General features: G+C 44.3%; 1 protein-coding gene across 3 annotated transcripts; it reads left to right on the forward strand.

Annotated features, from left to right (window-relative positions):
* Positions 1–12,904: 12,904 nt before the first annotated feature.
* LOC311131945 (ELAV-like protein 2) lies at positions 12,905–48,084 on the forward strand (the record flags this gene model as incomplete). 3 transcript variants are annotated; one of them, XM_084165059.1, is made up of 7 exons in its annotated part: positions 12,905–12,991; positions 20,834–21,082; positions 28,208–28,306; positions 34,019–34,172; positions 34,581–34,806; positions 36,067–36,105; positions 47,754–48,084. In XM_084165059.1, the coding sequence occupies 7 exons, from the start codon at positions 12,920–12,922 to the stop codon at positions 48,082–48,084; spliced, it is 1,170 nt and encodes a 389-aa protein (XP_084021185.1). The 3 variants fall into 3 exon arrangements, with proteins under 3 accessions (XP_084021185.1, XP_084021183.1, XP_084021184.1); XM_084165057.1 differs by having other exon boundaries at positions 12,920–12,991; positions 20,837–21,082; XM_084165058.1 differs by lacking the exon at positions 36,067–36,105 and having other exon boundaries at positions 12,920–12,991.
* Positions 48,085–72,089: the final 24,005 nt, after the last annotated feature.

A 72,089-nucleotide genomic window follows, 5' to 3' on the forward strand; every position in this document is an offset into this window, starting at 1 on the left:
GTAGTGGAATAACTTGGCCCATAGGCTACCAGTGTTTTCCACAAGTACATAGAGTAGCCAGCCAGGTGTCCCCGGTCCACCCCAGGATTATATATATATTTTTTGCTGGCCTCTAGTGCATTCTAATGGCATGATTCCATCCGAAATACACAGTGAAATTATTGAATACTTTATCGCGTGTACCTTCCAGATAGAAACAATTTGATATTGTGTAGCAAGACATTTACTTTTACAATGTATGAATTCAGTGTATTTTTAGTAGTTTGGGATATCGTCTAGGACTATAAAAAAAAGTGGTCAGATGATGCAGATGCTAAACTACAGGACTGTTTTGCTAGCACAGACTGGAATATGTTCCGGGATTCTTCTGATAGCCTTGAGGAGTACACCACATCAGTCACAGGCATCATCAATAAGTGCATCGATGACGTCGTCCCCACAGTGACCGTACGTACATACCCCAACCAGAAGCCACGGATTACAGGCAACATCCGCACTAAGCTAAAGGGTAGAGCTGCCGCTTTCAAGGCGCGGGACTCTAACCCGGACGCTTATAAGAAATCCTGCTATGGACTCCGACGAACCATCAAACAAGCAGTGTCAATACAGGACTAAGATTGAATCGTACTAAACCGGCTCTGACGCTCGTCGGATGTGGCAGGGCTTGAAAACTATTACAGACTACAAAGGGAAGCACAGCCGCGAGCTGCTTAGTGACACAAGCCTAACAGATGAGCTAAATCACTTCTATGCTCGCTTCGAGGCAAGCAACACTGAAGCATGCATGAGAGAATCAGCTGTTCCGGATGACTGTGATCACGCTCGCCATAGCCTATGTGAGTAAGACTTTTAAGCAGGTCAACATTCACAAGGCCGCAGGGCCAGACGGATTACCAGGACGTGTACTCCAAGCATGCGCTGACCAACTGGCAAGTGTCTTCACTGACATTTTCAACCTGTCCCTGGCTGAGTCTGTAATACCAACATGTTTCAAGCAGACCACCATAGGCCCTGTGACCAAGAACACTAAGGTAACCTGCCTAAATGACTACCAACCTGTAGCACTCACGTCTGTAGCCATGAAGTGCTTTGAAAGGCTGGTCATGGCTCACAACACCATTATCCCAGAAACCATAGACCCACTCTAATTTGCATACCGCCCCAATAGATCCACAGATGATGCAATCTCTGCACTCCACACTTCCCTTTCCCACCTGGACAAGAGGAACACCTATGTGAGAATGCTATTCCTTGACTACAGCTCAGCGTTCAACACCATAGTGCCCTCAAAGCTCATCACTAAGCTAAGGACCCTGGGACTAAGCACCTCCCTCTGCAACTGGATCCTGGACTTCCTGACGGGCCGCCCCCAAGTGGTAAGGGTAGGTAACAACACATCTGCCACGCTGATCCTCAACACGTGGGCCCCTCAGGGGTGTTTGCTCAGTCCCCTCTTGTACTCACTGTTCACCCAGGACTGCATGGCCAGGCACGACTCCAACACCATCATTAAGTTTGCAGACGACACAACAGTGGTAGGCTTCATCACCGACAACGACTAGACAGCCTATAGGGAGGAGGTCAGTGACCTGGCCATGTGGTGCCAGGATAACAACCTCTCCCTCAACATGATCAAGACAAAGGAGATCATTGTGGACTACAGGAAAAAAAGAGGACCGAGCACGCCCCCATTCACATCGACAGGGCTGTAGTGGAACAGGTTGAGAGCTTGAAGTTCCTTGGCGTCCACATCACCAACAAACTATCATGGTCCAAACACACCAAGACAGTCGTGAAGAGGGCACGACAAAGCCTATTCCCCCACAGGAGACTGAAAAGATTTGGCATGGGTCCTCAGATCCTCAAAAAGTTCTACAGCTGCACCATCGAGAGCATCCTGACTGGTTGCATCACAGCCTGGTATGGTAACTGCTCGGCCTCCGACCGCAAGGCACTACAGAGGGTAGTGCGTACGGCCCAGTACATCACTGGGGCCAAGCTTCCTGCCATCCAGGACCTCTATACCAGGCCGTGTCAGAGGAAGGCCCTAAAAATTGTCAAAGACTACAGCCGCCCTAATCATAGACATAGACTGTTCTCTCCGCTACCGCACGGAGCACCAAGTCTAGGTCCAAAAGGCTTCTTAACAGCTTCTACCCCCAAGCCATAAGACTCCTGAACAGCTAATCATGGCTACCCGGACTATTTGCATTGCCCCCCACCCCATCCCCCTCTTTTACGCTGCTGCTACTCTGTTTATTATCTATGCATAGTCACTTTAACTCTACCCACATGTACATATTACCTCAATTACCTCGACTAACCTGTGCCCCCGCACATTGACTCTGTACCGGTACCCCCCTGTATATAGCCTCCCTACTGTTATTTTATTTACTGCTGCTCTTTAGTTATTTGCTTTTATTTTTTACTTATCTATTTTACTTAACACTTAAAAAAAAAAAAAAAAGTGGCAAGTAAAATTTGATTTGATTTTATATGAACAGAACTATTTTCTAAGAACCTTGAACCTTAACATTTAACCTGTCTTCTCTTGATTAGTCTTATTTACAGTTTTACTGCAAGATATAAATTATCTCTGATTTTTTTTTTTGTTCTTCAAATGATCTATTCTATTAAAACAAATGGTGTAAAAATGGCCCACATTATCTTGAAAAAAAAAAATTAATGTTTAAATTGAAAATAAAAGGGTTATATCAGTCTTAAGCAGGGCTCTAAAGTGCCACCAATTTTGTCGCATATGCAACTAAATAGTTCGCTGTGAGACCAGGAGTTTTATTTTGGGACCAACTGTGCGACTATGAAAGAAATCTCCCAGATAATAATTGTTGTAATGAGGCTTCGCTGTAACGTTTGAGTGCCCTAGAGAGACACGCAAATGCGGAGTCGTTAGCGTCTTGATTGCTCCATTACTACAGTGAAAACGGCTTGTTTCTAGTTGAACCAGGTCAAAAAGATCTGACCTATATTTACCGCGTGCAACATTTTATCTTCCTATAGCGGATCACCGGGACCGCATTTTACGTTCATAAACCATGTTGTTGGCTGTTCTAAAACTACTAATGCGTCGACGTCATTAACCATTTTTGTTTTTCCACTTTCTTCATTCATGTTGTCTCGTTGGCTAGCTGGCGTAAACCTGGTAGCTTTACCAGTAAATCCAAACATTTGGGTGCACAGTAAGGAAAGGGGATAGCTTCTTCAGGAGATCAATGAATAGATGACGGATCTCTTGAATGTTGTCATCACAAACCTGATGTTTTTTAATGAAACGAGTATACCATTTTCTATGTAATGGATCTCAATAGGAAAAACTTGCTTTTACACAATGTAGAAACCTAATATTTCACAAATGACTTTAATCTCAATGATAGGTATTCGTATGAACATTTTGTCTCTTATAATAAACATTTACATCATTTTACCAGACGCTCTTATCCAGAGCGACTTACAAATTCAACTTATGAATGCACCAATTTGTAAGTCGCTCTGGATAAACAAATGTATTTACAGTGTCATATTAGTTTCTAGGGCACCACCTGCTTCAGAAGTAGCTACAATTCATATAGGCCCAATAAAGGTTTTATCTCATCAGTTAAAATAAAAGACATCTTATTTTCTGGTGCTCCTGAATTTCATGTGGCGTTCGTTACTTTAAGTTGGGAGCACCAGTGCTTTTTAAATTTAGAGCCCTGGTCTTTTATATTTATATGTAGCCAAAATGAATAAAACATTTATCATTAGGTAGGGCCCTATAAAATCCGTTTTTTTTTTGTTGTTGCATGATTCAAGTTTTTCCCAGTTCTCAAATCATACTGTTTTCTATTAGAACATCCAATCATTAGGCAGGACAGACGGCAGACTGCGTTTCCCTGTCATCGCTCACTTTGACAGGCGCCTATCTTATAGTATGTCTCAAGCTAGAATGAACGATCTAATTTAAACTTTTAAATGAAAAGTAGCCTAGTTTTTAATATGAAGTGGGAAAAAGTAACCGGCTGATTTTCCAAATGCTGGCGCTAATGGAAAACACTGGGATACAGCAGCTCTGTCGTTTAAAAAAATAAAAATAAACCAAGAGTTAGCCTGCTAGTTAGCTCATGTTTTAGTTATTAATGAACATATCCTGTAAGTATTTTCGTTGGAACTAATGTGATTTCTGTAAATGCGTTTATTGTAGCCTGTGATTCAGTGCGATCAATCTGACCACCTTTTTTTAATCGTCTCTCTCATGGTAGTAGCGCTCCTGTAGTTGTTAGTTCTGCAGTGGCCTCCTGTAGCTCAGTTGGTAGAGCATGGCGCTTGCGAATGCCAGGGTTGTGGGTTCGATTCCCACGGGGGGCCAGTATGAAAAATGTATGCACTCACTAACTGTAAGTCGCTCTGGATAAGAGCGTCTGCTAAATGACTAAAATGTGGTGGAATCCTTTTGTCATGTCTCAAAAGCATCACGTGCTCAATGAGTATTCTGAGGAACAATGAAAGCTGAATCACCACCTAGACTCGTGTGTGTTTGTATACGCACAAATATTATTTATCTCAAATTTGGTGCACAATTTTGTTTACATCCCTGTTAGTGAGCATTTCTCCTTTAGCAAGATAATCCATCCACATGACAGGTGTGGCATATCAAGAAGCTGATTAAAACATAAGTATCATTACACAGGTGCACCTTGGGCTGGAGACCATAAAAGGCCACTCTAAAATGTGCTGTTTTGTCGCATAACACAATGCCACAGATGTCAAGTTTTGAGGGAGCGTGCAATTGGCATGCTGACTGCAGGAATGTCCACCAGAGCTGTTGCCAGAGAATTTAATATTAATTTCTCTACTATAAGCTGCCTCCAATGTTGTTTTAGAGACTTTGGCAGTACCTCCAACCGGCCTCACAACCGCAGACCACGTGTATCAGCGGTTTGCTGATGTCAATGTTGTGAACAGAGTGCTCAATGGTAGGGTTATGGTATGGGCAGGCATAAGCTACGGACAACAATCACAATTGCATTTTTAAATTGGCAATTTTGAATGCACAGAGGAACCGTGATGAGATCCTGAGGCCAATTGTTGTGCCGTTCATCTGCCGCCATCACCCATGATAATGCTTGGCCCCATGTCGCAAGAATCCGTACATAATTCCTGGAAGCTGAACATCCCAGTTCTTCCATGGCCTGCATACTCACCAGACATGTCACCCATTGTGCATGTTTGGGATGCTCTGGATCAACGTGTATGACGGCATGATCCAATTCCCGCCAATATCCAGCAACTTCGCACAGCCATTGAAGAGGAGTGGGGCAACATTCCACAGGCCACAATCGACAGCCTGATTAACTCTATGTGAAGGAGATGTGTTGCGCTACATGAGGCAAATGGTGGTCACACCAGATACTGACTGGTTTTCTAATTCACACCCCTAACTTTTTTTAAGGTATCTGTGACCAACCGCGATGCATATCTGTATTCCCAGTCATGTGAAATCCATAGATTAGGGCCTAATGAATTTATTTCAATTGACTGATTTCCTTCTATGAACTGTAACTCAGTAAAATCTTTGAAATTGTTGCGTTTTTTAAATATTTTTGTTCAGTATTTATGATTTTAGTAAGGGGTAGAAATGGCAATATAATTTTTACTGTAATGTTCTCGTGAAAGCAGTAGACCTAATCGAGAGTTCAGAGGGATTGCAGCATCCACAGGACGCCTCTGTCTCAATTGATTAACTGGCATGGTTCATTCAGTAGAATGTCTTTCCCACATTCAAGCACCTTATTAATTAGCCTGGACCCTAATTTTTATTTTATTTATCCTTTTATTTAACCAGGCAAGTCGGTTTCAAACAAATTCTTATTTACAATGACGGCCTACACCGGCCAAATCCGAACGACGCTGGGCCAATTGTGCGCCGCCCTATGGGACTCCCCAATCACGGCCGGGTTGTGATACAGCCTGGAATCGAACCAGGGGGGTCTGTAGTGACGCCTCAAGCGCTGAGATGCGGTGCCTTAGACCGCTGCGCCACTCGTGAGCCTACTAATCAATGAGGCACTGAGAAAACTACACACCCTCTTTGGCCCTCTCAAGACCAGGTTTGAGGAGATGCTTCAGTTAGTTGGGAAAAGGACAACGTGTAACCTGGGGCTAGATTTCAGCATCGGTAGTGCAACACTAACTTTTGTATGAAAATATGAAATGTTTTGGCAGTTAAAGGTTCTAAAGGCAGCTGGTCATGAAATATTGACTAGTCGGGGGGTGTCAGAAGTCTACAGCTTTCACCTTTTATTTAAACTGATACATTTACTCCCCAAATTACGCATTCTCTGTTTTGTTTTTTGTTGTTGTTGCTTTTCATGGCAACGTCGCTGCCATGTATTGTTGCTTTTCATGGCAACATAGCGTGCTGTGGGATTCGAGAGCACCGGTAACGAAGCATGCTGCATTTTAATGCGTCTTAAAAAGGGGAGCCTGCTCAGTGGCGTAAAACGGTGGAGGGGTTTAGCCTAGCACACGGGTGGGCAAAAAAAAAACAACCTTGTGATCTTTAACTGTGGCTGTTTTTTTTTCCCGCAAGGCCTTCAGGGGGGACAAGATGCACCGCGCTCAAATGCCAGCTCTTGGATGAGGCTGCTTGCTGGCTGCACATGCACAAAGCTGGGACAGATTTTAGGGCAGAGCCTTGCCAAGTTCTGTTTTCCAAGTGTTTATCTAATGAAATATTTGTGCCTTGTGGCAGTGTCTCCAGTGGGACAATGGCCAATGTTTATACTTTGTACTTTTAATTAAAGGTGACGCTAAGAATGGGAGGTGACGAAGATTATCTTTCTTCCCTCTGACTGTTTGGAGGATATTGGTGTTTTGGGGGGGGGATTTGTTGGGAAGACATATGTTAGCATTTTATTAGGGGAGAGTAATTGAGCAGACGCTCTTATCCAGAGCGACTTACAGTTAGTAAGTCGGGGCGGCAGGTAGCTTAGTGGTTAAGAGTGTTGTGCCAGTAACCGAAAGGTCGCTGGTTCTAATCCCCAAGCCGACTAGGTGAAAAATCTGTCGATGTGCCCTTGAGCAAGGCACTTAACCCTAATTGCTCCTGTAAGTCGCTCTGGATAAGAGCGTCAGCTAAATGACTAAAATGTAAAATGTAAAAATGTTAGTGAGTGCATACGTTTTCCATACTGGTGGTGGGGTTGTGTTCCTTACCAGTATGCCCTGCATTTCCTGTTCCATCTGACAGAGAACTAAAATGAACTTTAATTCCCTTGTTCTCCTTATCTGCACTGACCTGTAAAGGATGGACAGGTCTGAAAGCATTATGGCAGAAGGCCATCATTGGGCTAACTTTCACCTGTTCAATTACTTTCATATCAGGTCCTGTATTTCCTGTGTTTCAGAATAGCGCTGATCTAGGATCAGGTTATTCATTATGAAAAAAATATGAAAGGCTAAGCTGTGAATACAGGGCCAGTTAAGATGAAAGGCTAAGCTGTGAATACAGGGCCAGTTAAGATGAAAGGCTAAGCTGTGAATACAGGGCCAGTTAAGATGAAAGGCTAAGCTGTGAATACAGGGCCAGTTAAGATGAAAGGCTAAGCTGTGAATACAGGGCCAGTTAAGATGGTGAGGACACAAGGGGGGAAAAAAAGGTAACTTTACAGCCTGATTGTTCTTGGCGTTCTCAGTTGAACATATTTTTCTGATGGGATTTATTCTAAAATGATCGTGTTTTTGAAAGGTAACAGCAAGGTAGCACAATGTGTAGATTTCTTTAACAAATCAGCCAGGTTTCAGTTGGAGGCTTGCTGAGGGGAGGACGGCTCAAAATAACGGCTGGGACGGAGTAAATGGAATGGCGTCAAACACCTGGAAACCATGTGGTGAATGTATTTGATACCATTCCGCTCCATCTGTTAAATGAGCCCGTCCTCCCCAATTAAGGTGCCCACCAACCTCCCTGTACCAGGTTTATATATTTGATTAGGTCATAGCAAGACTAACCTAACGTAGCAGGCGTAAAATAAACACCTGAAACTAGAGCCCCTTACATACTGGTCTTGCTGTTTTAACCAATGCAGTAAATGTGGAGGAGATAAGATGGCGCGTCGCCTTGTTAACGTCCAAAAGTGGAAGTCTCGTTACAGCGTGTCTTTCCATTTCTCCTGAAAACCGGAAACATCCGGTTGTTCGGGATTCGGCAGAGGCTATAGCAAGAGTGAAGGCAGTTTTTCTGTCAACCCATAGATGACCCATGGCGCTCTTGTGAAGTTGAAGGTACACTGGCGCTCTTGTGAAGTTGAAGGTACACGTGACCAAAAGTATGTGGACAACCCATCAAATTTAGTGGATTCTTCTATTTCAGGGGCACCCGTTGCTGACAGGTGTATAGAATCGAGCACACAGCCATGCAATCTCCATAGGAAAACATTGGCAGCAGAATGGCCTTACTGAAGAGCTCAGTGACTTTCAATGTGGTACCGTCATAGGATGCCACCTTTTCCAACAAGTCAGTTCATCAAGTTTCTGCTCTGCTAGAGCTGCCTCGGTCGTCTAAGTGCTGCTATTGTGAAGTGGAAACATCTAGGAGCAACAACGGCTCAGCCGCGAAGTGGTAGGCCACACAAGCTCACAGAACGGGAGTGCTGAAGTGTGTAGCACATAACAATTCTCTGTCCTCGGTTGCAACATTCTACAGAGTTCCAAACTGCGTCTGGAAGCAACGTCAGCACGAACTGTTCGTCGGGAGCTTCATGCGATGGGTTTCCGTGGCCGAGCAGCCGCACACAAGCCTAAGATCGCAATGCCAAGCTCGCTGCCATTGGACTCTGGAGCAGTGGAAACACTTTCACTGGAGTGAAGAATCATGCTTCACAATCTGGCAGTCCGACGAACAAATCTGGGTTTGGCAGATGCCAGGAAAACGCTTCCTGCCCCAATGCATAGTGCCAACTGTAAAGTTTGGTGGAGGAAGAATAATGGTTTGGGGCTGTTTTTCATGGTTCAGGCTAGGCCCATTTGTTCCAGTGAAGGGAAATCTTAACGCTACAGCATACAATGACATTCTAGACGATTCTGTGTTTCCAACTTTGTGGCAACAGTTTTGGGAAGGCCCTTTCCGAGGTCCATATAGAAATGGTTTGTCGATCGGTGTGGAAGAACTTGACTGACCTGCACAGAGCCCTGACCTCAACCCCATCGAACACCTTTGGGATGAATTGGAATGCCGACTGCAGGCCGGGTCTAATCGCCCAACATCAGTGTCCGACCTCACTAATGCGCTTGTGGCTGAATGGAAGCAAGTCCCCACAGCAAAATTCCAGAATCTAGTGGAAAGCCTTCCCAGAAGCGTGGAGGCTGTTATAGCAGCAAAGGGGGGGACCAACTCATTCCAAAATCATGGGCATTTATGAGACGTTCGACGGGATGTTCCACGTACTTTTGGCCATGTAGTGTATTTTCAGTAAACCAGCCAGTACGCTAACCACACTCAATGGATTAATACCCTTGAGGTGAAGGGTATGCCCTACATTTGATGTTTGGTCTGGAGATTAAAATGAATTGAATACGTTGTTTTTGAGGTTCATCGTTAATGATGAAAGCCACACCAGTCAGATGAAGGCTGTATGATTTAAAGAGCAGGAAAGTCTTGAGTTGGAAATAATTCTAATCCCGCCATGTTCGGCCTAGCTGATCTCACTGTGTCCTTGTGACTGCCACTGCTGTTTTTGTAAAGAGGCTGTGCCATTCTGTGCTGTCAGCTGTAGAGCCCTAGTTTTAGTTACAGCATTGACCTTGGTAGAGGGACATTACTATCCTACAGCCTGTTGATGTTGCCTCCCCTATAGAAGTTTGGCTTACTCTTTGTTGGTTTTAGGTTGACAGTCCTGGTTGCTGACTTTGGGGGGGCCTTTTTTCAACTGCCTGAAACAAAATCTAGGGGAAACACTGCACATGCATTGTGGTAATCCTAAATATTCATTAGAAATGCTGCGGTCTAACAACTGTTGTAACGACGGTCAAACAATGGTTTAAAAAGTCATATCTAACAAGAAAGCACGCTAGCTTTGCTTTTCTCATCAAAAACGTAATATTTTGTGCTCATCCTCGAACACTGTAGCCTACAGGTAAATACAGCAAGGTTAGTTTCAATTGAAACCGGTTAAGGTATTTAATGTGGGTTGTGATGCACAGAGCTAAGAGTCATGAATAATGGGTGAAACTGAAGGTGTTTCTCATCAGCTTTGTTAGGCTAAGTAAACCATAATTGACTATTGGAAAGCATGGGGCGACGGTAAACAATTTATTAAAGCATATAATTTGTTTAAAATAATTCAAAGCAAGTTGTCTTTTCGTATAGTTCAATGTCAGGCTGTTGCCAATGGCAACATTGCTTCTGGATTTCACTTTTGTACATGTATTCGAATGGGCTGCAGATGTAATGTGTGTATTAAACTGTCATACCCTGAGTATTGAACCATTTTGGAGTTCTGACATCAAGAGCTCAAACAGTTTGTTCCTCCAAGAAAATATTGATTTTAAAATGCAACAAATGGGCCTAGTCTTGAATGTGTTTTCTGTAAATATGAACACATTGACTTGGAACAATTTGATGTTTGGCTGTTTTTGTTTGTGATAGTAACATGTCATGGTAAATTAGAACATGTCCTGTACTTGAATGTGCTGGTCATCAGGGCTCAGATCTAACTAACATATTAGGATTTTGACTCTGTTTCTGCATTGTCGTTAAGGTTGTGATTTCACTGTAAGAGATGTGTGCTGATTGCATGTTTGCACTAAAACTGAGTAGCACTTGATACATGTACACTGAACCAAAATATAAACGCAACATATAAAGGGTTGGTCCTATGTTTCATGAGCTGAAATAAAAAAAAATATATAAAAAAATCCCAGAAATGTTCCATACAAACAAGAAGCTTATTTCTCAACAACAACAAAAAAATTGCACATTTGTTTATCGCTGTTCGTGAGCATTTCTGCTTTGCCAAGATAATCCAGCCACCTGACAGGTGTGGCATATCAAGCATCTGATTAGACGGCATGAGCAATACACAGGTGCACCTTGTGCTGGGGACAATAAAAGGCCACTCTAAAATCAGCAGTTTTGTCACAGAACACAATGACGGCGCGTGCAATTGTCAGGCTGACTGCAGGAATGTCCACCAGAGCTGTTGCCAGAGAATTGAATGTTTTATTTCTCTACCATAAGCCGCCTCCAACGTCGTTTTAGTGAATTTGGCAGTACCTCCAACCGGCCTCACAACCGCAGACCACGTTTATGGCGTCTTGTGGACGATCAGTTCACTGATGTCAATGTTGTGAACAGTGCCACATGGTGGGTTTATGGTATGGTCAGGCATAAGCTACAGACAATGAACACAATTGCGTTTTATCGACGGCAATTTTGAATGCACAGAGATACCTTGACGAGATCCTGAGGCCCATTGTCGTGCCATTCATTTGCTGCCATCGCCATGTTTCAGTGCGATAATGCACGGCCTCATGTCGCAAGGATCTGTACAAAATTCCTGGAAGCTGAAAATGTCCCAGTTCTTCTTCCAGAGACCCATTGAGCATATTTGGGATACTCTGGATCGACGCGTACGACCAGCGTCTTACAGTTCCCTCCAATATCCAGCAACTTCGCACAGCCATTGAAGAGGAGTGGGACAACATTCCAAAGGCCACAATCAACAGCCTGATGAACTCTTATGTAATAATAATATGCCATTTAGCAGACACTTTTATCCAAAGCGACTTAGTCATGTGTGCATACATTTTTACGTATGGGTGGTCCCGGGGATTGAACCCACTAACCTGGCGTTACAAGCGCCATGCTCTACCAATTGAGCTACAGAAGACCCTATGTCCCTATGTGAAGGAGATGTCGCACTGCGTGAGGCAAATGGTGGTCACACCAGATACTGACTGGTTTTCTGATCTATGCTTCTACTTTTTTTTAAAGGTATCTGTGACCAACAGATGCATATCTGTATTCCCAGTCATGTAATATCAATAGATTATGGCCTAATGAATTTATTTCAATTGACTGATTTCCTTTTTATATGAACTGTAACTTAGTAAAGTCATTGAAATTGTTGAGTTTTATATTTCTGTTCAGTGTAATTGAACATGCTGATAACACTCCCACTGCTTTGAGATTTTTCATGCTTAGCTTTGTCATCTGGCTACAGTTATGGCAGGTAAAGATGGTTTCTTTTTAAATAGATTATGGGATGGTGATTCCGTTTGCTGACTGCATAGATTTTTTTTTTTTTTTTATCGCGCTTTGTTGGGGTTGAACTGGACCTTCCTCAGACTTTGAATATGGTGGCGTTTAGCAGTAAGTAGCAGGTGAAATGTATCCACTTTTAATTATTAGTGATTTGATATGTGGCAGGCTTGGATATACCCTGACGTGTTCTGTTTTGTAACCTGGCTTTAGGGTTATAAAGACCTGACAGTAGCCTGACAATTGCTTGATCACATGAGACGCAATGTTAATTGAATGACAGCAGATTGGGGGATTTTGTTTTCTTTTGTGAGTTAGTGAATGTGTCGGCGTAATAAAAGCAGTGGCATCTATCTGGCGAGCTGCAGATGTAAGATGTACTGTGCAGCTCTATGGATTTCAGTCAATCTTACTGTGACTCATTCCATCATTACTCTTGTTGTTTCTGTTTGTGTGGCCTGATTTTTATTATTCTTTTGACTAAACTCCCTACAGATATTTCCCCAGTCTCAATTTCTGCTCCTTGCCAAATATATTTCCCCTCTCCCAACGATGAAGTGATCGCCGCTGACTTGCTTTTTGTTCCAGTGAATCTAACATACAGTACTTCTTTTTTTTTTGTGTGTGTGTGTCCACATTTGCAGACGGGAACTCCAAACTAACATGGCAGTCAGACTGTGCGACGTGGCTTCTCTGCTTAGAAGTGGTTCGTGGGCGGCAGAGCCTTGGACTGGGGTTGGTGGTACTTCTTCTTCAATTCATTTGGCCAATCATGCTCATCGTCTCAGGCCATACCAATGTTGGCCAAACATGCTCATCATCTCAGGCCATACCAATGTTGGCCAATCATGCTCATCGTCTCAGGCCATACCAATGACTAGCTCTCACCATGTTTGGACATTTTGTTTATTTTGTTATTTTTATAAGTCTGTGTTCAATATTAGGCTAATTTATGGTGCTTTTTTGTTTTACGAGAAACTGAGTAGTCTGTCCATTTGGTATGGTCTAAAACGGTGTTTTGTAATGACTGTCTGAATGTAGTATAGCATTTGAAATACCTGTTGGGAGATCCATCAACATTTTACTTTTCTAGGATAAATATCGGATGTTGTCCTTACATATCCTATCCCCTTTTTGTTTTGTAGTGACAGTATTCTCACGGTTGTCAGTGGTGGAAAAAGTACCCAATTGTCATAAAAGTAAAGTTACCTTAATAGGAAATGACTCAAGTGAAAGTCACCCAGAAAAATCCAACTTGAGTAAAAGTTTTAAATATACTTAAGTATTAAAAGTATAAATAATTTCAAATTCCTTATATTAAGCAAACCAGACGGCACCATTTTCTTGTTTTGTTTAATTTACGGATAGCCAGGGGCACACTCCAACACTCAGACATAATTTACAAATGAAGCATGTGTTTAGTGAGTTCGCCAGATCAGAGGCAGCAGGGATAACCGGGATGTTCTCTTGATAAGTGTGTGAATTAGACCATTTTCCTGTCCTGCTAAGCATTCAAAATGTAACACATAAATGGAGTAGAAAGTACATGATTTTCTTTAGGAATGTAGTGAAGTAAAAGTTGTCAAATATAAATAGTAAAGTACAGATACAAAAAAACCTGACTTAAGTAGTATAAAGTATTTATACTTAAGTACTTTACACCACTGATTGTAGCTGTATTTGTATTCACAACACATGTTACTGACTTGAATGATGGAGATGGCCTACTGAATTTAACTGTCAGTTAGGGCTGGGAATTACCAAGGACATCACGATACTTAGGTGCCGATAGGATATGTATTGCGATTCTCACGATTCTATATGTATTGTGATTTCAATATTGCGATTTGATGTTCCAAACATATTGCTCACTAGGTCTGCTGCAGAGAGACGTGTGAGAATGCGCTTTGATCGGTCATGGAAATAAAAACAGAAAATGAAAACATGTCGGCTCTCTATTTACAAAGAAGATGGAGAACAAGCTATAGGATGAAAAAGAACGGTGTTTTGGCGAAGCTACTGCCAACTAGCGCAGGCTAACGCAACCTAGCAAAAAACACAAACAAATTGATCCTTGGAGTTAAAGTAGCAATATTTCGGCCAAAATAATATCACGATATGCAACTATTGATTTCCCCCATCACTGTGTGTATATACAGCTCTGGAAAAAATTAAGAGACCACTGCAAATTTCTTAAATCAGCATCTCTACATGTATGACTTCCATTCCAGTGTCTGTTGAATTCCAACACAGGCACACCTCATTCTACTGAATTAGGTACTGATTAGGTGATCACCTGAACCAAATGTTATTTAACGAGAAAAAGTATAAAAACCACCACTGTGGTCATCACTATCCTCTTGCAATAGGACCAGCTGGATGGCAAAAACAGTGCTAATAGTACCTCAAAAGTAATATTAATCAAAAAATAACTATTGACCATGCCAAAAGAGTTGAAAAGGAAAGTTTTGAGTGAGGAAAAGAAGGGTTCAATTCTGGGTTTACTGGCAGAGGGATACAGTGAGCGTCACGTTGCTTCCATCCTTAAAATTTCAAAGAATGCGGTTCATAAGAACAAGGTCAAGCAGCAGACATTGGGGACAACAAAGCTACAGACCGGCAGAGGGCGAAAACGACTCTACTGACCGGGATGACCGCCAACTCATTCGAATGTCACTCAACAACCGTAGGATGACATCAAGTGACCTACAAAAATAATGGCAAACGGCAGCTGGGGTGAAGTGCACGGCGAGGACGGTTCGAAACAGGCTCCTAGGGACAGGGCTGAAGTCGTGCAAAGCTAGAAAAAAGCCCTTCATCAATGAGAAGCAAAGAAGAGCCAGGCTGAGGTTTGCAAAAGACCATAAGGATTGGACCGTAGAGGACTGGAGTACGGTCATCTTCTCTGAGTCCAATTTTCAGCTTTGCCCAACACCTGGTCGTCTAATGGTTAGACGGAGACCTGAGAGGCCTTCAAGCCACAGTGTCTCGCACCCACTGTGAAATTTGGTGGAGGATCGGTGATGATCTGGGGGTGCTTCAGCAAGGCTGGAATCGGGCAGATGTCTTTGAACATGAACTTATTTTCTTTGCATTATTCGAGGTCTGACAACACTGCATATTTTTAGTTATTTTGACCAGTTGTCATTTTCTTCAAATAAATGCTCTAAATGACAATATTTTTATTTGGGAGAAATGTTGTCAGTAGTTTATAGAATAAAACAAAAATATTTTTACCCAAACACATACCTATAAATAGTAGAACCAGAGAAACTGATCATTTTGCAGTGGTCTCTTATTTTTTTCCAGAGCTGTATATACGTGTGTGTGGGTGTATATATGTGTATATATGTGCATGTATGTGTGTAGAATATTATATATATATATATATATATATATAGTGCATTCTGAAAATATTCAGACCCCTTCCACATTTTGTTACGTTACAGCCTTATGCTAAAATGTATTACATAATTTTTTCCCCCTCCAATTTACACGCAATACCCCATACTGACAAAGCGAAAACAGGTTTTTAGAGGTTTTATTTATAAAAAAAATTAAAACATACGTTATTTACATAAGTATTCAGTAATTGAGCACAGGTGCATCCTGTTTCCATTGATCATCCTTGATGTTTCTACAACTTGATTGGAGTCTGCCTGTGGTAAATTTTAAATTCATTGGACATGATTTGGAAAGGCACACACCTGTCTATATAAGGTCCCACAGTTGACAGTGCATGTCAGAGCAAAAACCAAGCCATGAGGTCGAAGGAACTCCGAGACAGGATTGTGTCGAGGCACAGATCTGGGGAAGGGTACCAAAAAATGTCTGCAGCATTGAAGGTCCCCCAAGAACACAGTGGCCTCAATCATTCTTAAATGGAAGACGTTTCAAACCACCAAGACTCTTCCTAGAGCTGGCCGTCTGGCCAAACTGAGCAATCAATGGAGGAGGGCCTTGGTCAGGGAGGTGACAAAGAACCCAATGGTCACTCTGACAGAGCTCCAGAGTTCCTCTGTGGAGATGGGAGAAACTTCCAGAAGGACAACCATCTCTGCAGTACTCCACCAATCAGGCCTTTACGGTAGAGTGGCCAGACAAGAGCCACTCCTCCGTAAAAGGCACATGACGGCCCCCTTGGAGTTTGCCAAAAGGCACCTAAAGGACTCTGACCACGAGAAACAAGATTCTCTGGTCTAATGAAACCAAGATTGATCTCATTGGCCTGAATGCCAAGCATCACATCTGGAGGAAACCAGGCACCGCTCTTCATCTACTGTCAACTGTGGGACCTTTTTATATACAGTCTTGGTTAAAGGTTTTGAGAATGACACAAGTATTGGTCTTCACAAAGTTTGCTGCTTTAGTGTTTTTAGATATTTTTGTCAGATGTAATTATACTTCAGTATACCATAGTAACAAGCATTCCATAAGTGTCAAATGCTTTTATTGACAATTACATTAAGTTTATGCAAAGAGTCAATATTTGCAGTGTTGACCCTTCTTTTTCAAGACCTCTGCAATCCGCCCTGGCATGCTGTCAATTAACTTCTGGGCCACATCCTGACTGATGGCAGCCCATTCTTGCATAGTCAATGCTTGGAGTGTGTCAGGATTTGTGGGTTTTTGTTTGTCCACCTGCCTCTTGAGGATTGACCACAAGTTCTCAATGAGATTAAGGTCTGGGGAGTTTCCTGGCCATGGATCCAAAATGTAAATCTTTTTTTTCCCAGAGCCACTTAGTTATCACTTTTGCCTTATGGCAAGGTGCTCCATCATGCTGGAAAAGGCATTGTTCGTCACCAAACTGTTCTTGGATGGTTGGGAGAAGTTGCTCTCAGAGGATGTGTTGGTACCATTCTTTATTCATGGCTGTGTTCTTAGGAAAAATTGTGAGTGAGCCCACTACCTTGGCTGAGAAGCAACCCCACACATGAATGGTCTCAGGATGCTTTACTGTTGGCATGACACAGGACTGATGGTAGCGCTCACCTTGTCTTCTCCGGACAAGCTTTTTTCCGGATGCCCCAAACAATCGGAAAGGGGATTCATCAGAGAAAATGACTTTACCCCAGTCCTCAGCAGTCCAATCCCTGTACCTTTTGCAGAATATCAGTCTGTTCCTGATGTTTTTCCTGGAGAGAAGTGGCTTCCTCGCTGCCCTTCTTGACACCAGGCCATCCTCCAAAAGTCTTCGCCTCACTGTGCGAGCAGATGTACTCACACCTGCCTGCTGCCATTCCTGAGCAAGCTCTGCACTGGTGGTGCCCTGATTCTGCAGCTGAATCAACTTTAGGAGATGGTCCTGGCGCTTGCTGTGCTTTTTTGGGCGCCCTGAAGCCTTCTTACATTTACATTTTAGCAGACGCTCTTATCCAGAGCGACTTACAGTTAGTGAGTGCACACTCTCCCCCCCCCCCCCCCCCCCCCCCGTGGGAAAACAAACCCACAACCTCGGCGCCGCAAGCGCCATGCTCCACCAACCGAGATGCAGGGGTCCCATGATACCGACGTAAAAATGTGCTTACTATATCAGTCAGTAGATTAAAACAAGTCCCTGTAACCTAGTCCTAGATGGATGAAAGGTCATAAAATGACACTAAACAAAAAAGCTGGTTAAGAAGGGTAAACAGACTAAGAAGAGAAGAAGAAGAAGAGAAGAGACCCTCTAAGACAAAATACATTTCAAATAAGGCAGAAGATATATTCTTCTCTCTCTACCGCCGGCCATTCCTGTCGAGACGAGAAGTTATTACAAAATCAAAAAAACGTACGATGAAAATTAAATCAAAAACACTGAGGGGGGAAAAAAACAACACTAAGCTTTGCTAAACCCCATTTCTATTTTGGTTCACGAAGAAATGGCTACCGTCCCTATCCCCAGCCTCCTTCACAACAATTGAACCTCTCTCCTTGAAGTTCTTGATGATCTGTTAAATTGTGGATTTTAGGTGCATTCTTACTAGCAGCAATTTCCTTGCCTGTGAAGCCCTTTTTGTGCAAAGCAATGATGACGGCACGTGTTTCCTTGCAGGTAACCATGGTTAACAGAGGAAGAACAATGATTTCAAGCACCATCCTCCTTTTTTTAAAGCTTCCAGTCTGTTATTCTAACTCAATCAGCATGACAGAGTGATCTCCAGCCTTGTCCTCGTCAACACTCTCACCTGTGTTAACGAGAGAATCACTGACATGATGTCAGCTGGTCCTTTTGTGTCAGGGCTGAAATGCAGTGGAAATGTTTTTTTGGGGATTAAGTTCATTTTCATGGCAAAGAGGGACTTTGCAATTAATTGCAATTCATCTGATCACTCTTCATAACATTCTGGAGTATATGCAAATTGCCATCATAAAAACAGAGGCAGCAGACTTTATAAAAAAATATATATATTTGTGTCATTCTCAAAACTTTTGACCACGACTGTAGACAGGTGGTGTGCCTTTCCAAATAATTTCCAATCAATTGAATTTACCACAGGTGGACTCCAAATCAAGTTGTAGAAACATCTCAAGGATGATCAATGGAAACGGGATGCACCTGAGCTCAATATCGAGTCTCATAGCAAAGGGTCTGAATACTTGTATAAATAAAGGTCTGTTTTTATTTTTAATACATTTTGCAAAAATGTCTAAACCGGTTTTCCCTTTGTCGTTATGGGGTATTGTGTGTAGATTGAAGAATATTTATTGTATTTAATCAATTTTAGAGTAAGGCTGTAATGTTACAAAATGTGGAAGAAGTCAAGGGGCACCAAGCCCTGCCCCCTGTCACTCAATCAAGCAGGCACAGGCAGCAGTTCTCCTGTAGATTACTGTTAGTTTGGATCTTGGATCTTGCTATCTGCAAAACGCTAGTTAGTCTTAGCAAGCTGCACATGTGCCTAAAAAAAAAATTTTTTGCCTAGCTAGCTCAATTTACTGACTGAGATGGGGGCAAATCTGGTTAGTAAACTTTAACTCTAATACAGTGGTGGTATACCTTGATCTGCATTTTCTGAATCAGACCGGAATGTTTAGATTCTTTGTCTGAATATTCAAATGTAACTAGGGGTCCCTAGTTACATTTGAATATTCAGACAAAGAATCTAAACATTCCGGTCTGATGTGAAACAGTATTCCAATCATAATTAGATGTGTTTTATTACTGTCATTCCAACAGTTCACCCAAGTGTTTGGGGAAAAAGTGGTTTCCCTTTCTTTTGAATGACAGTGGAGACTTAACATGTCTCAACTTTACACTTACTCAAAGGCGGTCTGCGCACCTCTCATTTTTGAGATGCAATTGAAGGATCTAGTTTATTTTTGATCTGACAAGTCCCAACTTGAAACTGTAATGGAACCAGGAAGTTGTCGATTACAGTAACACATTGAACTTTTCATGCTCCTTCTGTAAGGTCCCATCCCTGTAACGCTGAAGGGAAATTTACATTTTGCAGCTGCAGCCTGAACGTTTATTTAACCTCTGCGATAGTCTTAGAAGTGAAATTATATATGCCCTAGGCCGAGGCTACAAATAGTTTTCGCCCCCCGTCCAGCCCCTCTGGAAACTCAGGTGGCACATCCTGCGCAGAAATCTCTCTCGTTCCAAAAACCCCGGAACTGCAGCCACTGAGTTATATGGTCCTCTGTAGCTCAGCTGGTAGAGCACGGCGCTTGTAACGCCAAGGTAGTGGGTTCGATCCCCGGGACCACCCATACACAAAAAAAAATGTATGCACGCATGACTGTAAGTCGCTTTGGATAAAAGCGTCTGCTAAATGGCATATTATTATTATTATTATTATTATTATTATTATATAATGGGGATACCGTAGCCTGATCTGGGAGGGCTTTCTAAGTTATTTATTCACTGTAGATTTTTAGGTCTAATAGTAATAATCTCGAATACTCCGTGATAACTAGCATATTGTTCAATAGCCTATTTAGAATAGGATAATAATAGATTATAATAAGATTTATAATAGGTTAATTTATAATATATTCTTCTCACACTGATAGGCTACACATAATTATGTATTCTGTTTTGATTTTTTTTTTTTTACAGTTCAGGTCAGTCCAACTTTACGCTTCCCAAAAGTGAAAGGCTGTAAACTTGATAATATGGTGTCATAGAATGTCCGTTTTTGAATTCAATCCCCCATGTGAAGAGCATCCTTTTTAACTATCCAATTTGTCAGCTTCCTGTTGGATTTATTAGCATTAGCTGGGTAAAAAATGAGTATTTGAGTATCTGGTATTTTAATAATAATAAAAAATTGGTCTGCGTATAAAAAAACAAGTGTTTTTATTTGAGTATTTTAAGGGTTATTTGTAAAAACCATAGTTTACCAAATTGTATTTGACAGTTTAAGTACTATTTTAAAATACCTGGGTTAATGCATGGGCGTGTGTATTTGAGTATTTTTAAATGCTTTCCAAGTGTGTTTCCAAATTCATTAAAAATATTAAACAACTTCTCTTTTCAAATAAAAGAGATCTGAAAACGTGACTGTATGTAGAAGTAATTAAGATGTTTGAAATAGTATTTGGACCCGGTCTGTTAGCATTTTGACTTTACTTTTCTGTCTCTTTTAGCAGGTAATTGCTGCCATGGAAACACAGCTGTCCAATGGGCCCACTTGCAACAACACAAGCAACGGTCCCTCAACAATCTCAAACAACTGCTCCTCTCCGGTAGAGTCGGGGAGCATGGAGGACAGTAAAACTAACTTGATCGTGAACTACCTGCCTCAGAACATGACCCAAGAAGAGCTCAAGAGTTTGTTTGGGAGCATCGGGGAAATAGAGTCCTGTAAATTAGTTCGAGACAAAATAACAGGTAAGGTATGCAGATGCCATTTGAATTGTTAAGAGGTGCTCAATTGTATTTCTTTTTTTCTTTTGTGAAGTTGTAAAATGTAGAGTTTTTATATATCAGTTGAGACCACAGCCATGTTATTGTTTTTGGGTGGATGGAATCATTGGCATTTGTCTCTCTTGCATTCATTCTTTCCCTCGCTAGCTTGACGCCATTTATTCTCCAGTGTCATGAATTATGGAACTTTGTGCTTTTTATCCCCAATTAAAGCACGGATCTTGCGTTTTAAGATTATATTTAGTGAGGCGAAAAAGTCTCTGAGCAAAATGTTATAATTAGATTTGCATCTCTTAAGTGAAAGTCATTATGAAACTTACCCAGCAGCAAACCCAGATTGACTTACTCTATAAAGGACTGATTTTAAATTGTTAAATATCACTGGTTTAACTTGTTCTTTTTAAAAACTGCTTGCTTGTGTCATCCGCAATGCCAAAGGAGGGCAACCCTTTGGGTATCTGAACATGGGGACATTAGGTTTCCTTTGTGGAAAAAGGACATTCCTTCCCAGGCTCACATTTTACAGGATTTTTGTAAGTCCAGACATTTTACCTGAGGTGACATTTTTCACTGTAATAATCCTGTATTTGTTGAAAGGCTTTTCTAGGTAGAAATCTGAACGTCACCATTTTATATCAGTGACTGTGGATGTGTAAAGGAAGGGGAAATGCTGCAAGTCTCAAGCAAAAGGCATAAGCACACATTGACATGGCCTCTCGGACATGATTAGGTAGATCACGTGTCAAACTCATTCCACGGAGGGGCAGAGTGTCTGCGGTTTTTCGCTCCACCCTTGTACTTGATTGATTGAATTAAAGTCACCTGATTAGTTAGGAACTCCCCTCACCTGGTTGTCTAGGTCTTAATTGAAGTTAAAAAATCAGCAGACACTAGACCCTCCATGGAAAGAGTTTGACACCCCTGGGGTAGGTGAGGCCGATGCTGCTGGATCATGACTGCTCAGTGTATCAAGGTTACCTAGACCTCCCTCCATCTGCTCTCTGCTCTTCATAACTCTCACTCACAGGGACTTGGTAGGGAGTCTGTAGCCATAGTGAGAATTGCATCAGTTTCATTTTGCATTTGGCCCTGAAACATTTACTGTGCCTCAGTAAATGTGGTGTGGTGCCTTATCCCATTTGTAGACGCTGAAGGTCATAAGAATGTTTTCCCCCAATGGCAAGTGAAACCACTTGAATTGACGCCTGTATTTTTGTAGTCATAAGCAATGTTCCCTCAAAAGCAATGTTCCCGAGACTGCCGCGCAGTTCCCCCGGGACTGCCTCGCAGAAGAAATATCAGCCCACAGAGAGAAGCATGAGATTTCAACTTTCTAGAATTTTCCCTGTTAACACTACCAGCGTTTCCCTTTACTGTGGCAACTGTGATCGAATCAACACAATATTAGCCACTTTCAATGAAACATACCGAAAACAAAACGAACTATGCAAGCGATTTTGTTGTAGGCAGAACGCATCTGAGTAGGATTCTATTGCTTTGACAGGCACGACTCAGCCCGTACTCTACAGAGGCCGGCGTGGCATAGCCAATCAGAGCTGCAGTATGGATCTGTGCCAGTCACTTTGAACTGGACTGTGTTTACAGCATGAGTAGATGCGCTTGTTTTGAGATCAAAGCGAGAGCTGCATGTAGCCAAGTCGGCACATTTCTGTTCGTATTATTTTCTAGTGAGTGAGTTATTAGCCCAGTTATAGATAATTTATAGTCAGCAATAGGAGTGATTGCTTCCTACAAGAGCACACAACGTGTACATTTTCTAGATGTCTTTGAAAGGGGTCGGGTAAATAACTTTTTTTGTCTTAAAGGGGCTGTTGTATTTTGAGACTGGCTTGAATAAGCCAAGTAGCCAATAGGCAGAGGGTAACATAATTTGTCTGATTCTTTGTAATAATGGTATGGGAATAATGCATTTTATTTTGTAAAGTGGTTTCTTGCATCAGACAACATTTTCAGTGACCTTGTCTCAAGGACAAGTGGATAAACAAGGTAATGTCAAGGGCTGCATATTTATTTCAAAAGTCATGTAAGGTACATACAGTGGGGAGAACAAGTATTTGATACACTGCCGATTTTGCAGGTTTTCCTACTTACAAAGCATGTAGAGGTCTGTAATTTTTATAATAGGTACACTTCAACTGTGAGAGACTGAACACCTGCTTGAACTCGTTACCTGTATAAAAGACACCTGTCCACACACTCAATCAAACACTCCAACTTCTCCACAATGGCCAAGACCAGAGAGCTGTGTAAGGACATCAGGGATAACATTGTAGACCTGCACAAGGCTGGGATGGGCTACAGGACAATAGGCAAGCAGCTTGGTGAGAAGGCAACAACTCTTGGCACAATTATTAGAAAATGGAAGAAGTTCAAGATGACGGTCAATCACCCTCGGTCTGGGGCTCCATGCAAGATCTCACCTCGTGGGGCATCAATGATCATGAGGAAGCCCAGAACTACACGGCAGGACCTGGTCAATGACCTGAAGAAAGCTGGGACCACAGTCTCAAAGAAAACCATTAGTAACACACTATGCCGTCATGGATTAAAATCCTGCAGCGCACGCAAGGTCCCCCTGCTCAAGCCAGCGCATGTCCAGGCCCATCTGAAGTTTGCCAATGACCATCTGGATGATCCAGAGGAGGAATGGGAGAAGGTCATGTGGTCTGATGAGACAAAAATATAGCTTTTTGGTCTCAACTCCACTCGCCGTGTTTGGAGGAAGAAGGATGAGTACAACCCCAAGAACACCATCCCAACCGTGAAGCGTGGAGGTGGAAACATCATTCTTTTTGGGGATGCTTTTCTGCAAAGGGGACAGGACGACTGCACCGTATTGAGGGGAGGATGGATGGGGCCATGTATCGCGAGATCTTGGCCAACAACCTCCTTCCCTCAGTAAGAGCATTGAAGATGGGTCGTGGCTGGGTCTTCCAGCATGACAATGACCCGAAACACACAGCCAGGGCAACTAAGGAGTGGCTCCGTAAGAAGCATCTCAAGGTCCTGGAGTGGCCTAGCCAGTCTCCAGACCTGAACCCAATAGAAAATCTTTGGAGGGAGCTGAAAGTCCGTATTGCCCAGCGACAGCCCCGAAACCTGAAGGATCTGGAGAAGGTCTGTATGGAGGAGTGGGCCAAAATCCCTGCTGCAGTGTGTGCAAACCTGGTCAAGACCTACAGGAAACGTATGATCTCTGTAATTGCAAACAAAGGTTTCTGTACCAAATATTAAGTTCTGCTTTTCTGATGTATCAAATACTTATCTCATGCAATAAAATGCAAATGAATTACTTAAAAATCATACAATGTGATTTTCTGGATTTTTGTTTTAGATTCCGTCTCTCACAGTTGAAGTGTACCTATGATAAAAATTACAGACCTCTACATGCTTTTGTAAGTAGGAAAATCGGCAGTGTATCAAATACTTGTTCTCCCCACTGTAGGTATACATTGAACACCACATTGGCTGCTACTGTAGGCTGAATGATAGTGGTCCTATTTCCATGTTAAAATGTTATGGGATGCAATTTCTCCATTGTTTTTGATGGTAGGCCACTGGTAGGCCTACATTATTGAAATGGCCACAGTAGCGTCTACCGTTGCTTGCTAAAATAATGATCGCACTGCCTCAATTAAAATATTATGGTGACACCTATGCATTTGGCAGCAATGCACGAGTATTCAGTTTAGCCTTTTTTATATTGTCTAGACATGTTGAATGTCTTCATGCCTAGAATAAAATCAATTAAATGAATATAAATTTACAGGGGGTAGTTTGGGGAAAAACTAATCTAGTGTGAATTGTCCTCAGGATTAAGGCACGTGCTGGGTTAATAATTACACAACCGACGTCTAATTGGGTTGTAGATTGTCAATGATATTGCTCTATTCCCGGGGTAGCCAGTCTTCATTTAAATAGGCCTACCTGTAAAAAAAATAAAAATACAACCCTCCCTGCTGAAATATTAATAGTGTTCAATATTTTACAATGCTTATGTATAGCTCACCAGCTTTCAAAAGCAAGTATACTGGCAGGCTCTGTGTATGCTTCTCAGTAACTCCACCTAGTAATGGTGTGTCCAAGTCTAAAAATATAATGCTCTGAGTGTTTTTGAGCTAAATGGATCCATGTCCCTACATGCCCGGTACTACACTGTGCTCTGTCTCTCTAATGAGGGATTCCCATTCTCCCTGGGGAGAAAAAAAAGAGCCACTCGCCATAATATACACAATACGCAGCAAGGCTAACAACCTGTGAAATTACTGTGCTCTGTGCCATATTCTGTTTGTTCCGTTTGAAAAAAGAAGTGACTCATTTGCATGTAAACTGGCTATACAATCTAGACTGTCTCACACGGGATGACATCTGGATTATGCTTTTCCTCCCACGAGAGATGCATATGGAAAACCGTATGAATGCATAATGGATAGGGTCGGGACAATACTAGCATCGCAATACTCGTTGTGGCAAGGAAATAAAAACACAAAGCGGATTAAACTTCTTTTTAGGAAAACAGCCCTAATGTTTGAAACATTGTCATCGAGTCGCTATTTTCCAACCTATATCACACAGTATTTACATACAGCAGCTTTTTAAAGGACCAAGGAGGTCGGTCTGTTTTCGTGGTTTCATTTTTTTTTGTAATGGAAAACATATTGCAATTCTGGTATTGTCCCAGCCCTGATAATGGACTAGGATTGAAAAATCTAAATTGAGATATTTAGGAGCCTTTTCTTTTTATTCTCATGTCTTCTGAACAAATCAGCATTGAGTGGTGCTTGTTATTTTTGAAGGACAGATTATTACTGGAAATTGTCTGAGTGGTTAAACCGACAACTGTTAAATCATGTAACTATGAGGAAGCTGTCTGTTATGATGGTTTGGACTAAGTGTGATTGCCTGCTTTGGTAAGCTTTTAGCTGTTGGCAAGTGAGTTGGGTATGGATTGCTTTTAAATCTTCAGACGAGCGTGAACAACAGGAAGAAGTGTCCCATGCTGCTCGTGTTAGCTACCTCAGATGTTGAGTAATCACCAGACATCCTGAGAGATGAACCTTGATGTCCTCTCTCTCCTCTAGCTTGCAGCCATAGAATTTACTCTGTGCTGGGTGCAATCTCCCTGTTTTTAAATGTGCATCCCGTTGGCTCTCCTCCCCCCCCCCCCCCCCCCCCCCCCCCAACGTCTGGGGAGCCAATTAGGGTATAGGCAGATGTTTGAGGAGTCCAATCTGAACAAAGGGGCTATCCATAGGAAAGGGCTATCCATAGGAAAGGGCTATCCATAGGAAAGGGCTATCCATAGGAAAGGGGCTATCCATAGGAAAGGGGCTATCCATAGGAAAGGGCTATCCATAGGAAAGGGGCTATCCATAGGAAAGGGGCTATCCATAGGAAAGGGCTATCCATAGGAAAGGGGCTATCCATAGGAAAGGGGCTATCCATAGGAAAGGGGCTATCCATAGGAAAGGGCTATCCATAGGAAAGGGCTATCCATAGGAAAGGGACTATCCATAGGAAAGGGACTATCCATAGGAAAGGGACTATCCATAGGAAAGGGGCTATCCATAGGAAAGGGGCTATCCATAGGAAAGGGCTATCCATAGGAAAGGGGCTATCCATAGGAAAGGGCTATCCATAGGAAGATGTGTAGTTTTCTCAATATAGCAGAATACAGTCAGAGGATTTGTTTGCCCTCCAGGCTCAAATGGAAGTGTCATCTCACCAGCTCATTTCAAAGGCTCACTGTGTTTCTCCTGGCTATAGCGCTCCCCGAGATGCAAGGTGAATTTCAGTTTATCAACTGTTCTTCATAGCAGCAGAGGAACCCGTGCAAGCAATGAGTCACGGTGATGGCCCACATTGAGCCAGAATGGGAGTGAATCTCCCCCATTTTTTTTTATAGCATGTAAGATGGCAGACTCTGTTTTGAAGAGAGGACTCTCGAAAACCATCCCCTCGTTGAATCTGCATCCCTCATTGAAGCATTACATGTGTACGTTTTGTGAATTTGGTTGAAGGGGTAATTTGTGCGTGCTACCGTGGGATTAGGAAAATATTCCCCCCCCCACCCCCCAAGATTTCAATCTGATCTCATATTTGGTTTCCATATCTTTATTTATTAATATCTTTAATTCATATATTTTTAAGTTGCTTGTGAACTTGACCACCAGTCGAATTGCACAGAGACTAAATGGAGTGGGTGGAGGAAATTGAGTAGACAGTGTGCACATAAGGAGTGGGTGTCAATCTATTGTAGATTTTGGAAATAAATGATAGAGGGGAACGCGTTCAACCTCGGCGCTCGTCTGTGTCAGAGATGACTCACTTCGAAGCGGAGGAATCGCCTGCCATTGTTGACTTTAAGCCATTTTGTCAAGATGGGCCAAGTTTCTGGGCCTAATAGCGGTTTCAAATGCAGCCAGTTGGCATGTGTGGATTCCTGTTTTAGAATATCCTGTGGTTGAATCCATTGTGATAGAAAGGCATTGGATATCTACAATAGAGGAAGTTCTGGGTAAAGGTCTATGGCTGCAAGCTAGAGGAGAGAGAGAGAGAGAGGACGTCAAGGTTCATCTCTCAGGATGCCTGGTGATTTACGCAACTTTCTGAGGTAGCTAGCACGAGCAGCATACGGCGTTAGGTTGGCTTAAGCTAAATCCACTGGGCCGTGTGAGACTCTAAATCACCAGCCAGTCAAAGAGAAATGAAGAGAAATTAAGGCTGAGATGTGCGTTATGGAGAATGGGAAGGTTCCAGGAATACTTTTCCTCTGTGGTCAACAGACTCAGAGCCACGTTGTCCACTCCCAAACACCTTCTAAATCAGTGGTATTCAAAGTCGGGAATCTGGATTGGCAGCAATTAGTTTTTTTCTTTGATGTTAGCTCCGCACCATTGAGGCTTCAAGTTCATCAAATGTTCTTTTAGAGTGGAACTGTTGAACTGTTGTGCATCTATCTAGTCTACTGCGTTGATGTAGCATACTGTTTGTGTGTGTGGTCAAGACAAACCTGATCTGACCACAGTCGAGTTTAGCAATTCTAATTGGTTTGTTTTCTGATTGCAGGGCAGAGCCTAGGTTATGGGTTTGTGAATTACGTGGACCCGAAAGATGCAGAAAAAGCCATCAACACATTAAATGGCCTGAGACTTCAGACCAAAACCATTAAGGTAAGCAAGCACTCACCGATCCCTCAAGTATCACATGAGTGTTCATTCAATTCTCCACCATGATGGAATTTTAACCTGTTAACTTTATTGTAATCTGTTGTTCTATTCTAAAGTTTTCTGTTCTATTGTTATTCTGTTCCTGTTCTATCGTTATTCTGTTCCTGTTCTATTGTTATTCTGTTCTGTTCTATTGTTATGTTCCTGTTCTATTGTTATGTTCCTGTTCTATTGTTATTCTGTTCTATTGTTGTTCTGTTCTATTGTTGTTCTGTTCTATTGTTGTTCTGTTCTGTTCTATTGTTATTCTGTTCCTGTTCTATTGTTGTTCTGTTCCTGTTCTATTGTTGTTCTGTTCTATTGTTATTCTGTTCTTGTTCTATTGTTCTGTTATTGTTCTGTTCTGTTATGTTCTTGTTCTGTTCTATTGTAATTCTTATTATGTTGTTCTATTCTAAGGCATTTCCAATTTCCATACACTTAGTATCCAGTGGCTAAATGGACCATTGCATGGTAATTGTGTGCTGTCCAAATGTTCTAACTTCCTGTTTGATATTAAGTAGAGTCATTGTGAAGCGGAGAGGGGAGCCTGTAATAAGTGTAGCTAAGTAGAGCAGAGCTGTTTCTATGGTTGCATGTGCTGCCGTAACGCGCCTGTGTGATGCCGGTACAGGGAGGTGGCTCGCTTATTGGTATTCATCTGGCAGAGCCGGTATCGATGTGCTGGAGAAACTCATTTGCTTCATACAGTGCGTCAGGACCTGTGAACGCTGGGGCTGAGTTTATTGGATGTGATTTTCCACGGTGCATACACTGGCCTGATCCAACAGGGGGAGAAAATGTCCGCTTGTGAAAAATGTATTCTGCGTCTCTAAACATCTCCCCCGCCCCCCAAACCTCTGAAATAGGGCACGGTTATTCAAATATACAAACGGATGTTAGGCTATTTACTTTTCTTCATGCGGCGTGTAGTTTGTTGGTATTGTCGGCCAGTAAGTGGCGCGCGACGTGAAGTGGGTGATCTCTAATTTGATGCTGAATGGAATTAAAATGACGGATTAAATTAGCTAAATGAGGAGTAGGCTACAACGCGCAACCAACAGGTAGGTTGTTTTAATCTGAATGGAGTTGTTTTTAGATGAAGGGCGCGGCAAAAGCAAAACCGCCTCAACTAGCCTAGCTGGCTAGCTAACGTAGCTCTTTACATCTATTTGTTGCCGTGAAGACAGGCACTGACAGATCGGTTCATAGACAACCTATGGTAGCTACAGGTCTAACTAGCTTAGCTCAGTGGCTCTCTCTCTCCTATGCCTCACGTCACACACCAGCCCCTGCTAATCCTCCGCCCTGCAGTCGGCGCGCACCTTGAAAGTTACAATCTGGATATCCCCAAAAAACTATGACAATTATTTTGAATACTCTTCCCTACTCTGAAATTAGAACACTGTCATTAATATGGAGTTGGTCTCCCTTTTGCTGCTATAACAGTCTCTACTCTTCTGGGGAGGTTTTCCACTAGATGTTGGGACTTCCTTCCATTCAGCCAGTGAGGTGGGGCACTGATGTTGGGCGATTAGGCCCTGCTCGCAGTCGGCGTTCCAATTCATCCCAAAGGTGTTCGATGGGGTTGAGGTCAGGGCTCTGTGCAGGGCAGTCAAGTTCTTCCACACCGATCTCGACAAACCATTTCTGTATGCACCTCGCTTTGTGCTCGGGGGCGTTGTCATGCTGAAACAGGAAAGGGCCTTCCCCGAACTGTTGCCCAAAGCACAGAATCGTCTAGAATGTCATTGTATGCTGTAGCGTTAAGATTTCCCTTCACTGGAACTAAGGGACCTAGCCCGAACCATGAAAAACAGCCCCAGACCATTATTCCTCCTCCACCAAACTTTACAGTTGGCACTATGCATTGGGGCAGGTAGCGTTCTCCTGGCATCCGCCAAACCCAGACTTGTCCGTCGGACTGCCAGATGAAGCGTGATTCATCACTCCAGAGAACGAGTTTCCACTGCTCCAGAGTCCAATGGCGGCGAGCTTTACACCACTCTAGCTGACGCTTGGCATTGCGCACGGTGATCTTAGGCTTGTGTGCAGCTGCTCGGCCATGAGAACCCATTTCATGAAGCTCCCGACGAACAGTTCTTGTGCTGACGTTGCGTCCAGAGGCAGTTTCCACTTCACAATAACAGCACTTGACCGCGGTAGCTCTAGCAGGGCAGACATTTGGCAAACTGACTTGTTGGAAAGGTGGCATCCAATGACGGTGCCACGGTGAAAGTCACTGATTTGAAGGGGTGTCCACATACTTTTGTATATCGTGTGTGAGTGTGTGTGTGTGTGTGTGTGTGTGTGTGTGTGTGTGTGTGTTATAATCTCCCGAGTGGCGCAGTGGTCTAAGGCACTGCATCGCAGTGCTAGCTGTGCCACTAGAGATCCTGGTTCGAATCCAGGCTCTGTCGTAGCTGGCCGCAACCGGGAGACCCATGGGGCGGCGTACAATTGGCCCAGCGTCGTCCAGGGTAGGGGAGGGAATGGCCGGCAGGGATGTAGCTCAGTTGGTAGAGCATGACGTTTGCAACGCCAGGGTTGTGGGTTCGATTCCCACAGGGGGTTGGAAAAATATATATAATGTATGCATTCACTAACTGTAAGTCGCTCTGGATAAGAGCGTCTGCTAAATGACTAAAATGTAAAATGTAAATGTAAATATATCACCTGAAATTCTCCAGCTGCTCTTTCAGAAGTAAAACCAAAAAAAAACGTGAGCCAGAAGAATATACTTTGCATCAAATGCAGTGAGACTGGGGGAGGAAGGGATGGGAGGGGGGTTCCTATTTGGAGGTGTAATTGGACTGGGTGAATTTTATTGATCCAATCCATTGGGCCAGATTGCGGAGCGGGTCTTGGTAGAGGACCATTTAGCGGGTTTGACACTAATGAATTACGGCCGCGGTGCACACTCCAAAACACAGACCTGTCACACACACACAGACCTGTCACACACACATTTACATTTTGGTCATTTAGCAGACGCTGTTATCCAGAGCGACTTAGTTAGTGAGTGCATACATATTATTATTATTATTATTATTATTATTATTATTATATATATTTTTTCTCATACTGGCCCCCCGTGGGAATCGAACCAACCATCCTGGCGTTGCAAGCGCCATGCTCTACCAACTGAGCTACACGGGGCCCATACACACACACACAGACCTGTCTCACACACAGACCTGTCTCACACACAGACCTGTCACACACACAGACCTGTCACACACACAGACCACACACAGACCTGTAATAATATAATAATAATAATAATAATAATAATAATATGCCATTTAGCAGACGCTTTTATCCAAAGCGACTTACAGTCATGCTTGCATACATTTTTTTTGTGTGTATGGGTGGTCCCGGGGATCGAACCCACTACCTTGGCGTTACAAGCGCTGTGCTCTACCAGCTGAGCTACTGAGGACCTGTCTCCGCCACGAGGCAAAGGGAGGAGCAGAACACAGCAGCCCACGCTCCTCTCAACGCTGTCCCCACGCTGTCCCCACCACTGTCCCCACGCTGCTCCACACGCTGTCCCCACGCTGTCCCCACCACTGTCCCCACCACTGTCCCCACGCTGCTCCACACGCTGCTCCACACGCTGTCCCCACCACTGTCCCCACGCTGTCCCCACGCTGCTCCACACGCTGTCCCCACGCTGCTCCACACGCTGTCCCCACCACTGTCCCCACGCTGCTCCACACGCTGTCCCCACCACTGTCCCCACGCTGCTCCACACGCTGTCCCCACGCTGCTCCCCACGCTGTCCCCACGCTGTCCCCACGCTGCTCCCCACGCTGCTCCCCACGCTGCTCCCCACGCTGTCCCCACGCTGTCCCCACGCTGTCTCCACACGCCTAAACTCTCACTTTGTGTGTGCGTGCCTGCATTGAAGGATGGTATCCTCAGAAAACGAATTGTTAAGAGGTGTGATGTATTTATCTTCAGTTCTAGTAGACTATCTGGTACCCTCCTGTTTTTTTGTGGGGGGGGGGGGGGAACAAATGTTGATTTCTGACTAAGCTGGAGAAGTTAGTTTGGTCCCAGTGTTGAAGGCGAAACACACCTTTTGTGTGCAGAATAACTTGGATGGGTGCATGCATATAATTGCTATTTGAAGTTGGGAAGATGGCAGCGATGCACTACGATAGTGAAAGAGAATCCACTTGTTTCATTGAAGTAAGAATGTAAATTGTCATGGTACAGGTAACTGCCAAAAATAAGGAAACACCAACCTAGTGTCTTTTAGTAGGGCGTTTGGGGCCACCAGAACCACTTCAATGCAGCTCGGCATATATTCTACAAGTGTCTGGAAACTCTATTGGTGGGATGCGACACCATTCTTCAGTCGCCACTCCAGAATCTCCCTCCCCCCCCTCCCCTATGTGAGGGTCCACCCCCTACCATACACAACCCAGCCATGTCAGACCCAGCTACCCTGCCCCTATGGAAGGTGAATAACACACTGAGCCTACACGACATACAGAATGGACCTGTGTGAGATCTGGCTTGAATGGAGCATATACAGGTAACTGCCAAAGTTTCTTAATAGGGCGTTGGGCCCACTGAGCCAGAACTGCGTCATGTCGCCTTGGCGTAGATTCTACAAGCGACGCAGTTCTTCATTTGGTGTTTTTTGTTGATGGTTGTGGAGAACGCAGTCTCAGGCGTCGCTCCAGAATCTCCAATAAACGTTCAATTGGGTTGAGATCTGTTGACTGAGACTGCCCTGGCATATGGTTTACGTCATTTTCATGCTCATCAAACCATTGAGACCACTCGTGCCCTGTGGACGGGGGCATTGTCATCCAAAGGGGGCATAGCCATGGTAGCCAAAATAATGGCCTGCCCAGCATTTTTATACATGACCCTAAGCATGATGGGATGTTAATTGCTTCATTAACTCAGGAACCACACCTGTGTGGAACCACCTGCTTTCAATATACTTTGTATCCCTCGTACTCAAGTGTTTCCATTATTTTGGTAGTTACCTGTTTGTGTGTGTGTAGATGTGTGTTTAAGAATGTCACAAGGATGATGCAATTTAGACAGCTTTTTTTTTTTTGTTGAAATGGGTCAACAACAAAAAAATGTTATCTCAAAATGAATTCAATCAAGTGATCGAATACTAACATCCCTTTCGGAGATTCGAATAACCGTGCCCATCCCCTAATACCAACCCACATTTATTTGTATCCCTCAGTGGGCTTGTTTGATATAAAAAGTATTTAAGTGTCCACCCTACAAAAAGGTCTGGAACCGAACTAAGCCTGGAACCTGAAATGTTACGTGTTCAGACACAGCCTTGTGTTTTGAAACATTCCAGAAGCCATCATGGAGACCCCGAGACTCGTGAATATGGATTTCCGCATGATTGTGGCATTTTATTTATTTTTAACTAAATCAACAACTTGTTCAGAGCACTGGATGTTTATCATTGAATTCACAGCTTTTGATTGGCCCTGCACTCGTTAGACATAACAAACACGGGGGGGGGGGGGGGTCTTGGGATTTCACCTCTCGTTTCTCCACTGCTGGTAATGTGAAGGCTGTCGCCACCGTTTCTGTGAGGGCACTAGTGGCATTCTTCAGTGTGAACTGTCATTTGGTGTGTTTAAGAGGACGCTAACCAGTCTCTCGTAATTGCTTCCGCTCTAGGTTTCCTACGCTCGGCCAAGCTCGGCCTCCATTAGAGATGCAAATCTGTACGTCAGTGGCTTGCCAAAAACCATGACTCAGAAAGAACTGGAGCAGCTCTTCTCTCAGTACGGACGAATCATTACCTCACGCATTCTGGTGGACCAGGTGACCGGTGAGTAGGAAGCCCCCCACTCGCTGGCCAGGCCTCAGGAATGAATCTGTGGTCCCAACATGCAGCCTTTCATAAATCTACATTAGCAATAGAATGAAATGTTATTCATTCTGGCTCTCCATCCCCCCTTATAACCCCCCGAAGGTGTAGCTGTAATACGTTTTCATGGCAAGAAATAAAATAAATGTACAACTGTTTTATAATCTCCATTTCCAAACTGCCATGTGGAAATGGAATCCGTATGCTCCTTATGAAATGGTAAAATGGTGGGGGGGGGGTGTATTTTGAAGGTCAAGCTGCCTCACGCTATAGAAACGGATCGATGAGCAGTTCTGGCTCGAACAAGACTATATATAATGACGTGTAGCAAGTCACTGAGCTTCTAAACATGACGCTTGTGGTCCCCAGGTGTCTCCAGGGGGGTGGGTTTTATCCGTTTTGACCGGCGAATCGAAGCGGAGGAAGCCATCAAGGGCCTGAACGGCCAGAAGCCGCCGGGCGCCACAGAGCCCATCACGGTGAAGTTTGCCAACAACCCCAGCCAGAAGACCAGCCAGGCCCTGCTCTCTCAGCTGTACCAGTCGCCCAATCGAAGGTACCCCGGACCCCTTGCACAGCAGGCACAGCGCTTCAGGTAAAGGGGCACACCTAAAACAAACCTACCCACCGCATTCTGATTAGAGCTAAGCCAAGTCATAGCCTACCTATAAAATACATGAAATCAATTTATTCCTCATAGGTGAAGGAGGAGAAAAAAATAATAATAAAGGCATTTGAATTGTCTCGCTTAACAGTGGAATACTGTAGGCTACATGACACGACAACTTATCAGAACATCCAGAGTTATTCTAAATAATTACGCTATAAAACCATATTTGTACTTTGCTGTGTTCCACCTGTTGCAAATATCTAGTCTTGTTGAAGTTGAACGTAGGTTTGAGGGATTTTGCAACTTTGGGAGTTGTATTGTGGTCATTTAAAACACATGACTATTTGAAAACCCCCTGAGAAAAAGGCAAACCAACAAATAGGCTTTATGATCTGTATTGCCACCCTTCCTATGGCTGCTGAATGACTTCTTATTGAGCTGTCCAAATTGACTGTACCGTATGAATAGATTTTTGGCACTCTTAGTGTAAGGAATTTAGTGTGTTCTATCTCATGTAAGCTGAATATTTATTAAAGGTCCGATGCAGCCGTTTTTATCTCCAATATCAAATCATTTCTGGGTAACGATTAAAGTACCTTACTGTGATTTTTGTTTTCAATTAAAGTGGTAAAAAATAAACTGCTTCTTTAGCATTTAGCTAGGACTGTCTGGGAGTGGTCTGAGCAGGGAGGGGAAAACAGAACATTTGCTCTCATTAGCAGAGGTTTGGAAGTCTCCTATTGGTCTATTATCTAATTTACTGAATGGTGATGTCACCATGGAAGGCCAAAACTCCACCCCACCAAAACAGGCTGAAATTTCAGGCGGTATGTTCAAACAACTCTTAAACTAAAAAGGCAAATATAGATAGATAGATGGTGCTGAACACACAAACAGGAAAATCACATTTGACTGCACTGGGCCATTAACCATACTTTTCTTCCCTAGTGACTCAATTTTTATTTGCCTTTTTTGATGAATGTGGGTGCACTTGTAGTTAATGGCTTTGTATTCCTTTTCGTTATTCTTGTTGACCATATAATGGTCCTTCACATCGACATTAGTGTGACAATACCACACAATGTAAACAATGTTATTTGGGTGATTTTTTTTTTCCCCTGGGGATTTCCAGCTCGTGTTTTTGTCTCTGAAAACATATGCGCATTGGCATCTTTTTATGAATGCGTTGAACTTCATCAATGTTCTGCAGTAATGTGCTTCAACTGAACTCTACTTTCATTTCAGGTTGGACAATCTGCTAAACATGGCATACGGAGTCAAGAGGTAATTCATCTATTACAGTTGCATTTAGAAAATCCTTTGGGGGGGGGGGGGGGGGACACATTGGGTGTTTTCCGTCCGAGATGGGATGTGTCAGGCCTAGATCATTTTTCCATGACTATGTTCAGCAGTGGGGGGCATGGGCTGTTCCCTATACTGAATAGAATTTGAGGTTGTCAGTCAGGGAAATATTCGGGCATTTATGTAAGCCAGTGTGTATGTCACGTGTGTGTGTGTGTGTGCTTGGCAGTGAGGGCTTTGGCAGTAAGTGTGTGTGTGTGTGCAGGTTAGCTCTTTGTTCACTCACCCGCAATTGCTAATAACCCATCCGCAACCACCCGACTATGTAATAAAGTGAAAATGGGGGCCGCACCCGACCATAACCTGCTAATATAGGAAATGTGCTGTTGGCTACAGTCAGAGATGGTGGCATTATCTTTGACGGGGGGGTGCAGGATTTCTTTGGCCTGATTTTAGTAATGCTTCCATTTCCAATTTCCGACGTTTTGTTAGTGATCTTGTCTATAATTTAGATTTATGCAGCTTCTCTTCTGTCATTTATATGTTGCCCTTGAAGACTAAATAAACCCTTTATCACCAGAATGTCATAAATGATAGAATGAACGCTTCGATCTAGTTGACATCGGTAAAGTTCTGTCATCTCCTGCTTCTTTCGTGACGCAAAGACGTTTAGGGACCGGGGAGAAAATGCAAGAACTCCAATTTTTTTCCAAATGACATCAGTTTGACCGGTTGTAAGGACGTGGAAAGCTTTGAAAACGACCCAACATGTTTGGCTACATATTTTATGTGGTTGATATACTGTCAGCCTTTATGATGCTGATAAAGATGGTGCCTCTATATACAGACGGTATCGAACTGCGCATTCAAAATGCTGAAAGAAAGAAACAATATTTATCCACTCCTGTTCCCGAGTCCAAAACATTTGGTGTATAATTTTACTGCAAGAAATGTTTAATTCTGCAGGAGTTAATATTTTAGGCTATGTGAGAGGATATAGACCTACAGTCAGTGTCCAGAGTTCAGTTTCCACTTAACCCATCTGAACAGTAGGCTGCAGTTCCCTTGAGTATTTGAAGTTCCCATCTTGGCACTGCTATCCTCCTCTTTTTACCACTTAAAATCTTTCCCATGACTGTTTCTGGACCTCCCTTCTCTTTATTTTCAGCTCTCCATTTCACAGTTTTCCTCTTATTGGATTAAACTCCAACACTGTCCTTTTTGCCTTTATGGATAGACGGTCACTTTTTTTTTTTTTTGCCCGTTCCCAAAAGCAATTGGTGTTTGTAGGCTATTGGGCATACAGTTAGTCCCTAAAGTACAGGCTGACTCACTAATACCAGATAGACTACAATAATGTAACCTCAATGTAGCCTACAGATAGAAATTGCACAAGAACGAGACATTTATGGATGTTTTTAAGGTATTTTCTCTTTATTCAACCCGCGCATCCCTAGTGTGTGTGTGTGTGTGAAGGAGAGAGGGTCAGGGGCAAACATGCTGCTGGGCTCTGAGGCTGATTCACGCTGGCAGGAGAAAGGCCAGTGACAGGTCACATGTCAGACAGTGAGTTCCTACCTGATCCTAAAAGCACTCTTTCTCCCTCGCTCTGTCTCCCCCTCTTTCTCACTCTGCTTTCTCGCGCTCCGCCTCTCTCGCTCGCTCTCCGCCTCTCTCTCGCTCGCTCTCCGCCTCTCTCTCGCTCGCGCTCCGCCCCCCTCGCTCGCGCTCCGCCCCCCTCGCTCGCGCTCCGCCCCCCTCGCTCGCGCTCCGCCCCCCTCGCTCGCGCTGCGCCCCCCTCGCTCGCGCTGCGCCCCCCTCGCTCGCGCTCCGCCCCCCTCGCTCGCTCTCCGCCCCCCCTCGCTCGCGCTCCGCCACATCTCTCATTTTGTCATGTGAGATCTGACTGGCAGTTTTAGTTTTTAGTAACCGTCACAATAGAGTTAATTTATTGACCGTAAAGCAGTGTCTGTCCACAGACCTTGAATGAATACTGCTTTTCCTTGTAGTTCTCATTGTGCTCTGTCAAACCTTGTTTTAGTTTTTACCTTGATCCATTATTGACAATCGTGTGCCGTTTTTAAACAACCGAGACTGCAGTGTCAGCCGCCTTTCAGGAACCTGACTCCAGTATGGCATTTAGTTTGAGCTTTAATTTCACACACTGCCTTCCTGAAGCCTGATTCAAGTTCAAACCACACTCTGCCTGATTTTGAAGTTCAATCCTTCAAAAGGCTCTCCTTTCCTTCACTGGTAGACTTGTGATTTCTCACTGCTCGTGGGCTGGTGTCTTGGTTGCCAAATCTCGTGCAGGGTCCGTGATGTTCTGAGCACACCTGTCATGGTGCATGTTCCCTGAGAGGAGAACTGGAGCAGCTCATCTCATCTGACACCAGCTGAAATAATTCATGCTCTCCTGTGCACTTTGCTTTTTGTTTCCTCAAACTGCAAAACCACAATTGGCTAGGAGCTGGGATTTCGGGAGACTTAATTGTTGTCTTTGTAACCTAAATCACATTTCATATGGTGGGATTTCCCTCCTGGTTTTTCAGGAAATTCTTGAACTGTGCTATTTAGGAAGTATACCATGTTTTGCCTAAGGTGGTCAAGTGGCAATGAGAAAGTAGGGTTATGGTGGTTAATCGGTTTACCAAAAATAAATTTGACCCATCATGCTTATCAGTCTGGGTTAATTTGTATAATTTAGTGGAATTAAATTGGTGTGTATTTTCATTAGTCGTCATGCATTTTATTTATCACGTGCAGCATACAGAGACTAGTTAGAGGAATACCACCTGTCAGACGGCATACAGAGACTAGTTAGAGAGGAATACCACCTGTCAGACGGCATACAGAGACTAGTTAGAGAGGAATACCACCTGTCAGACGGCATACAGAGACTAGTTAGAGGAGAGGAATACCACCTGTCAGACGGCATACAGAGACTAGTTAGAGAGGAATACCACCTGTCAGACGGCATACAGAGACTAGTTAGAGGAGAGGAATACCACCTGTCAGACGGCATACAGAGACTAGTTAGAGGAGAGGAATACCACCTGTCAGACGGCATACAGAGACTAGTTAGAGGAGAGGAATACCACCTGTCAGACGGCATACAGAGACTAGTTAGAGGAGATGAATACCACCTGTCAGACAGCATACAGAGACTAGTTAGAGGAGAGGAATAGCACCTGTCAGACGGCATACAGAGACTAGTTAGAGGAATACCACCTGTCAGACGGCATACAGAGACTAGTTAGAGGAGAGGAATACCACCTGTCAGACGGCATACAGAGACTAGTTAGAGGAATACCACCTGTCAGACGGCATACAGAGACTAGTTAGAGGAGAGGAATACCACCTGTCAGACGGCATACAGAGACTAGTTAGAGGAGAGGAATACCACCTGTCAGACGGCATACAGAGACTAGTTAGAGAGGAATACCACCTGTCAGACGGCATACAGAGACTAGTTAGAGAGGAATACCACCTGTCAGACGGCATACAGAGACTAGTTAGAGGAGAGGAATACCACCTGTCAGACGGCATACAGAGACTAGTTAGAGGAGAGGAATACCACCTGTCAGACGGCATACAGAGACTAGTTAGAGAGGAATACCACCTGTCAGACGGCATACAGAGACTAGTTAGAGGAGAGGAATATCACCTGTCAGACGGCATACAGAGACTAGTTAGAGAGGAATACCACCTGTCAGACGGCATACAGAGACTAGTTAGAGGAGAGGAATACCACCTGTCAGACGGCATACAGAGACTAGTTAGAGGAATACCACCTGTCAGACGGCATACAGAGACTAGTTAGAGAGGAATACCACCTGTCAGACAGCATACAGAGACTAGTTAGAGGAGAGGAATACCACCTGTCAGACGGCATACAGAGACTAGTTAGAGGAGAGGAATACCACCTGTCAGACGGCATACAGAGACTAGTTAGAGGAGAGGAATACCACCTGTCAGACGGCATACAGAGACTAGTTAGAGGAGAGGAATACCACCTGTCAGACGGCATACAGACTAGTTAGAGGAATACCACCTATCAGACGGCATACAGAGACTAGTTGGAGGAGAGGAATACCACCTGTCTGACGGCATACAGAGACTAGTTAGAGGAATACCACCTGTCAGACGGCATACAGAGACTAGTTAGAGGAGAGGAATACCACCTGTCAGAAGGCATACAGAGACTAGTTAGAGGAGAGGAATACCACCTGTCAGACGGCATACAGAGACTAGTTAGAGGAGAGGAATACCACCTGTCAGACGGCATACAGAGACTAGTTAGAGGAGAGGAATACCACCTGTCAGACGGCATACAGAGACTAGTTAGAGGAGAGGAATACCACCTGTCAGACGGCATACAGAGACTAGTTAGAGGAATACCACCTATCAGACGGCATACAGAGACTAGTTGGAGGAGAGGAATACCACCTGTCAGACGGCATACAGAGACTAGTTAGAGGAATACCACCTGTCAGACGGCATACAGAGACTAGTTAGAGGAGAGGAATACCACCTGTCAGACGGCATACAGAGACTAGTTAGAGAGGAATACCACCTGTCAGACGGCATACAGAGACTAGTTAGAGGAGAGGAATACCACCTGTCAGACGGCATACAGAGACTAGTTAGAGGAGAGGAATACCACCTGTCAGACGGCATACAGAGACTAGTTAGAGGAGAGGAATACCACCTGTCAGACGGCATACAGAGACTAGTTAGAGAGGAATACCACATGTCAGACGGGATACAGAGACTAGTTAGAGGAGAGGAATACCACCTGTCAGACGGCATACAGAGACTAGTTAGAGGAATACCACCTGTCAGACGGCATACAGAGACTAGTTAGAGGAGAGGAATACCACCTGTCAGACGGCATACAGAGACTAGTTAGAGGAGAGGAATACCACCTGTCAGACAGCATACAGAGACTAGTTAGAGGAGAGGAATATCACCTGTCAGATGGCATACAGAGACTAGTTAGAGAGGAATACCACCTGTCAGACGGCATACAGAGACTAGTTAGAGGAGAGGAATACCACCTGTCAGACGGCATACAGAGACTAGTTAGAGGAGAGGAATACCACCTGTCAGACGGCATACAGAGACTAGTTAGAGGAGAGGAATACCACCTGTCAGACGGCATACAGAGACTAGTTAGAGGAATACCACCTGTCAGACGGCATACAGAGACTAGTTAGAGGAGAGGAATACCACCTGTCTGACGGCATACAGAGACTAGTTAGAGGAGAGGAATACCACCTGTCAGACGGCATAGAGAGACTAGTTAGAGGAGAGGAATACCACCTGTCAGATGGCATACAGAGACTAGTTAGAGGAGAGGAATACCACCTGTCAGACGGCATACAGAGACTAGTTAGAGGAATACCACCTGTCAGACGGCATACAGAGACTAGTTAGAGAGGAATACCATCTGTCTGACGGCATGCAGAGACTAGTTAGAGAGGAATACCACCTGTCAGACGGCATACAGAGACTAGTTAGAGAGGAATACCACCTGTCAGACGGCATACAGAGACTAGTTAGAGGAGAGGAATACCACCTGTCAGACGGCATACAGAGACTAGTTAGAGGAGATGAATACCACCTGTCAGACGGCATACAGAGACTAGTTAGAGGAGAGGAATACCACCTGTCAGACGGCATACAGAGACTAGTTAGAGGAGAGGAATACCACCTGTCAGACGGCATACAGAGACTAGTTAGAGAGGAATACCACCTGTCAGACGGCATACAGAGACTAGTTGGAGGAGAGGAATACCACCTGTCAGACGGCATACAGAGACTAGTTAGAGGAGAGGAATACCACCTGTCAGACGGCATACAGAGACTAGTTAGAGGAGAGGAATACCACCTGTCAGACGGCATAGAGAGACTAGTTAGAGGAGAGGAATACCACCTGTCAGATGGCATACAGAGACTAGTTAGAGGAGAGGAATACCACCTGTCAGACGGCATACAGAGACTAGTTAGAGAGGAATACCACCTGTCAGACAGCATACAGAGACTAGTTAGAGGAATACCACCTGTCAGACGGCATACAGAGACTAGTTAGAGGAATACCACCTGTCAGACGGCATACAGAGACTAGTTAGAGGAGAGGAATACCACCTGTCAGACGGCATACAGAGACTAGTTAGAGGAGAGGAATACCACCTGTCAGACGGCATACAGAGACTAGTTAGAGGAATACCACCTGTCAGACGGCATACAGAGACTAGTTAGAGGAGAGGAATACCACCTGTCAGACGGCATACAGAGACTAGTTAGAGGAGAGGAATACCACCTGTCAGACGGCATACAGAGACTAGTTAGAGGAGAGGAATACCACCTGTCAGACGGCATACAGAGACTAGTTAGAGAGGAATACCACCTGTCAGACGGCATACAGAGACTAGTTAGAGGAGAGGAATACCACCTGTCAGACGGCATACAGAGACTAGTTAGAGGAATACCACCTGTCAGACGGCATACAGAGACTAGTTAGAGAGGAATACCATCTGTCTGACGGCATACAGAGACTAGTTAGAGAGGAATACCACCTGTCAGACGGCATACAGAGACTAGTTAGAGAGGAATACCACCTGTCAGACGGCATACAGAGACTAGTTAGAGGAGAGGAATACCACCTGTCAGACGGCATACAGAGACTAGTTAGAGGAGAGGAATACCACCTGTCAGACGGCATACAGAGACTAGTTAGAGAGGACTACCACCTGTCAGACGGCATACAGAGACTAGTTAGAGGAGATGAATACCACCTGTCAGACGGCATACAGAGACTAGTTAGAGGAGAGGAATACCACCTGTCAGACGGCATACAGAGACTAGTTAGAGGAGAGGAATACCACCTGTCAGACGGCATACAGAGACTAGTTAGAGGAGAGGAATACCACCTGTCAGACGGCATACAGAGACTAGTTAGAGGAGAGGAATACCACCTGTCAGACGGCATACAGAGACTAGTTAGAGGAGAGGAATACCACCTGTCAGACAGCATACAGAGACTAGTTAGAGGAGAGGAATACCACCTGTCAGACGGCATACAGAGACTAGTTAGAGAGGAATACCATCTGTCTGACGGCATACAGAGACTAGTTAGAGAGGAATACCACCTGTCAGACGGCATACAGAGACTAGTTGGAGGAGAGGAATACCACCTGTCAGACGGCATACAGAGACTAGTTAGAGGAGAGGAATACCACCTGTCAGACGGCATACAGAGACTAGTTAGAGAGGAATACCACCTGTCAGACGGCATACAGAGACTAGTTGGAGGAGAGGAATACCACCTGTCAGACGGCATACAGAGACTAGTTAGAGGAGAGGAATACCACCTGTCAGACGGCATACAGAGACTAGTTAGAGGAGAGGAATACCACCTGTCAGACGGCATACAGAGACTAGTTAGAGAGGAATACCACCTGTCAGACAGCATACAGAGACTAGTTAGAGGAGAGGAATACCACCTGTCAGACAGCATACAGAGACTAGTTAGAGGAGAGGAATACCACCTGTCAGACGGCATACAGAGACTAGTTAGAGGAGAGGAATACCACCTGTCTGACGGCATACAGAGACTAGTTAGAGGAGAGGAATACCACCTGTCAGACGGCATACAGAGACTAGTTAGAGGAGAGGAATACCACCTGTCAGACGGCATACAGAGACTAGTTAGAGGAGAGGAATACCACCTGTCAGACAGCATACAGAGACTAGTTAGAGGAGAGGAATACCACCTGTCAGACGGCATACAGAGACTAGTTAGAGGAGAGGAATACCACCTGTCAGACGGCATACAGAGACTAGTTAGAGGAGAGGAATACCACCTGTCTGACGGCATACAGAGACTAGTTAGAGAGGAATACCACCTGTCAGACGGCATACAGAGACTAGTTAGAGAGGAATACCACCTGTCTGACGGCATACAGAGACTAGTTAGAGGAGAGGAATACCACCTGTCAGACGGCATACAGAGACTAGTTAGAGGAGAGGAATACCACCTGTCAGACGGCATACAGAGACTAGTTAGAGGAATACCACCTGTCAGACGGCATACAGAGACTAGTTAGAGGAGAGGAATACCACCTGTCAGACGGCATACAGAGACTAGTTAGAGGAATACCACCTGTCAGACGGCATACAGAGACTAGTTAGAGGAGAGGAATACCACCTGTCAGACGGCATACAGAGACTAGTTAGAGGAATACCACCTGTCAGACGGCATACAGAGACTAGTTAGAGGAGAGGAATACCACCTGTCAGACAGCATACAGAGACTAGTTAGAGGAGAGGAATACCACCTGTCAGACGGCATACAGAGACTAGTTAGAGGAGAGGAATACCACCTGTCAGACGGCATACAGAGACTAGTTAGAGGAGAGGAATACCACCTGTCAGACGGCATACAGAGACTAGTTAGAGGAGAGGAATACCACCTGTCAGACGGCATACAGAGACTAGTTAGAGGAGAGGAATATCACCTGTCAGACGGCATACAGAGACTAGTTAGAGGAGAGGAATACCACCTGTCTGACGGCATACAGAGACTAGTTAGAGGAGAGGAATACCACCTGTCAGACGGCATACAGAGACTAGTTAGAGGAGAGGAATACCACCTGTCTGACGGCATACAGAGACTAGTTAGAGGAGAGGAATACCACCTGTCAGACAGCATACAGAGACTAGTTAGAGGAGAGGAATACCACCTGTCAGACAGCATACAGAGACTAGTTAGAGGAGAGGAATACCACCTGTCAGACGGCATACAGAGACTAGTTAGAGGAGAGGAATACCACCTGTCAGACGGCATACAGAGACTAGTTAGAGGAGAGGAATACCACCTGTCAGACGGCATACAGAGACTAGTTAGAGGAGAGGAATACCACCTGTCAGACGGCATACAGAGACTAGTTAGAGGAGAGGAATACCACCTGTCAGACGGCATACAGAGACTAGTTAGAGGAGAGGAATATCACCTGTCAGACGGCATACAGAGACTAGTTAGAGGAGAGGAATACCACCTGTCTGACGGCATACAGAGACTAGTTAGAGGAGAGGAATACCACCTGTCAGACGGCATACAGAGACTAGTTAGAGGAGAGGAATACCACCTGTCTGACGGCATACAGAGACTAGTTAGAGGAGAGGAATACCACCTGTCAGACAGCATACAGAGACTAGTTAGAGGAGAGGAATACCACCTGTCAGACAGCATACAGAGACTAGTTAGAGGAGAGGAATACCACCTGTCAGACGGCATACAGAGACTAGTTAGAGGAGAGGAATACCACCTGTCAGACGGCATACAGAGACTAGTTAGAGGAGAGGAATACCACCTGTCAGACGGCATACAGAGACTAGTTAGAGGAGAGGAATACCACCTGTCAGACGGCATACAGAGACTAGTTAGAGGAGAGGAATACCACCTGTCTGACGGCATACAGAGACTAGTTAGAGGAGAGGAATACCACCTGTCAGACGGCATACAGAGACTAGTTAGAGGAGAGGAATACCACCTGTCAGACGGCATACAGAGACTAGTTAGAGGAGAGGAATACCACCTGTCAGACAGCATACAGAGACTAGTTAGAGGAGAGGAATACCACCTGTCAGACGGCATACAGAGACTAGTTAGAGGAGAGGAATACCACCTGTCAGACGGCATACAGAGACTAGTTAGAGGAGAGGAATACCACCTGTCAGACGGCATACAGAGACTAGTTAGAGGAGAGGAATACCACCTGTCTGACGGCATACAGAGACTAGTTAGAGGAGAGGAATACCACCTGTCAGACGGCATACAGAGACTAGTTAGAGGAGAGGAATACCACCTGTCAGACGGCATACAGAGACTAGTTAGAGGAGAGGAATACCACCTGTCAGACGGCATACAGAGACTAGTTAGAGGAGAGGAATACCACCTGTCAGACGGCATACAGAGTAGCTCTTCTAAAAGCCTGTAGGCTACTGGAGTGAAACTTGCTTTTGTAAAGCCCAGTCATTGCGCAACAAATAACAATTGTAAATGCAATCGCGTGTTACGAACTTTGGTGGATTTAAAGGAGCTATTTTTATTTTTCAGTCTCAACTCATAATTAAATCACGCCTCCCATTCAGGTGCATAGGGTTGTAACCATAGCTTGCCTACCGTTGACTATCAGCGAATCACCCACAGCTTGACGACTTTGCAATGTGAGCTTGAGGCAGTATAACGTAATGTGAGCTTGAGGCAGTATAACGTAATGTGAGCTTGAGGCAGTATAACGTAATGTGAGCTTGAGGCAGTATAACGTAATGTGAGCTTGAGGCAGTATAACGTAATGTGAGCTTGAGGCAGTATAACGTAATGTGAGCTTGAGGCAGTATAACGCAATGTGAGCTTGAGGCAGTATAACGTAATGTGAGCTTGAGGCAGTATAACGTAATGTGAGCTTGAGGCAGTATAACGTAATGTGAGCTTGAGGCAGTATAACGTAATGTGAGCTTGAGGCAGTATAACGTAATGTGAGCTTGAGGCAGTATAACGTAATGTGAGCTTGAGGCAGTATAACGTAATGTGAGCTTGAGGCAGTATAACGTAATGTGAGCTTGAGGCAGTATAACGTAATGTGAGCTTGAGGCAGTATAACGTAATGTGAGCTTGAGGCAGTATAACGTAATGTGAGCTTGAGGCAGTATAACGTAATGTGAGCTTGAGGCAGTGTAATTGTTTGAAACCTGAACGTTTTACTTCTCTTTAAATAGAGGCATGTCTGACCTTGCTTCAAAGTAGCCTAGTGAAAGTCCATCCATAGAAACTTGGAGGCAATTCTTTTATAAAGACTTCCTCATGCCATTAACCAGCATTTCTCTCCTGTTCTATTGGTTTTCATATCAACTTTCTTTCATTGTCCAGAAGCCAAAGGCACAGTGCTGGTCATATTAGCAACACATCATAGTTGTTGCTATTAGATTCCCCCTCTTTCTAAGTTTCTAACTGAGATTTCCATCTCTGTCTCGTGGAATTGCTCGCATGTTTCTAAGCTCTTAATGAAAAATGTCCGGTCCGTGTATACATGCATAGTATCAGAGAGGAAGAGGCGATGCGAGAGCTTTCACGCTCACCAGAATCTGTCCAAAATTTGCACAATGGGTTTCTATAGGCTTATTTTGGGCCTAAGCTTGTTGCCTGCCTTCCCGCCTTGGGACGACTTCCATTGTTAGGGCGGAAAACATAAGCGTCTCGTCATTATATACAGAACTCTGATAGTATTTTCTGTTGGTCACGTCATTTTACTGTTTGGAAAATGTTTTACTGTTTGTTGACCGGTTAATGAGGGTCAGTTAGTCGGCAGCAAGATTTACCGAAATGTGCATCCCTAAATAGGGTACATTGTTTGGTTTTGTTTCAAACTTAATGTAGTCATAATCATGCAGTTGAAAGTGATTTTGTCATCAGTTTTTGTGCAGTTAGATAAACCTAAAAGCTTTTTAATGAGTTCAATGAAAAGTCACTGAAACGCAGCACTGTATTTCATGACATTTAATACTGTCAGCACCTTCAGTGATGGGTTTTTGTATTGACCTGTGCTTGTCTTCTTGTTTTACAGCCGGTTCTCCCCCATGGCCATTGATGGGGTGACCAGTCTGGCTGGCATCAACATCCCGGGGCATGCGGGCACCGGCTGGTGCATCTTCGTCTATAACCTGGCTCCGGACGCAGACGAGAGCATTCTGTGGCAGATGTTTGGGCCGTTTGGCGCCGTCACAAACGTCAAGGTCATCCGGGACTTCAACACAAACAAGTGCAAAGGGTTCGGATTTGTCACCATGACTAACTACGACGAGGCAGCCATGGCCATCGCCAGCTTGAACGGATACCGCCTCGGGGACAGAGTTCTGCAAGTCTCGTTCAAAACCAACAAAACGCACAAAGCCTAATCTCCATCTCAGATTGTTTATAGAAAACTCTACAGAAAATGGAAAAACCTAAAATGGAAACCTACCGACCGTAAACTTTCTACATTAGTAAAAACATATTTGTAAATCAGTGTTACGAAGGGAAACTATTTAGCGTCCAACAGTGTTTTCTTTGTGTTCCTTCATTGCTAGGCTTTGAAACTTCTTAAAATACTTTGCGTTGAACCAGAAAAAATACTGCAGGTTTTCACGCCTGTCTTTAAATCTGGACCTTTTAAAAATGTTACTGATAAGGTTTTTTTTGTTTTTTTTGTTGCACTTCTGCTTTGAAAACAGTAAGTCTTGTAAGGCTTTGTGTAGTGATTTTCTTTGTATTTTTCTGTGTCCTGATTTTGCCTAGGTGCGTTTTTTGAGTCTTAAGTGGTTAACAAAGTATTTATTTTTGACTATTCTGTTTTTGTAATTTTCTTTTGTTAGTATTATGTTTATCGTAATATGAGTTATTGGTTGGCTGCAGAATATTGCTTATTGTAAAATGAATGGAGAAAAATAGAAAAATAATCTTAAAGCAGTACCTTGCCAAAGAGCTAAGAACCTCTTTGATGTGGGTTTAAAAAGCATCTATTTTTATAAAAAGACAAATTTGGAGAAACTTTTTACTGGACCTGGAACAAATATTTTGACTTGGATACTTTGAGAAATATCTTCATATGACACCTTACCAGGAAGTTTGCAGTGGTTGACATTTCTGGAGAGATTTCTGACGTAAAAGATACCTTTTGAGATCTTTGTATTATCTTTCGATTCTAGAATCCATGGCAGTGACGGTTTCATTTGTAAAATCATCTGTGGGTTGTCCTATCATCCTGGTTGTTATGACTAGCAAATCCAATTCACTATTTTGATTTGGAAACAGACAGAAAAAAATACGAAGGTTTATTTGCAAAAAGTGCATGCAAAATTATAGTGGAAATATCTTCAAGGTAAAGGGGGGATAAAAAATCAGTTCTTCCTAAAGAATTCCCTTCAGACAGAGCTCTCATGGTGGTTTGTGCTGTACTTACTATATCATTGACTCATTTTGTCTTTATATTAAACAAATAAGGGTTTTACCTACTTTGTATGAAAGTGGGAGGAGAGGACAAGCTGACGAAGGCAGCAGATAAAGGAAACTAGTTTGAATGAACAATGGGAAAGATTACTCCTGGGCTTAGAGCTATGTAAATAAGTCTTATTTTTTATTTTTTTTTATGTTGAGTATTTAGCTAGCATATTTTTGTTTTTTTGGACTGTATGGCAAAGTGCTTTTTTATTTACAAGTAACTACAGTGTGATTTTATTTCTTTTTGGGGATATTGCCTTATTTTGATTTCAGTTCGACTTTGAAAGTTGTTTACATTCAGTTAAAATACTTGATTTGTTGTCCTATGGACTAGCATTACAGTGTCAGATTTGTTGGTGATTTGGTCTTTAGATGGTCTTGCTTCTTCTATTAAGAACTATAGACATTTAAGTTGATTTGTTTTATATATAAACATTATAGATATATATTTATGTGGTAAAGAATGGATATAACCCAGTTTTTAGCTATTTGATTACTTTATTTTATTCGTATATACGTAATGCATAATAACCTGTCTTAAAAATCGTAAAAGGTGTGTATATTGCTTTATTCACTTGAAGCGGTTCCATGACCATATCAAAAAGGGTTGCAAGAGATTTGCCCCGAATAACATCTTGCTTATCTCGGAACAAACGGAGGCTGGTCAAGCCCTTAGATGCACTGAGTACTGCACCTGCATCTTGCTTTGTCTTGAGCTCATTACTAGCCATGCTTCTCCTTAACGAGCAGTGTGCTGTGCATTATTTATATATATTTGCAACTGCTTTTCTTTTCTTGTTTTTGACTTTTTTTTTTTTTTTTTTGGGTTACTTGTACAAGTTAAACTTTGATTATAGATTAGCTGTGACACTGCTGCTGTGTGGGAGGGGCACCCATTTTCTCATGCCCAGCCTCTCACTGGTCTTGATTGAGGGGGGCTCTGACCATCTAGGCATGGAAAAATGAGTCCCCCCCCCCCCCCCCCCCCCACTTAATCTCAATTCTAAATGTGAGAATTATTATTTATTTGAAGTTGTACAGTATTACTTGGTTCACAGCGTTTTTTGGGGATAGAATATATCTTGAGTATTTAAAAGGATGTACATGTTATTTTCTTTGTGTTTGGAATACTTTGTATTTTTTCATGTTCAGTACATCAATAAATACGTTGGAAGGGAAATGCAGCTCTGTGGATAGACCCTGTGTGTTCAGCACAACCCTCAAGTTAACTTCCCCGACATGTCTCACATACACTACATGTTATTTCATAGTTTTGACATCTTCACTATTATTCTACAATGTAGAAAATGTTAAAAATAAAGAAACCCTTGAATGAGTAGGTGTCCAAATTTTTGACTGGTAGTGTGTGTGATTGATTGATTGAGATTGATATATATATATCAATCACACACACTACCAGTCAAAAATTTGGACACCTACTCATTCAAGGGTTTCTTTATTTTTAACATTTTCTACATTGTAAAATAATAGTGAAGATATCAAAACTATGAAATAACACATATGGAATCATGTAGTAACCAAAAAAGTGTTAAACAAATCAAGTGTGCAAAGCTGTCATCAAGGCAAAGGGTGGCTATTTGAAGAATCTCAAATATAAAATATATTTTGATTTGTTTAACACTTTTTTGGTTACTACATGATTCCATATGTATTATTTCATAATTGTGATGTCTTCACAATTATTCTACAATGTAGAAAATAGTAAAAAGAAAGAAAAACCCTTGAATGAGTAGGTGTCCAAACTTTTGACTGGTACTGTATTTGTGTATTTAATGGAGAATACCATCCAGAGGTAATGAGTCACAAAGCCTGTCCATGTGGGTTTGACTTTAGTAGTGCTGGTTGATTGATCGCCATCCCCAAATGTTTCTTTATACTGCTTTTTATTCCAAAGAGAACTGGTAGGGCCTGGCCACCAGACAGTAGACATTGCAGAGCAGGTAGAAGGACCACCATAGTAGATACAAGGCAGAGCAGGTAGAAGGACCACCATGGTAGGTACAAGGCAGATAGCTCCGGTAGAAGGACCAACGTGGTAGGCAGAAGGACCACCGTGGTAGATACAAGGCAGATAGCTCAGGTAGAAGGACCACCGTGGTAGGTACAAGGCAGATAGCTCAGGTAGAAGGACCACCGTGGTAGGTACAAGGCAGATAGCTCAGGTAGAAGGACCACCGTGGTAGGTACAAGGCAGATAGCTCAGGTAGAAGGACCACCGTGGTAGGTACAAGGCAGATAGCTCGGGTAGAAGGACCACCGTGGTAGGTACAAGGCAGAGCAGGTAGGACCACAGTGGTAGGTACAAGGCAGATAGCTCAGGTAGAAGGAACACCGTGGTAGATACAAAGCAGAGCAGGTAGAAGGAACACCGTGGTAGATACAAGGCAGAGCAGGTAGGACTACCGTGGTAGGTACAAGGCAGAGCAGGTAGGACCACCAAGGAAGATACAAGGCAGATGACTCAGGTAGAAGGACCACCGTGGTAGATACAAGGCAGATAGCTCAGGTTGAAACCACCGTGGTAGATACAAGGCAGAGCAGGTTGAAGGACCACCGTGGTAGATACAAGGCAGAGCAGGTAGAAGGACCACCGTGGTAGGTACAATGCAGATAGCTCAGGTTGAAGGACCACCGTGGTAGGTACAAGGCAGAGCAGGTAGGACCACTGTGGTAGGTACAAGGCAGATAGCTCAGGTAGAAGAACCACCGTGGTAGATACAAGGCAGAGCAGGTAGAAGGACCACCGTGGTAGGTACAAGGCAGATAGCTCGGGTAGAAGGACCACCGTGGTAGGTACAAGGCAGATAGCTCAGGTAGAAGGACCACCATAGTAGATACAAGGCAGAGCAGGTAGAAGGACCACCATGGTAGGTACAAGGCAGATAGCTCAGGTAGAAGGACCACCGTGGTAGGTACAAGGCAGATAGCTCAGGTAGAAGGACCACCGTGGTAGGTACAAGGCAGATAGCTCAGGTAGAAGGACCACCATAGTAGATACAAGGCAGAGCAGGTAGAAGGACCACCATGGTAGGTACAAGGCAGATAGCTCAGGTAGAAGGACCACCGTGGTAGGTACAAGGCAGATAGCTCAGGTAGAAGGACCACCGTGGTAGGTACAAGGCAGATAGCTCAGGTTGAAGGACCACCGTGGTAGGTACAAGGCAGAGCAGGTAGGACCACTGTGGTAGATACAAGGAAGAGCAGGTAGAAGGACCACCGTGGTAGGTACAAGGCAGAGCAGGTAGGACCACCATGGAAGATACAAGGCAGATGGCTCAGGTAGAAACCCACCGTGGTAGATACAAGGACCACCGTGATAGATACAAGGCAGAGCAGGTAGGACCAAGGCAGATAGCTCAGGTAGAAGGACCAACGTGGTAGGTACAAGGCAGATAGCTCAGGTAGAAGGACCACCGTGGTAGATACAAGGCAGATAGCTCAGGTAGGACCACCATGGTAGGTACAAGGCAGATAGCTCCGGTAGAAGGACCACCGTTGTAGGTACAAGGCAGATAGCTCAGGTTGAAGGACCACCGTGGTAGGTACAAGGCAGAGCAGGTAGGACCACTGTGGTAGGTACAAGGCAGATAGCTCAGGTAGAAGGACCACCGTGGTAGATACAAGGCAGAGCAGGTAGAAGGACTACCATGGTAGGTACAAGGCATAGCAGGTAGGACCACCATGGAAGATACAAGGCAGATGGCTCAGGTAGAAGGACCACCGTGGTAGATACAAGGCAGAGCAGGTAGAAACCACCGTGGCAGGTACAAGGCAGATAGCTCAGGTAGAAACCCCAACGTGGTATGTACAAGGCAGACCGCTCCGGTAGAAGGACCACCGTTGTAGGTACAAGGCAGATAGCTCAGGTTGAAGGACCACCGTGGTAGGTACAAGGCAGAGCAGGTAGGACCACTGTGGTAGGTACAAGGCAGATAGCTCAGGTAGAAGGACCACCGTGGTAGATACAAGGCAGAGCAGGTAGAAGGACTACCATGGTAGGTACAAGGCAGAGCAGGTAGGACCACCATGGAAGATACAAGGCAGATAGCTCAGGTAGGACCACCATGGTAGGTTCAAGGCAGATAGCTCAGGTAGAAGGACCACCGTGGTAGGTACAAGGCAGATAGCTCAGGTAGAAGGACCACCGTGGTAGGTACAATGCAGATAGCTCGGGTAGAAGGACCACCGTGGTAGGTACAAGGCAGATAGCTCAGATAGAAGGACCACGGCAGATAGCTCAGGTTGAAGGACCACCGTGGTAGGTACAAGGCAGAGCAGGTAGGACCACTGTGGTAGGTACAAGGCAGATAGCTCAGGTAGAAGGACCACTGTGGTAGATACAAGGCAGAGCAGGTAGGACCACTGTGGTAGGTACAAGGCAGATAGCTCAGGTAGAAGGACCACTGTGGTAGATACAAGGCAGAGCAGGTAGAAGGACCACCGTGGTAGGTACAAGGCAGAGCAGGTAGAAGGACCACCGTGGTAGGTACAAGGCAGATAGCTCGGGTAGAAGGACCACCGTGGTAGGTACAAGGCAGATAGCTCAGGTAGCAGGACCACCATAGTAGATACAAGGCAGAGCAGGTAGAAGGACCACCATGGTAGGTACAAGGCAGATAGCTCAGGTAGAAGGACGAACGTGGTAGGTACAAGGCAGATAGCTCAGGTAGAAGGACCACCGTTATAGATACAAGGCAGATAGCTCAGGTAGAAGGACCACCGTGGTAGATACAAGGCAGATAGCTCAGGTAGGACCACCATGGTAGGTACAAGGCAGATAGCTCAGGTTGAAGGACCACCGTGGTAGATACAAGGCAGATAGCTCAGGTAGAAGGACCACCATGGTAGATACAAGGCATATAGCTCAGGTAGAAGGACCACCATGGTAGGTACAAGGCAGATAGCTCAGGTTGAAGGACGAACGTGGTAGGTACAAGGCAGATAGCTCAGGTAGAAGGACCACCGTTATAGATACAAGGCAGATAGCTCAGGTAGAAGGACCACCGTGGTAGGTACAAGGCAGATAGCTCAGGTAGAAGGACCACCGTGGTAGGTACAAGGCAGATAGCTCAGGTTGAAGGACGAACGTGGTAGGTACAAGGCAGATAGCTCAGGTAGAAGGACCACCGTTATAGATACAAGGCAGATAGCTCAGGTAGAAGGACCGCCGTGGTAGGTACAAGGCAGAGCAGGTAGGACCACTGTGGTAGGTACAAGGCAGATAGCTCGACTCAATGATACCTGACCATAGCAAAATGCACTCAACCTTATTGTTTGAGGTCATTAGTTTGAGGTATTTGGGGTTTTTGTTTGCAAATAGTATAAATGTAATGTTTTATTTTACATGATATACTTAGTGTTTTCTATCTTTGGGTGGAAGATTAAGTGGTAGGTACAGATCTAAAGAACTCCGTCCTGTCTAGTCTTGTAGTGTCCCTTGCATTGTGAAGGTGTATCACAAGGCTGCAGGGGTCAGACTGTGACACAAGACCCATATGGAAGTGCATGATCGGCAACCTGAGAAATGACAATGTTGCAGCTACTGTAGTAGTTCCACTGTATCACCATGTTACTGTAGTTCCACTGTATCACCATGTTACTATAGTTCCACTGTATCACCATGTTACTATAGTTCCACTGTATCACCATGTTACTGTAGTTCCACTGTATCACCATGTTACTGTAGTTCCACTGTATCACCATGTTACTGTAGTTCCACTGTATCACCATGTTACTATAGTTCCACTGTATCACCATGTTACTGTAGTTCCACTGTATCACCATGTTACTGTAGTTCCACTGTATCACCATGTTACTGTAGTCCCACTGTATCACCATGTTACTGTAGTTCCACTGTATCACCATGTTACTGTAGTTCCACTGTATCACCATGTTACTGTAGTTCCACTGTATCACCATGTTACTGTAGTTCCACTGTATCACCATGTTACTGTAGTTCCACTGTATCACCATGTTACTGTAGTTCCACTGTATCACCATGTTACTGTAGTTCCACTGTATCACCATGTTACTGTAGTTCCACTGTATCACCATGTTACTGTAGTTCCACTGTATCACCATGTTACTGTAGTTCCACTGTATCACCATGTTACTGTAGTTCCACTGTATCACCATGTTGCAGCTACTGTAGTTTCACTGTATCACCATGTTACTGTAATTCCACTGTATCCCCATGTTACTGTAGTTCCACTGTATCACCATGTTACTGTAGTTCCACTGTATCACCATGTTACTGTAGTTCCACTGTATCACCATGTTACTGTAGTCCCACTGTATCACCATGTTACTGTAGTTCCACTGTATCACCATGTTACTGTAGTTCCACTGTATCACCTTTTTACTGTAGTTCCACTGTATCACCATGTTACTGTAGTTCCACTGTATCACCATGTTACTGTAGTTCCACTGTATCACCTTTTTACTGTAGTTCCACTGTATCACCATGTTACTGTAGTTCCACTGTATCACCATGTTACTGTAGTTCCACTGTATCACCATGTTACTGTAGTTCCACTGTATCACCATGTTACTGTAGTTCCACTGTATCACCATGTTACTGTAGTTCCACTTTATCACCATGTTACTGTAGTTCCACTGTATCACCATGTTACTGTAGTTCCACTGTATCACCATGTTACTGTAGTTCCACTGTATCACCATGTTACTGTAGTTCCACTGTATCACCATGTTAATGTAGTTCCACTGTATCACCATTTTACTGTAGTTCCACTGTATCACCATTTTACTGTAGTTCCACTGTATCACCTTTTTACTGTAGTTCCACTGTATCACCATGTTACTGTAGTTCCACTGTATCACCATGTTACTGTAGTTCCACTGTATCACCATGTTACTGTAGTTCCACTGTATCACCATGTTACTGTAGTTCCACTGTATCACCATGTTACTGTAGTCCCACTGTATCACCATGTTACTGTAGTTCCACTGTATCACCATGTTACTGTAGTTCCACTGTATCACCATGTTACTATAGTTCCACTGTATCACCATGTTACTGTATCACCATGTTACTGTAGTTCCACTGTATCACCATGTTACTGTAGTTCCACTGTATCACCATGTTACTGTAGTTCCACTGTATCACCATGCTACAGATACTGTAGTAAAACATCCAAATCACCTTTTAAGTTCTTGTGATCCAAGATCCCTCCCATGAGCCGTGTGTAGAGGGACAGTCTGGGATTTGGAAAGCTGTTCATTGGCATGTCCATTGTTGATATTTGCCCATTGATTCTTGAAAAATATAACTAATAAATGCAACATGAGCTCAACACAGCTGTCAATCCTTGCATCTAGAGCGCTGTCTATGAATTTGAGAGGGGTCACATTTCCCTACCCCCTATACCAAGATGTATACCAAAACAAGTGGGGACCCCATTTTGTTGCTTTTCAAATGGCAGACTGTAGCTTGAAGGTTCTCGGGTCATTCACCTATAGAGGCGCTGTTGTCATGACAGCAGGTTTCTTTACTGGTGGTCATTGTAGTGAGGTAATAACCACCACAACCACAAGGAGTTTCACTCTGACTAGCATTACATTTATAAGAAATGGTTGCAGTCTCCCATAGCAGACTGTGGTTGCGGAAGTCAATGTTGCAGGAAGGTTTTATCTTGTAAACACTGCTGCTCAGATTGATTTGTCACTTTGTCTGGCCAAGATTGTATCCAAGTAACTTTCTATTTTTTATTTTTTTTTGTATTTTATTTCTCCTATTATAGCAGCGTGAAAGGTGGACATTAAAAAAATGCCAATCGATGCTCTGCTTTGATTAGAGAGCTGCTTTTGACTTCAACTTGGACGTCTGTGTGCATCCCAAATGGCACCGTAATCCCCTGTATCAGAACCCTATGAGTCCTGGTCAGAAGTAGTGGACTATACAGGGAAGAAAAATCAAACTGTTTACGAGCTGCCCCAACAGTTAATTGAAGTGTAGTTCAGGCACCAGAATGCACTGCTGCTGTCACCGATCCGGCAAAGGGCTGTAGGAAAGCCTGATATACAGTATTGATTTTCCTTACCTCATGCTCCACTTGAGGGCCAACCGCTTCTGCAATGAAATGACCTGCTTTGAAGTACGCTTCCCCGCTGCGGAGCCACCTCGCTACCCGGCTGTCATTTAAGTGGCATTGGAAGGACGCTGGGATACAACAGCTTTCGGTAAAAAGTTATTTAAAAGGGCCAATCTTGGATTGGTACATCAATTTTTGGACTTTTTAAATATAGCCATTGATTCTTGAAAGTAAAACTTCCCTCCGCTGTTTAACAAAACAATGGGGGGGGGGGGGAGGAGTGTTGCTTTGTTGTTTTCTGAATCACAGATTGCCCCTTTAAGCAAAGGGTCTGTGTCGGGGAAAAGAGCCAAACCACTTAGTTTAATGAAGACAATATTTACCTTGTGCTCAATGATGAAGTCATTTTAGCGTTTCTGCACGGCTGGCAAAGGATAAGGGATCTAATCTGTGTGCTTTTAAAGGGCCTTAAAGAATCCTCAAGACACACACTGGGTCCATTTAAGTCTGCATGTGGCAACAGAAGTGATCATGTCTGACATCTTTGACTGACTCCATGTTTACTCGTCCCCAGCTGTAGACTCTTGTTACCATGACAGACCGACGGAAAACCACGTGATTGAGCTCCTACAGGCTAGCCATGTCAGATTACGCGGTGACAGTAAAAATAGGATTTTGCTAATTCTACAGCGGCCAAACAGCAGCTCGCAGGGTTAAGTTTTAAATTGATATCCTTTGCAACTATTTGACGTATGGCAATATATTGTGAGTGAGCGCCCATCGTGTGATTTCTCTACCTGTACTCTATAAAGTTGCTTTATGGTACTCCCAAGAAGAGACCCTAGTACGGTTTTCTTTCAGCAAGTAGCCATTCAGACGGTGTTGATAGCCACAGAAGTGAGTGATGAGGAAGTGTAAGGGCTAAAATGAGTTTTTAAATTATAAGAGCGCTGCATTTCATTTTCTTCAGCGCAGAGCCACAACACAATATGACATTGAATTTACATTTTAGTCATTTAGCAGACGCGCTTATCCAGAGCGACTTTCAGGAGCAATTAGGGTTAAGTGCCTTGCTCAAGGGCACATCGACAGATTTTTCACCTAGTCGGCTCAGGGATTAGAACCAGCGACCTTTCGGTTACTGACACAACGCTGCCACAACGCTCTTACCACTAAGCTACCTGCCGCCCCCATTTGGATTGAAAGGTTCAAAACTAGCCAAGACCATTGGGCGAAACTGCATTCAATATCTATTTATTTTCTACTACAGTGCCTTCAGAAAATATTCGCACCCCTTGACTTTTTCCACATTTTGTTGTGGTACAGCCTGAATTTAAAATTGATTTAATTAAGAAATTTTTTTCCACTGGCCTACACACAATACCCCATAATGTCAAAGTGGAACTGTTTTAAGACGTTTTTACAAATTAATTAAAAATAAAAAGCTGAAATGTCTTGAGTCATTAAGTATTCAACCCCTTTGTTAGGGCAAGCTTAAAAAGTTCAGGAGTGAAAATCTGCTTAAGTTGCATGGGACTCTGTGTGCAATGATGGTCTTTAACATAATTTTTTAATGACTACCTCATCTCTGTACCCCACACAATTATCATTCTGTAAGGTCCCTCAGTCAAGCAGTGAATTACAGACCGATTCAACCACAAAGACCAGGGAGGTTTTCCAATGCCTCGCAAAAAAGGGAACCTACTGGTAGATGGGTAAAATAAAAAAAGCAGACATTGAATATCCCTTTGAGCATGATGAAGTAATTAATTACACTTTGGATGGTGTTATCAATACACTGTCACTACAAAGATACAGGCATCCTTCCTAACCCCGTTGCCGGAGAGGAAGGAAACCGCTCAGGGATTTCACAATGAGGCCAATGGTGACTTTAAAACATAGTTTATTGGCTGTGATAGGAGAAAACCTGAGGATGGATCAACAACATTGTAGTCACTCCACAATACTAACCTAACTGACAGAGTGAAAAGAAGGAAACCTGTACAGAATAGAAATATTCAAAAACATGCATCCTGTTTGCAACAAGGCACTAAAGTAAAATCCAGTACAACACATTACTGAGTACCACTCAACATATTTAAGCATAGTGGTGGCTGCATCATGTTATGGGTATGCTTGTAATCATTAAGGACTGGGAAGTTTTTCAGGATAAAAAAAAATGATACTGAATGTACAGGAAGAACAGGAACAGGCGAAATGCTAGAGGAAAACCTGGTTGTCTGCTTTCCACCAGCCACTGGGAGATGAATTCACCAGGACAATAACCTAAAACCCAAGGCCACATTTACACTGGAGTTGCTTACCAAGAAGACAGTGAATGTTCCTGAGTGGCCGAGTTACAGTTTTGACTTAAATGTACTTGAAAATCTATAGCAAGACCTGAAAATGGTTGCCTAGCAATGATCATCAACCAATATTACAGAGCTTGAACATTTTTGAAAATAATGGGAAAATGTTGCACAATCTAGGTGTGGAAAGCTCTTAGAGCCTTAACCAGAAAGACTCACAGCTGTAATCGCTGCCAAAGTTGCTTCTACAAAGTATAGAGCCCCACAGTGGAGGTATCATAATACCCACAAAACCTAGCTGTTAAACAGGGAAATGGTTCTAATAGTTTTTCCACCATTCATTTTTCCCATAGGGGATTTTAGAAACACTTAAAATAAGGGCTGTGTTTTGTGTAGGCTTACCCTGGTGTGACGTTTTGATAACCATGTAAATCTCTCTCGGACAAGGTGACTTATCAATATATTCGGCTCTATTTACTCTGATTCAAAGTAGTCATGCAAAACTACAAATCCCTGCAAGCTGCTGCACGTCATCTCTAGCTGACGCCTTTGCTAACAGGTATTGTGTCAATTTAAAACTTGGAACAAAACAGTTCACTACCCTGGCGTTACAAGCGCCATGCTCTACCAATTGAGCTACAGAGGACCACAGTATATATTGATAAAAGTCAACTTGTCCTAGAGAGATTTACATGGTTATCAAAACGTCACGCCAGGGTAAGCCTAAACGAAACACAGCCCTTATCTGAAGTGTTTCTAAAATCCCCTATGGGAAAGATTACTGGTGGAAAGACTATTGGGACCATTTCCCTGTTTGACCGCTAGGTTTTATGGGTATTATGACTCATACTGTGGTACTCTATTGACTCAGGGGTGTGAACACTTTTATGTAAATGAGATATTTCTGTATTTCATTTTTTAATACATTTGCAAACATTTCAAAAAACGTGTTTTCACTTTGTCATTAGGGGTACTGTGTGTAGATGGGTGAGGGGAAAACATCTATACATTTTGAATTCAGGCTGAAACTAAATCCGGAACTTTCTGAAGGCACTGTATCTTCATGATGTTTTATTTTATGTTTTATTAAGTTTTAGAATGTATCTGTGGTTCCAAAGCATTTTGAATAGTTTGATTTATTATCAGGGTGATGTAGAATGGACTAGGAGTACAGTACATAGTTTACACACTTTGATGAAGTTTATAAATGCAACTAGGCTATCTAATGACTTAAATATCCTTGATAATAATAATCCTAACATTAAGCTTGGCTCTAGATCACTGCGCCAATATGGGCGAGGCATGTGGTTCCGAAAGGTGACCTCACTAGTGTCTCTCTGTCTCTCTCTCTCTCGCTGTATCTCTCACTGTCTCTATCTGTCTCTATCTGTCTCTCTCTGTCTATCTCTCTGTCTCTCTCTGTCTCTCTCTGTCTCTCTCTCTCTCGCTGTATCTCTCACTGTCTCTCTGTCTATCTCTCTGTCTCTCTCTGTCTCTCTCTCTCTCGCTGTATCTCTCACTGTCTCTCTCTGTCTCTCTCTCTCTCGCTGTATCTCTCACTGTCTCTATCTGTCTCTCTCTGTCTATCTCTCTGTCTCTCTCTGTCTCTGTCTGTCTCTCTCTCTCTCACTGTCTCTCTCTGTCTATCTCTCTGTCTATCTCTGTCTATCTCTGTCTCTCTCTGTCTGTCTCTCTGTCTCTCTCTCTGTCTGTCTCTCTGTGTCTATCTCTCTGTCTCTCTCTGTCTCTCTCGGTCTGTCTCTCTCTGTCTCTCTCTCTGTCTCTCTCTGTCTCTCTCTGTCTCTCTCTGTCTCTCTCTGTCTGTCTCTCTGTGTCTCTCTCTGTCTCTCTCTCTCTATCTGTCTCTATCTGTCTCTCTCTGTCTATCTCTGTCTCTCTCTGTCTCTCTCTATCTCTCTCTCTATCTGTCTCTATCTGTCTCTCTGTCTCTATCTGTACCTTCTTTCTTTCCCCACAACCATGTTTAAGATTCAGTGTTAATGGAGGGCGGGAACGGTGACAGATGTTTTATCCATTGTCAACCCCTCCCATCCCTTACTACCCCCCCCCCCCCCCCCCCCCCCCCTCCCTAGCTCAAGTCACAGTCGGGGAGAACGGGACGTCAGTAAATCCGGTCTGCCGCTGCTGTCAGCAAGACGTCGTAAACACATTTACATGCGGCTGTCTGTTGACGTGATTTATGGTACGCCGGATTTTCTATTACACTCATTTATAGCACCCATCTTCCTGTCAACAACACTGCTCGATCTCTTTTCTCTATGGCATGGATGCATGCAGCTATTCCTCTAGGAATGTTCCAGAACACTTGAGTTACAAGAGGGAACAACAACTACAGTGCTTTCAGAAAGAAGTCACACCCATTGACTTTTTCCACATTTTGTTGTGTTGCAGCCTGAATTTAAAATTGATTAAATTTAAATGTTTTGTCACCGGCCTACACACAATACCCCATAATGTCAAAGTGGAATTGTTTTTAGAAATTTGTACAAATTAATGAAAAGCTGAAATGTCTTGAGTCAAGTATTCAACAACTTTGTTTATGGCAAGCCTAAATAAGTGCAGGAGTAAAAATCTGCTTAACAACTCACATAATAAGTTGCATGGACTCACTCTGTGTGCAAAAATTGTGTTTAACATGATTTTTTAAATGACTACGTCATCTCTGTACCCCACACATACAATTATCTGTAAGGTCCCTCAGTCGAGCATTGAATTTCAAACACAGATTCAACCACAAAGACCAGGGAGGTTTTCCAATGCCTGGCAAAGAAGGGAACCTACTGGTAGATGGGTAAAAAAATATAAAAACAGATATTGAATATCCCTTTGAGCATGGTGAAGTTATTAATTTCACTTTGGATGGTGTATCAATACACCCAGTCACTACAAAGATTTAGGCGTCCTTCCTAACTCAGTTGCCGGAGAGGAAGGAAACCTCTCAGGGATTTCATCATGAGGCCAATGGTGACCTTAAAACAGTTAGAGTTTAATGGCTGTGATAGGACCATTGTAGTTACTCCACAATACTAACCCAATTGACAGAGTGAAAAGAAGGAAGCCTGTACAGAATAAAGTGAATCAACCAATTTGACTGTTGGAAAAGCATTCCTCATGAAGCTGGTTGAGAGAATGCCAAGAGTGTGCAAAGCTGTCATCAAGGCAAAGGGTGGCTACTTTGAAGAATCTCAAATATAAAATATATTTTCATTTGTTTAACACTTTTTTGGTTACTACATGATTCCATGTGTTATTTCATAGTTGTGATGTCTTCACTATTATTCTACAATGTAGAAAATAGTAAAAAATTAAGAAAAACCCTTGAATGAGTAGGTGTGTCCAAACTTTTGACTGGTACAGACAGTTTTGTGCAAAACAAGCATCCTCCCACAATATTATAGTGGTATAATTGATTAGGTGAGAATGTATGCTCAATGAGTATTCAAATGCCGTGAAATTAATGTATCCTATTGGATATAGGAAACAGGATAAAATGTAAAAATGGTATGAGAAGAAATAAGAAACCTGCTTCATAGTATCACTGCTCTTTAATAAGCTTTACGTTTTGGCCTCAAGGCCTTCGTCAGAGCTTTTGTGAGTAAAAAAGAAAATAGCACCCTTAGTATGAAAAATGTATGCACTCACTAACTGTAAGTCGCTCTGGATAAGAGCGTCTGCTAAATGACTAAAATGTAAATGTAAATGTTATCAAATATTATTTGCCACATGCGCCGAACACAACAGGTGTAGACATTACAGTGAAATGCTTACTTACAAGCCCTTAACCAACAATGCAGTTTTAAGAAAAAAAAGTGTTAAAAATAAAAGAAAATTAAAGAGCAGCAATAAAATAACAGTAGGGAGGCTATATACAGGGGGTACCGGTACAGAGTCAATGTGCGGGGGCACCGGCTAGTTGAGGTAGTTGAGGTAATATGTACATGTTGGTAGAGTTAAAGTGACTATGCATAAATAATAAACAGAGTAGCAGCAGTGTAAAAGAGGGGGTGGGGGGGCAGTGCAAATAGTCCGGGTAGCCATGATTAGCTGATCAGGAGTCTTATGGCTTGGGGGTAGAAGCTGTTAAGAAGCCTTTTGGACCTATACTTGGCGCTCCGGTACCGCTTGCCGTGCGGTTGCAGAGAGAACAGTCTATGACTAGGGTGGCTGGAGTCTTTGGAGTCTACCCTTATGTAGACATAGCTCCAACCACATCCGTTCTACGCATCGTCGAGGGAAAACAAGTAAGTGTTACCAAATATAACAATGAGCATTTCATAAATATTCGAATAAAGTGTGTACATAAAACGTATTAAACACGTCTGTAAAACCATCCCAGTATAAAACACGTCTGCAAAACCATCCCAGTATAAAACCAGAAGTATGTATGATACCCACCACCCCCACCATGTCCCAAACGATATTCTTTATTTATTCACCCAGTGGGGAAAGAACGGGCAGACCAGCGCCATTCTGTTTCCTTGACTCCCTCAGGTTCACTGCTCTCTCCCTCCCTCAGGTTCATCCTGAAGCTATCAAGGCATACCCAACACCATGAGCACTTGCAACGTTAAACATTTAAAGGTGTCACCGTTTCAGTGCAACTTTAATCGTACCCCACGGTGCAGCTACCACAAAAGCTTGACAATCTTATGTTGTCCGGTGAACAAGAGATATTTTCGGCATAGAACCAAATGAGTGCATGTATCCCAAAAGCGAAGGGCCCGTTATTCAATCAAAACAAATACGTGGCAGTTTCGGGAGCTAAACCAAAAACTTTATTCCTGCGTTGAAAGGTGTGCGTGCTTTAATACATAATCAGTTGAATTGGCTATTGTATTGATAAAATAACTCAATGGCTCTGATGACAGAGATGAAAGCTTGGATTTTAATTTGTATTCGATTAGCAGAGGATCTCAATGGCTGCGTCAGAAATGGCACCATATTCTATAACATGTCGCTCACAAAACAGCTGTTCATTGAAAATGTGGCCTAATTCGAATAATGTCTTTCATCCGCCGGTGAAAGACTCTTGAACGTTATTAAACGAAAAGGACTTAAGTGGATGACGTTGAGTGGCGGGAGAGTGGTCCTTTTTAATGGCAAAGTGTCACAGATACTTCAACGATACATTCACAAGGGCCCTCTCTGCCGTGGTTTTTTCAACAAGCACCTTCTGAAACATCCTTTTTTGAAGTGATTACCAATATAGAGGTTTAGACATTTTCACGCAGGTTAAAAAAAGGATAAGTGCCAAATACTTTACGTTCACATTCTATGGTCGTTGTCAATTTTAGGCCAATCAAAATGAGAGGTGACAGTTTAAAATGGAATCATAAAATAGAGCTACAACTTGTACACCAAGCAGGCCATAGTAAAATGATGGATAGGATGGTGACTGTTCTGTGGACCAACCCTTTTGCTGTAGTGACTGAAATTATTCATTTGTTCCATACATAACTACAGAATTCACAGAAAACAGAACTGCACATTCACAAGGCACATGTTCATGCCAGTCAGTGTCCCTGTCTGTCCCTCCTCTCCTTCCATAGTCCAAGTGATCAAGGATCCGATTGGCCAACAGTTGGAGTAATATGGTGCACAGCCTTACTTCCACTTTGGTTTGCACCTACTGTCAGATGTAGCGGTCGCCTTCAGATGTAGCGGTCGCCTTCAGATGTAGCGGTCGCCTTCAGGTCACCTTCAGATGTAGCGATCACCTTCAGATGTAGCGATCACCTTCAGATGTAGCGGTCGCCTTCAGATGTAGCGGTCGCCTTCAGGTCACCTTCAGATGTAGCGATCACCTTCAGATGTAGCGATCACCTTCAGATGTAGCGGTCGCCTTCAGATGTAGCGATCGCCTTTAGGTCACCTTCAGATGTAGCGATCACCTTCAGATGTAGCGATCGCCTTCAGGTCACCTTCAGATGTAGCGATCACCTTCAGATGTAGCGATCACCTTCAGATGTAGCGGTCGCCTTCAGATGTAGTGGTCGCCTTCAGATGTAGCGATCGCCTTCAGATGTAGCGATCGCCTTCAGATGTAGTGGTCGCCTTCAGATGTAGCAGTCACCTTCATATGTAGCGGTCACCTTCAGATGTAGCGGTCACCTTCATATGTAGCGGTCACCTTCAGATGTAGCGGTCACCTTCAGATGTAGCGGTCACCTTCATATGTAGCGATCGCCTTCAGATGTAGCGATCGCCTTCAGATGTAGCGGTCATCTATGTAGCGATCACCTTCAGGTCGCCTTCAGATGTAGCGATCACCTTCAGATGTAGCGATCACCTTCAGATGTAGCGGTCACCTTCAGATGTAGCGGTCACCTTCAGATGTAGCGATCACCTTCAGGTCGCCTTCAGATGTAGCGGTCACCTTCAGATGTAGCGGTCACCTTCAGATGTAGCGGTCACCTTCAGATGTAGCGATCACCTTCAGGTCGCCTTCAGATGTAGCGATCACCTTCAGATGTAGCGATCACCTTCAGATGTAGCGGTCGCCTTCAGATGTAGCGATCACCTTCAGATGTAGCGATCACCTTCAGATGTAGCGGTCGCATTCAGATATAGCGATCACCTTCAGATGTAGCGGTCGCCTTCAGATGTAGCGGTCGCCTTCAGATGTAGCGATCGCCTTCAGGTCACCTTCAGATGTAGCGATCACCTTCAGATGTAGCGGTCGCCTTCAGATGTAGCGGTCACCTTCAGATGTAGCGATCGCCTTCAGGTCACCTTCAGATGTAGCGATCACCTTCAGATGTAGCGATCACCTTCAGATGTAGCGGTCGCCTTCAGATGTAGCGGTCGCCTTCAGATGTAGCGGTCGCCTTCAGATGTAGCGGTCGCCTTCAGATGTAGCGGTCGCCTTCAGATGTAGCGATCACCTTCAGATGTAGCGATCACCTTCAGATGTAGCGATCGCCTTCAGATGTAGCGGTCGCCTTCAGATGTAGCGATCGCCTTCAGATGTAGCGGTCGCCTTCAGATGTAGCGGTCGCCTTCATATGTAGCGGTCGCCTTCAGATGTAGCGATCGCCTTCAGATGTAGCGTTCGCCTTCAGATGTAGCGGTCGCCTTCATATGTAGCGGTCGCCTTCAGATGTAGCGGTCGCCTTCATATGTAGCGATCGCCTTCAGATGTAGCGGTCGCCTTCAGATGTAGCGGTCGCCTTCAGATGTAGCAGTCACCTTCAGATGTAGCGATCGCCTTCAGATGTATCGGTCACCTTCAGATGTAGCGGTCGCCTTCAGATGTAGCAGTCACCTTCATATGTAGCGGTCACCTTCAGATGTAGCGGTCACCTTCATATGTAGCGATCGCCTTCAGATGTAGCGATTACCTTCAGATGTTGCGGTCACCTTCAGATGTAGCGATCACCTTCAGGTCGCCTTCAGATGTAGCGATCACCTTCAGATGTAGCGATCACCTTCAGATGTAGCGGTCGCCTTCAGATGTAGCGGTCACCTTCAGATGTAGCGATCACCTTCAGGTCGCCTTCAGATGTAGCGATCACCTTCAGATGTAGCGATCACCTTCAGATGTAGCGGTCGCCTTCAGATGTAGCGATCGCCTTCAGGTCACCTTCAGATGTAGCGATCACCTTCAGATGTAGCGGTCACCTTCAGATGTAGCGATCACCTTCAGATGTAGCGGTCGCATTCAGATGTAGCGATCACCTTCAGATGTAGCGGTCGCCTTCAGATGTAGCGGTTGCCTTCAGATGTAGCGATCGCCTTCAGGTCACCTTCAGATGTAGCGATCACCTTCAGATGTAGCGGTCGCCTTCAGATGTAGCGGTCGCCTTCAGATGTAGCGATCGCCTTCAGGTCACCTTCAGATGTAGCGATCACCTTCAGATGTAGCGATCGCCTTCAGATGTAGCGGTCGCCTTCAGATGTAGCAGTCGCCTTCAGATGTAGCGGTCGCCTTCAGATGTAGCGGTCGCCTTCAGGTCACCTTCAGATGTAGCGGTCACCTTCAGATGTAGCGGTCACCTTCAGATGTAGCGGTCGCCTTCAGATGTAGCGGTCGCCTTCAGATGTAGCGATCACCTTCAGATGTAGCGGTCACCTTCAGATGTAGCGGTCGCCTTCAGATGTAGCGGTTGCCTTCAGATGTAGCGGTCGCCTTCAGATGTAGCGGTCGCCTTCAGATGTAGCGGTCGCCTTCAGATGTAGCGGTCACCTTCAGATGTAACGGTCACCTTCAGATGTAGCGGTCGCCTTCAGATGTAGCGATCGCCTTCAGATGTAGCGGTCACCTTCAGATGTAGCGATCGCCTTCAGGTCACCTTCAGATGTAGCGGTCGCCTTCAGATGTAGCGGTCGCCTTCAGATGTAGCGGTCGCCTTCAGATGTAGCTATCGCCTTCATGTCACCTTCAGATGTAGCGATCACCTTCAGATGTAGCGATCGCCTTCAGATGTAGCGGTCGCCTTCAGATGTAGCGGTCGCCTTCAGATGTAGCGGTTGCCTTCAGATGTAGCGGTCGCCTTCAGATGTAGCGATCACCTTCAGATGTAGCGATCACCTTCAGATGTAGCGATCACCTTCAGATGTAGCGGTCACCTTCAGATGTAGCGATCGCCTTCAGATGTAGCGGTCGCCTTCAGATGTAGCGGTCGCCTTCATATGTAGCGGTCGCCTTCAGATGTAGCGATCGCCTTCAGATGTAGCGGTCGCCTTCAGATGTAGCGGTCGCCTTCAGATGTAGCGGTCGCCTTCATATGTAGCGGTCGCCTTCAGATGTAGCGGTCGCCTTCATATGTAGCGATCGCCTTCAGATGTAGCGGTCGCCTTCAGATGTAGCGGTCGCCTTCAGATGTAGCGGTCACTTTCAGATGTAGCGATCGCCTTCAGATGTATCGGTCACCTTCCGATGTAGCGGTCGCCTTCAGATGTAGCAGTCACCTTCATATGTAGCGGTCACCTTCAGATGTAGCGGTCACCTTCATATGTAGCGGTCACCTTCAGATGTAGCGGTCACCTTCAGATGTAGCGGTCATCTTCATATGTAGCGATCGCCTTCAGATGTAGCGATCACCTTCAGATGTAGCGGTCACCTTCAGATGTAGCGATCACCTTCAGGTCGCCTTCAGATGTAGCGATCACCTTCAGATGTAGCGATCACCTTCAGATGTAGCGGTCGCCTTCAGATGTAGCGGTCACCTTCAGATGTAGCGATCACCTTCAGGTCGCCTTCAGATGTAGCGATCACCTTCAGATGTAGCGATCACCTTCAGATGTAGCGATCACCTTCAGATGTAGCGGTCACCTTCAGATGTAGCGATCACCTTCAGGTCGCCTTCAGATGTAGCGGTCACCTTCAGATGTAGCGGTCGCCTTCAGATGTAGCGGTCACCTTCAGATGTAGCGGTCGCCTTCAGATGTAGCGGTCGCCTTCAGATGTAGCGGTCGCCTTCAGATGTAGCGGTCGCCTTCAGATGTAGCGGTCGCCTTCAGATGTAGCGGTCACCTTCAGATGTAGCGGTCGCCTTCAGATGTAGCGATCACCTTCAGATGTAGCGGTCACCTTCAGATGTAGCGATCACCTTCAGGTCGCCTTCAGATGTAGCGGTCACCTTCAGATGTAGCGGTCGCCTTCAGATGTAGCGGTCACCTTCAGATGTAGCGGTCGCCTTCAGATGTAGCGATCGCCTTCAGATGTAGCGGTCACCTTCAGATGTAGCGGTCGCCTTCAGATGTAGCGGTCGCCTTCAGATGTAGCGGTCACCTTCAGATGTAGCGGTCGCCTTCAGATGTAGCGGTCGCCTTCAGATGTAGCGGTCGCCTTCAGATGTAGCGGTCACCTTCAGATGTAGCGGTCGCCTTCAGATGTAGCGGTCGCCTTCAGATGTAGCGGTCACCTTCAGATGTAGCGGTCGCCTTCAGATGTAGCGGTCGCCTTCAGATGTAGCGGTCACCTTCAGATGTAGCGGTCACCTTCAGATGTAGCGGTCACCTTCAGATGTAGCGGTCGCCTTCAGATGTAGCGGTCGCCTTCAGATGTAGCGGTCACCTTCAGATGTAGCGGTCACCTTCAGATGTAGCGGTCACCTTCAGATGTAGCGGTCGCCTTCAGTGAGGAAGAAGCATGTGTTTTTAGAAAGCACTGGAGCTGGGCTCCGTACTGTAGCTCTCTCTGAGGTCTTGGCACCTCCATTTCATAATGAGTCTGTGAAGAAAAGAGGCGAAGATTAGAACAACATCCTTAACTAATCCATATCAGGCCGATGAGACGGCACGCATGGGGAAAGCATGTCATTTCCCATTTCGCAGTGCGACTGAAAAACCCTCCCCCTCCCCCACACAAAAAAGAAGCCTCGAGAAGAAATGTTCTGTGGTGGCAGACCCCTGGCGCAACGACAGCAATCAACAAAACAGCCCTCCTCTCTCCTCCTCTCTCCTAACATTGGTTGTTAGGAAATAGAGAAGATATCCATGCCTCTGACTGCTGCCTCTCAGAAATCATCCCAGATGATATTTCAAGCAGGGAGTGGGAGCTACTGTGAGGGATCTTCCAATGTTCATTATCAACAAGTCTTCCTCAAGGGTTCAGCTGGTGTTCTCAGAGAAGAACAGGGGGGCGTGTCGGCTGCTGGTGTTCTCAGAGAAGAACAGGGGGGCGTGTCGGCTGCTGGTGTTCTCAGAGAAGAACAGGGGGGCGTGTCGACTGCTGGTGTTCTCAGAGAAGAACAGGGGGGGCATGTCGACTGTCGTTCACGATCTCCGTGGTGATGGGAGAGCCAGGATGATTCTGTGGTCTCCTCGTATTCCTTTCACTTCTGCTTTTGGGATCGGAAAACATGTCAAGAATACCAGGAATCATTTTTCATTGTACTATAGACGGCGTACAACTTGTTAACTTAGAATGCTTCACAGATCATAGATGGAATAAAGACACTTGGTGTAACTAGTGTGTTTAACTTTAAGTTGCAAACACCGACCCAAATGACAATGGAGGCAGCATTACTCTGACCTCTACAGTACGAGGCAGCATTACTCTGACCTCTACAGTACGAGGCAGCATTACTCTGACCTCTACAGTACGAGGCAGCATTACTCTGACCTCTACAGTACGAGGCAGCATTACTCTGACCTCTACAGTACGAGGCAGCATTACTCTGACCTCTACAGTACGAGGCAGCATTACTCTGACCTCCACAGTACGAGGCAGCATTACTCTGACCTCTACAGTACGAGGCAGCATTACTCTGACCTCTACAATACGAGGCAGCATTACTCTGACCTCTACAGTACGAGGCAGCATTACTCTGACCTCCACAGTACGAGGCAGCATTACTCTGACCTCTACAGTACGAGGCAGCATTACTCTGACCTCTACAGTACGAGGCAGCATTACTCTGACCTCTACAGTACGAGGCAGCATTACTCTGACCTCCACAGTACGAGGCAGCATTACTCTGACCTCTACAGTACGAGGCAGCATTACTCTGACCTCTACAATACGAGGCAGCATTACTCTGACCTCTACAGTACGAGCATGTCAGGTTTATTACATGAACTGTGAATGCACACGGCACCAGCCGATACACCAGCCGTTCTCTCACTTTAAACAGCCTGTAGTGGAACAATACAAACACATAATAGAATGTCCCTTTCACAGCTACATGTACTGTAGGCATGTTCGTGAGGCATTGTGCAGTACGGGCCGCTGATAAAAAGTCCTTGTTTTTGTTCCCACTGTGCCTAGGCCCCTAACAGAGAAAGAGTCACACACCGGGAGCCTCCGATGCCCATTCCATTTCCTCGGCACACACAGCCACTCGCCGTGCCCCCGTAAAACGTAATTGAGGGCCCGAGGCGAGGAGACGAGAGAGAGATTGAGAGGGGGAGGCAGAGAGAAAGTGGGGGAGGCGAAGCTGACTGTGTGTTTGTGTGTGTGTGTGTGTGTGTGTGTGTGTGTGTGTTTTCCTCCCTCCTAGCGCAGACAGACCAGACACTCATAGATTGCAGCATCTGGGGCCCTAACCCTCCCACTGTGTGTGTTGATACACTATATATACAAAACCATGTGGACAAATGAGTGGATTCGGCTATTTCAGCCACACCCGTTTCTGACAGCCGTGCAATCTCCATAGACAAACATTGGCAGTAGAATGGCCTTACTGAAGAGCTCAGTGACGTTCAACGTGGCACCGTCAGAGGATGCCGCCTTTCCAACAACTCAGTTTGTCAAATTTCTGCCCTGCTAGAGCTGCCCCGGTCAACTGTAAGTGATTTAATTATGAAGTGGAAACGTCTCGGAGCAACAAGCTCACAGAACGGGACCACCGAATCCTGAAGCTCGTAGCGCCTAAAAATCGTCTGTCCTCGGTTTCAACACTCACAACCAGGTTCCAAACTGCCTCTGGACGCAACATCAGCACAAGAACTGTTCGTCTGGGGCTTAACGCTACAGCATACAATGACATTCTAGACGATTATGTGCTTCTAACTTTGTGGTAACAGTTTGGGGAAGGCCCTTTCCTGTTTCAGCATGACAATGCCCCTGTGCACAAA

This window comes from Coregonus lavaretus (assembly GCF_964263955.1).
Source record: "Coregonus lavaretus genome assembly, chromosome: 7".
Lineage (NCBI taxonomy): Eukaryota > Metazoa > Chordata > Actinopteri > Salmoniformes > Salmonidae > Coregonus > Coregonus lavaretus.